The sequence below is a fragment of the Ranitomeya variabilis genome, chromosome 6 (assembly GCF_051348905.1).
Source record: "Ranitomeya variabilis isolate aRanVar5 chromosome 6, aRanVar5.hap1, whole genome shotgun sequence".
Taxonomy (NCBI): Eukaryota; Metazoa; Chordata; class Amphibia; order Anura; family Dendrobatidae; genus Ranitomeya; species Ranitomeya variabilis.
In genome coordinates, this window is record NC_135237.1 from 48,526,469 (window position 1) to 48,598,034 (window position 71,566).

The 71,566-nt window shown below is 44.2% G+C and overlaps 1 protein-coding gene across 1 annotated transcript; it reads left to right on the forward strand.

Moving 5' to 3' along the window:
- The first annotated feature begins 22,363 nt into the window (after window positions 1-22,363).
- On the forward strand, window positions 22,364-47,685 carry LOC143783214 (patched domain-containing protein 3-like). Its single transcript, XM_077271634.1, has 4 exons — window positions 22,364-23,107; window positions 23,861-23,982; window positions 34,731-34,876; window positions 45,824-47,685. The coding sequence occupies exons 1-4, from the start codon at window positions 22,364-22,366 to the stop codon at window positions 47,683-47,685; spliced, it is 2,874 nt and encodes a 957-aa protein (XP_077127749.1).
- The last annotated feature ends 23,881 nt before the right edge of the window (window positions 47,686-71,566 follow it).

Sequence of the window (71,566 nt, forward strand, 5' to 3'; positions counted from 1 at the left end):
GGTTTTGGCTTACAAATACTGATGTAAAATCTGACCAAATACTGCTAGTGTGACAGCAGCTTAACAGACAGGACATTCATTGTATCTCACACACCACCTCCTCATCTCATCCCCTATGTGTTGGTGTCCACCAAGGTTCAGTTATAGGCTCGGGCACTATGCTTAGGGCACGCGCACACTTCCTCCCTCTTAAAGGGACCACCCATGTCAACCTAAGGTATTCCCAGCTGATAGCTGGGTGACACCTTCTATTTAAGGCTTCTCAAATATGGAGGTGCCTGAGTTACCTTGTTAGTTTTCCTTGCATGCTTACTAGTTGTCAGGTTCCCTAAGTCCGCCCGTCTGCTTGTCTACTCTGTACCTGTGTGCTCGCATCTGTTCGTGAACTTCTGTCCATCAGCCAATCCAAATTGCACCTGCTGGTGCAGATCTGTCTAACACCCTGTCCAGCCCGCTCCTCCCACTGCTTTTCTGCTCCTCAGTCGGTCCCATCTGTAACCGTGGTTCCAGATGTCCCTACAGTGTCTGCCTGCATTCTTCATCCCTCCTTTGGCCATAGCAGCCTACCCGCTGTAGGGGGTCAGCTGCCACCTTCTGTAGGTCAGCCATGGAGTAGCACCTGGTGCCACCTCCTTGTCCCTCCTTGGGTTGCAGTTTTCGCCTGTTGCCACTTATCTAGGTTGGGATTTGGTAGGCCACCTAGTTACACCCCTCCATGCTTTCAGACGGATACGCCACAGTGGTTAGTGGTTCTACCACCTTGCCCGTTACAGTCTACATCTGCAGGGTTGGCTATAGTGGAAGAGGTGTCCCCACTATACTAGTTCTACTCTATTGCAATTGATGCCACTTTGTTGGTGTCTGCCACAATTTTTTTTTTGTGTTTCACCACTTAAATAAAAAAAACAATACATGTTTGGTAACTGTGTACTCATACTGACATGGAGAGTCATGCTGCCAGGTCAGTTTTACCATATAGTGAACATGGTAGATAAAAAAAAAAAAAAGTATGCTATATAGTAAAATCAAAGGTATCATTCAAAAGCACAACTCACCCTAAAAAAACAAGCCTTCCTACAGCTATATTGATCTAAAAATAAAAAAGTTATGGTAGAAGGGAAGGAAAAAACTAAAATGAAAAAACACAAAATGGCCCCGGGTAAAGGGGTTAAATTAACAACAATAACAGTTTTATTCCAAACACTCAAAAATTGACATGTCTCCATGACTTTTTGCAGACCACTAGGTTCGCTAAAAACACGTACATATCAACAGCTCCATAGATTATAATGGGTACGTGTTGAACCCATGGAAATCACAGATAGAACTCGTACGTGACTCACGGATGTCTGAATGTGGCAATAGTGTGAGGATGATCATTATTTTGTTTGTTAATTTCAAGAACCAACAACTTCAATTTCTTTCGTATTCATAATAAATGATCTATGTGCAATTTAATCATATCACAAAGATTTCTCTAGAAGGAATTACAACTTTCGGGAAAGAGATATGTAATAAATTCTGATGACGATTCCATTCTGCCGAACAATCTTTTTGCCCCGGACAGCTACAGATTGTTGTTTAGTTCTGTACACCACCCATAACTATATGACTTTATATTCACTCTTCATCATATCTTATCTTTTGAGAGTTACTGGAAAGAAAAACTGTTACAATTTTCAACAGAAAACTCTCTTGTCTAAATTACACACAGTTAATATTTTTTTACAGCCAGATTATTAACTCCTAATTACTCATAAAGATTAGATGAGAAATAGTATCTGCCTATATACTGGGAAATTAGCAGCATTTACTATGAACTGTAAATTGAGGACAGTTACAATCACAGTAAGGCCACGTTCATACCTTCAGTATTTTATCAGTATTTTTCATCAGTATTTGTAAGCCAAAACCAGGAGTGGGTGATAAATACAGAAGTGGTGCATATGTTTCTATGATACTTTTCCTCTGATTGTTCCACTCCTTGTTTTGGCTTACAGATACTGATGTAAAATACTGACCAAATACTAAATGGGGGAATGTGGTCTAACCTGTATCATCTACTCCATATTGAATGAACCCATTTTTTTAATTGACAGTGGAAAAGTGTAAAAAGTTCCCTCTTTATATGGTATGTCCAGAGATTTATGACGGACGGCAATCCTTGTTTCAGGTGTTCTAAAGTTGGGTTTACAATGGATGATTTCATCACGCAATGAGCACAAATCAACGATATCATAAGTTCATCTGTGTTCGTTTTCTTTGGGCCAATGCAAACTGTATCAGGGGCTGAATGAACATTAAAGGGGTTTTCTGTTTTCAGAAAACCAGTTGCCTTGTACACAGTTTGTTTACAAGAAGCATGTTTTCCTTAATCACCCTCCCCAGGTCCGACACTGAGTCTCCGCCGCTACACTGGTGTCTTTTGTTGTCTGTAACACTGACGTAATGTCAACAGCACAGCAGCAAATCAGTGAGAGAAGTGACTGAGCAAATTGTGCCATGATCTCGCTCAGACTTGCATGACAGCAGCATTTAACAGGCTTCAACATGGTGGCACTCTGCATGTAGCTATTTCAGGTGCCAATAAATTGCCATTTCAAGAAGGCCTATATGTCATCCTCCTAAGATCACAGTCTGGCCTTCATAGGGGATCGTAAGTTTCACAATACACTGTAACACCATTGTATTGCAATGTATTGCATAAGCAATCGAGGGATCAGAAGGTTTTACACTAATTTTAAAACGTAAAAAATATTGATCATTTTTAACAAATGTTAAAAAATACAACATTTTAAATATCCCTTTCTTTTCCCCAAATGTAGTTAGCGAAATGTAAAAAATGAAATAGATATGGTATATCAAATTCTGATGCTTGCATAATTCCTCAAACAAATAAAATATAAATATATTTATCCCAAATGGCACATACTGAAACATAAAAAAATAAAATTAAAACTCCAGAATTGGCTTTTTTTGATCACCACAATTCCCACAAAACAAGCAATAAAAACTGAACAAAACATCCCCAAATTGTTAGCAATAAACACATCTGCCTAACACACAAAAAAGAAGCCCTCATACAAGTCCATCTATGGAACAGTTAAAAAATTGCAAGTATCGGGAAAATGGTGAGACGGACCAATTTTTTTATTCTTTTTACAACGTTCTGAATTTTTTTAACTTACCGTAAGTATAAGAAAACCTTAAATGTTTGACACTGTTATAATGGCATTAATCTGGAGAATCATGGTGTCCGGTCATTTTTACTACTAAATGAAAATGCATAAAAACAAAACCCAATTCTCATTGGTGGAATTGCACTTGCACTTGGAATTTTTTACCCATTTTTCAGTACATTCCATGGTAAAATAAATGGTGTCATTCAAACTCAACTTATCTCACAAAAACGCAAGAGCTCATATGACTGTGAAAAGTTGAAGGTATGGCTCTTGGAAGAAAGGGAAGGAAAAGATAAAGGCACAAAAATGAAAAATTGCCTGGTCTTTATGAGGTTAATTTGTTGGGGAAGTTTGATATATTGAAAACTTCTTTGTAATATAATATTTTTTTCTTTTTGTCACTTTATATTTTTTTATTCTGTTATATAGTCTAGTTTATATTCAACTGATATACAAACAGCCAGAAGCAAAGGTTAAACACAATTAAACCATTATCTGTCAGTGGTAGCACAGTAGTTGCCATGTCACCAGGACGTTAATAAACCTTTTAGAACCTTTTATGACATCATTAGTCATTAAGTAATTTGTGTAGATGATACAGGACTAGCTATCAGTTTAATTTTAAGCATCTATTTATTATTTTAAATAAAAAGTGACACTTTGGTGACTTTATGCCTTTTAACAGCTATCTGAGGTACAAATGAGTACCAGTCACTGCGCAGACTGCTCTTTTAGCATAAAGTAATGAAACAGATATTTAAGATATAAGTGAGTATCGAGTTCAAATATATTGTACCGTGTGGTCAAACAGGTTGTGCAAAGAGCTGAAAATTAGACAGATGTGATAATTCTCCAAATCTAAAAATGTGACCAACTTTATTAATCCAAGGATGAGTAGAAGGGATTTATGAGGATTTTCAGTGTAAAAAGGGAAAAAGTGGAAAGAGGCCTGCTGCCGGTGGAGGTCTAAAGATGATGACGTGTTGGCTTAGGGTGTTTGGGGAGAAAAATTGAGAGGGGGCCTGTTCTGAGAAGACAGAGGAGTTAATTAATTTGAAAACCTGTTTGTCAAAATATTTGTAATAGGTTGCAAAAGTAAAAAAAAAAAAAGTAAAAGCAGAGCACAGCGGTGACGTCACCGCTGTGCTCTGTACTGCCGGCACTCACAGTCAGACGGCGAGGGACGTGTGACAGACAGCAGAAGGTGAGTATGTACTGTTTGTTTTTTTTACTTTTACAGTGGTAACCAGGGTAAACATCGGGTTACTAAGCACGGCCCTGCGCTTAGTAACCCGATATTTACCCTGGTTACCACTGTAAAACATCGCTGGCATCGTTGCTTTTGCTGTCAAACGCGACGATACACGCCGATCTGACGACCAAATAAAGTTCTGAACTTTCAGCAACGACCAGCGATATCACAGCAGGATCCAGATCGCTGCTGCGTGTCAAACACAACGATATCGCTATCCAGGACGCTGCAACGTCACGGATCGCTATCGTTATCGCTGCAAAGTCGGTTAGTGTGAAGGTACCTTAAGCCAAAAGGCTGTGTTCGGCTGACAGTAAATTGTGTATTGTGAGTCCTCAAGAAATGATTGTTGTGGGAGATAAGGATCTGGTATAACCAATTTCAGACTGCAGATTCTTTTGTTCTCCTTGAGATAAGACGCTACCAGCAGGGCCGGACTGGCCATCTGGCAATTCTGGCAAATGCCAGAAGGGCCTGTCCGGTCATGGGCTGCCTTGTCTGCTACATTGCTAACGGAATCTGTGTTCTCAAGATACCCATACTGTTAAGAGTTGTGATGGAGCACAAAGTCTCTGACTCCATCACTTACCCCAGCAGGCCATGGGTACCATTAGAAATATTGGTCTTGTAGAAAATCTTCTTTTCCTCCATCCAGGATAATGTTAGTAATATATCCCATCTGGTTCATGGGGACAGCATGGGCCTGTGTGATTTCAAATGCCAGGGCTGAATTTCAGCCCCAGTCCGTACCTGGCTACCAGTGATGTCTGTCAATGGCTTTCAGAGAATGCAGGAGCACTCAGCAGAGAGAGAACTCCTGTGTATGTAGGAGTCAAGCAAAATAGCTGCCGCCTGAACAATCAGGTGAACCATCCTTCGGTTGAGAGCTATCTGGAGTTTACCCAAATGTAATCACTGCAAATTTTTCTGAATTTTTGGAACTTTGGAAAAATTAAGTGATGCTAGCTTTGTCACAGAGGTGGAGAGTCTGATCCTGTACGATGCATGGGAGCTGAAGACAGTCACCTTTGTTGCATGTTATCAGGTGAGTCTTCATAGTTTACATTTAGAGAACACAGAAGTAATTATGAAATGTGCCAACGATTTGTTCTGTGTCAGTGAATGTGCTGAGAGCAGCACGGTGGCTCAGTGGCTAGTATTGTTGCTTTGCAATGCAAATTCCACCAAGGACAAGAACTGCTAGGAGTTTGTATGTTCTCCCCATGTTTGCGTGGGTTTCCTCCATGGACTCCAGTTTCTTCCCAAACTCCAAAGACATACTGATAGGGAATTTAGATTGAGTTCCAGTGGTGACAGTAATAATAATATCTGGAAAGCATATATTATTATGGCAGAGGTGGATACTGACAGCTCAAGACCCCTGCGCAAGAAATGTGTTTGGGCCCCCTCCTTTCATACCAAGCAAACTACAAATATATATACCGTATTTTCCAAAGTATAAGACGACTTTTTAACCCCTCAAAATCTTCTTAAAAGTCGGGGGTCGTCTTATATGCCGGGTACAGATAAAATGTGCATATGGTGGGTGGGGGAGGGAGTGGTCCCGATGACTAAGACAGGGGGCATCTCACAGTAAAGTGTGAGTGGAGTATATCCCCCTATTACCTCATTGCGGCAGCGTGGGGGTCTCTGTGCTGGGAGCGGCAGCTCCTCTTCGTGCCGTGGGTGCTCTGTGCCGTGGGTGCTCTGTGCCATGGGTGCTGTGGGGCAGCGGCGCATCTTCTTGCAGCGTCGGGGCTTCTCCGGCATCTCCTCCAGGCCCGGAGGCAGTCCGACAGCCCCATTGCTGTGATGCGGTGGCCTCCGGGAAAATGGCCGCTGCTCAGATTCAGATCTCGTCTCCCGAGATCTCGGGAGACAAGATCTGAATCTGAGCATGCGCCGCCCCCAGCGGCCATTTTCCCGGAGGCCACCGCATCGCAGCCTCCGGGAAAATGGCCACTGCTCAGATTCAGATCTCGTCTCCCGAGATCTCAGGAGACGAGATCTGAATCTGAGCAGCGGCCATTTTCCCGGAGGCCACCGCATCACAGCAATGGGGCTGCCGGACTGCCTCCGGGCCTGGAGGAGATGCCGGAGAAGCCCCGACGCTGCAAGAAGATGTGCCGCCACCGCCCCACAGCACCCATGGCACAGAGCACCCATGGCACAGAGCACCCACGGCACGAAGAGGAGCTGCCGCTCCCAGCACAGAGACCCCCACGCTGCCGCATTGAGGTAATAGGGGGATATACTCCACTCACACTTTACTGTGAGACGCCCCCTGTCTTAGTCATCGGGACCACTCCCCACGCCAAAAGGCACATATTCACCGGCCCTATAAGATGACATACGGCGTATAAGAAGACCCCCGACTTTTAAGAAGATTTTATATTTTAACTGGAAAAGTTGGGGGGTCGTCTTATTAGCCCAGTCGTCTTATATGCCGGAAAATACGGTAAATATATTACATAGTCTCCTCTCATTATCAATATTATTGTCCCTTATTTCACAATGCCCTCTCTTTTCATGTACAGCATCATTCCTTACATATCAGATTCTTTTGTTATTTTTGTTACTTATAGCTCTCTGTTCTTTATTACATATGGTTCTCACTTGTTAGATATAAACTGAAATTACTGCTGATGGAGCATAAGAAAGCTTCTTTTCTGATAGGGGAGGCTAATGGACTTGTTTTCTGGTCATGTGCTGCTTCATCAGCAGTCATTTTATATCTAACAAGAGAAGACTACATAATAAAGAGAGGGTACTGTGATTAACAAAAATAAAGAGAGTACACTATGTAAGAGATGGTGCTATACATGACAAGAGATCATTCAATGTAATAAAGGGACAGCACTGCACATAACAACAGATTACGTGGTGTAATAAAAGACTGCCCCCTACGAGAGGATGGTGCTAATAAGGGATTCCCTTTCCAGTAATAATGTCCCATATACTGGGCCCATTCCTGGGATAATGTCTCCCAACATGGCCTCCTTCTTGGTATGATGTCTCCCATTCTGGTCCGCTTCCTGATATAATATCCCTCATTTTGGACCCTTTCCTGGTATAATGTCCCCTTCTTGGTAAAATGTACCTCATCCTAGTTCCCTTCCTGGTAAAATGATCCCCATCCTCGTTCCCTTCCTGATATGATGTGCCCAACCTTGGTCCCCTTCCTGGGATTATCTGCCTCATTCTGGTATAATGTGTCACATCCTGGTCCTCTTCCTTTAATAATGGGCCCCATCCTGTCCCCTTCCTTGTACAATGTGCCCCTCCTGGTCCATTTTCAGGTGTAATGTGCCTATCCTGGTCTATAAGAGAAGGATAACAAGAGACTTAATAGTTGTCTACAAATATCTGAAGGGCTGTCACAATTTAGAGGGATCATCATTATTCTCATTTGCACATGGAAACACGAAAAGCAATAGAATGACACTGAAAGGGAGAAGATACAGATTAGATATTGGAAAAAACTTTTTTGACAGCGAGGGTGATCAATGAGTGGAAGCGGCTGCCATGAGAGGTAGTGAGTTCTCCTTCCATGAAAGTCTTCAAACAGAAGCTGGACAGACATCTGCCTGAGATGATTTAGTGACTCCTGCATTCCAACTCTAACATTCTATGTCGGCCACAGAATACAATGTGGTGGGCATTATGGAAACCAGGCTGGATGAAAGTCATGACTGTCTGCAAATGTAGAGGGTTACTGTTATGATCCGGTGACTTTGGAGCCGCATGAAACTTTCTCTGGAGTAGGTGGAAACTGTACTGACCGCAAAACCTGAACTAACACCGCAACTAGAAGTAGCCGTGGGGTGTGCCTAACAAACCCTAGACACCTCAACACAGACGGAGGACTAAATATCCCTATAGATGGAAATAGGAATACTACCTTGCCTCAGAGCAGAACCCCAAAGGATAGGCAGCCCCCCCACAAATAATGACTGTGAGTAGGAGAAGAAAGACACACGCAGGCAGAAAACAGAATTCAGCAAAAGAGGCCACTCTAGCTAAATAGGGAAAGATAGGACAGAATACTAAGCGGTCAGTATTAAAACCCTTCAAAAATATCCACAGCAGATAATACAAAAAGTTCCACAATCTAACTAAAGACATGGAATGTATATCTGCAACTCCTGAGAATCCAACAAGACTGAGAAAATACTGACACAATCAAGCTGGACAAAAAACAATGAATAGCACGGAATTATTAAGCACACAGCATGTGTGCCACAAAAACAAAACCAGACACTTATCTTTGCTGATTTGGCAGCAAGGCAGAAGGAACCAAACAAGGACCAACACCTCCAAAACCATGGACAACTGGCAAGGACTAATGAATCCTGCAAGCCTAAATACCCAGTCAGAACTGCAATCAGCAGATACACCTGACCAGGACTGCAACTCAGGGACAACTGCATTACCACCTACAACCACCGGAGGGAGCCCAAAAGCAGAATTCACAACAGTACCCCCACTTGAGGAGGGGTCACCAAACCCTCACCAGAGCCCCCAGGCCGATCAGGATGAGCCAGATGAAAAGCATGAACCAAGTCAGCAGCATGGACATCAGAGGCAAAAACCCAAGAATTATCCTCCTGGCCATAACCCTTCCATTTGACAAGATACTGAAGCCTCCGCCTCGAAAAACGAGAATCCAAAATCTTCTCAATCACATACTCCAACTCCCCATCAACCAACACAAGGGCCGGAGGATCAACAGAGGGAACAACGGGTACCACATATTTCCACAATAAAGATCTATGGAAGACATTATGGATAGCAAAAGAGGCCGGAAGCGCCAATCGAAAAGACACCAGATTAATAATCCCAGAAATCCTATAAGGACCAATAAACCAAGGCTTAAACTTAGGAGAAGAAACCTTCATAGGAACATGACGGGAAGACAACCAGACCAGATCCCCAACCCGAAGCCGGGAACCAACACACCGACGACGGTTAGCAAAATGTTGAGCCTCCTCCTGAGACAACACCAAATTGTCCACCACCTGAGCCCAAATCTGCTGCAACCTGTCAACCACAGAATCCACCCCAGGACAGTCAGAAGGCTCAACCTGCCCAGAAGAAAAATGAGGATGAAAACCAAAATTACAAAAAAAAGGCGAAACCAAAGTAGCCGAACTAGCCCGATTATTAAGGGCAAACTCGGCCAACGGCAAAAAGGCCACCCAATCATCCTGATCAGCAGACACAAAGCATCTCAAATAAGTCTCCAATGTCTGATTAGTACACCCGGTTTGGCCATTTGTCTGAGGATGAAATGCAAAGGAAAAAGATAAATCAATGCCCAGCCTAGCACAAAAGGCCCGCCAAAACCTAGAAACAAACTGGGAACCTCTGTCAGACACAATATTCTCCGGAATACCATGCAAACGAACCACATGCTGAAAAAACAACGAAACCAGATCTGAAGAGGAAGGCAATTTAGGCAAAGGCACCAAATGAACCATCTTAGAGAACCAGTCACAGACAACCCTGATAACCGACATCCTTTGGTAAACCGGAAGATCAGAAATAAAATCCATAGAAATATGCGACCAGGGCCTCTCAGGGACCGGCAATGGCAAAAGCAACCCACTAGCACGGGAACAACAAGGCTTGGCCCGCGCACAAGTCCCACAGGACTGCACAAAGGAACGCACATCACGTGATAAAGAAGGCCACCAAAAGGACCTATGGAGCGCCCCCACACCGCCGCAGGGCCGAGGGGTACCCGGAGCCGGGCCTCTGGGATCTCAGTCCTGGGGTTGTCACGGTGACTAGACCCGGTCCGTGGCCCTGTCTGTCAGTGGGGGACGTCCGTTGCAAATAGGTGCTGTTAACGGTGGTATAGCGGTGCAGTTGTGGGGTGCAGGTCGCGGTAAATAACGAGGACACCAGGTTGCAGTCTCTTTACCTCTTTACTGGAGATCTCTCGGTCCTCAGTCCAGAATCCGGTCCACCAGGCTGCGCAAGTCCGGCCGGTCCAATGGCACCTCCAGAGTTCTCCTCACAGGTGGAAATCAGTGCCTTCCTTCTTAGCGCTTTGTGTTGTAGTCCTTCCCTGCTGTGCTTACGGAAAGTACCCCACAACTGTTGTGTCTGTTTCTTAAGTTCCCTCACAACTCGATTAACTGATCTTCTGCTAATCTTCCGTCCCTTCCTGATGTTACAGTAAGAACGGCACCCGTTTGTCAGGTAGGCCTGGAGTTCTTCCGGGACCCTAGAGACGCCCCTCTCCCGCAATTGCCCCCCAAGACTTCATAGGTGATATGTGGTAGACAGCCCGCCTGAGACTGACCGTCCTGCCGCTGTTTGGAGTATGGCTTAAAGCTGTATATTATTCCACTCCCTCGGCGTTCCGGCCACCGGTAATGCGCCTCAGCAAGGTGCTGCCTCTTTCAACAAAACCTCTGCTGGTATTCTCCTTCTGCTCGATTTCGTTTCTCACTCAGCACAATCTATCTCGCTTCTAATCCTTTCTTAGGGCACTGCCGCTATTCTGAGCAGGCACGGTCCCGTTACGTTCTTTCAATGCCAAGCCTCTGCCAGGATCCCACCCCTGGCAGAGACCCTACTGTCTCTTCCTCCACAACACCCTCTCTCACTAGGTGTTGCTTCGTTCGATCCAGTCAGCTTTCTTCACTAACTTCCTGCCTGACCCCCAGTTTACCCACTATGGTGGGGAGTGGCCTAATGAATAGCACCCTTAGCTCCCCCCGGAGGCCCAGCTGTGAAACATATTGGTGTCTGTGATACCTGATTGGAGGAACTCCTTCAGTGCCATCGAACGCACCGTGGCTCCCCTTAGTGGCGGAGCCACAGTACTGCAACGACCAGGACTCTGGGGCGCTGCACTCCCCCCTGGTTAAACACAGTACTCCGGGACTGGGAAGAAAACAACAATACAGGTTAGCAAAAAGACATACAAATTTGTTGAGTGCAAAACAATAAGCATACTTGAACAGGCTTCCCTTTATGGGAGGTGAGGACACTTTAACGTTACAAAACATAATCAAATATCATAGCAACAGGCTACAATTAACTCTCATTACCCAACCGGGTATTCTACTAAGTGCAAATGCTGGAACAATAAATTAACATTGCCTTTAGGAAACATACACTCTTAGTTTACCAAAGGCCTTCCTATAATCACATTACAGGGCAAGATAACTTCACATTCTCCTACTTTGAACCTGCAGGACCGCCTGTCCCTATGGCACCAGACCTACTGCCTCTCCTTTCTTTTACAGGACCGCCCCGTTCAGCCAGGGCCTACTGCCTTTCTCTACTATACATAGTATAGACATACCATTCCTTTCAATTTGAGAGCATGGAGCCCACTCTGCTTGGCTCCTATAAGGACTCACTCACTAACCCCTACGGGTCTACTTTCTGTCCTTAGTAACGAACTAACTTTCTATGGGGACGCAGGGTTTACCTTCTATCCTCACCTTCGTTATTACTTCTTTACTTTTAGTTAAACGGAACTCTACATCTACCCCTACGGGCTTTCTACATCTTTCTCTTCAAAGAACATTATCTAGGTTTCACATTTTAAACAAATTAAACACACATAACTTTTCCATGAAAAACAGTTACATTTCCTTCAAAGCATTATCTTGACATTACTGTTCTAAAACAGTATCACTTTCAAGTTCAATTCTAACCTCCCCTTTAAGAGGAGATCAAGTCTTTCTGAGGTAGCTCTTCTTCTCAGCCTACCAGTCCATGCAAAGGCTCCGGAATGGTATCTTCGCAAAATGTCTTTAAACAAAACCAGTAGGAAGCACCTTTAAGAAGGTGCAAACTATTTACAAGAAAGTTCAAATCATGCACAGTCCATGATTTCGCAGTTTGTGTAACTTTGTGCAAAACTTCAAGAAAACAACAATAGTGACCCCGGGTCAACAAAGTGGTCACCTTTTTAAAGTTTACCCTGGACGGGTTTAGCAGCAACTTAAAGAACAAACAGTAACTATTTACATTTTCAGGTTTCCGAGGTTTACTCTTGCTCAGGTGGCTTGGGCTCCTGCCCCCCGGCCACTGTGGTGCCAGTGTCCGCGGTTCGAACGTGCAGATGAACTCGACTGGCCAACTCGGTGGCCGCTACCAGGCGCACTGTCGCGATGGTGACAAGGTCGGGTGCTCCTGGGACCAGATCCGAGGTGGTAAGGGTCGCGGCTCCAAACATACACCGCCGAACATTCCGTGCATACCACCCGAGCGGGTTCTGGTGGCGGCTGTAGGTCACCTGATCCCCCTTTTGCAATGGTTCTCCACTTCGGCCACAGCAGGGAGCCCTCACGTTACAGTGCGCAACAAAAACGTCAGTATCCAATCCCGGCTCGTGTATGAGGCCCCACCCCCTTCTTGCATGGTAGGCCAACACAGTGCCCCGCCTTATCACGTCTCTGTCATCCCATGCCGGAGGGGATTGTTGTATTTTCGGTGGACCCATCGGCTCGGCCTCTTTCCGGCCTTTCCACTGTAGAATCAAGCACTGTCTATATTGTTCCCACGTAAGCACCGCAAGAGTGGACCCGTTCTCCTGGGATCCATCTGTCCCAACCCAGGGGCTGTCCCACCGAAGAACTACTCCATCTAGACTCACATCCACGGGCTCCCCCACTCTAGTCGACAGCGGTGGCACCATCCTCCCCAGGTCACCAGGGGATAACACCATTAACCCTGCCGAGAAGGGTCGACCTTTACTGAGATGGAGGTGGGTCGTGGAAGCGGACTCGTGAGGGGGAGCAGGGGCGTCTTCCGTACCTACGCCTGATGTGGTTCCACCGATGTCGATCCGGTCCGCTGACAAGAACGCTGGAGTCGGCTGCTGCTCGGACCGCGGCTCTTCCGATGCGGCCCCCGAACGCTGCTCCGCTCGCTGTGGTTCCTCCTCCACGGACTCCAAGGTCAGGGTTGGTGGACTCAGCTCTGCTATCTGTTCCAGGAGTTTCAGGTCCTCCGGCTGCAGGGGACATAAGTCCGTCTCCGGTGAAGAGGGGCAAGCCGGAGTCGCATCTTCCTCGCTCAGGCACTTGCTGTTCATCATCGCTGCCTGATAGTCGGTGGCAGTGCATGCACCTGACTCCGCCATTTCTCCGAGGTCGGGCTTCTCCATCTCCTGCTTCCCGCCGTTGCAAATCAGGAGGTTGTCTTCTGCTTTGGGGCAGGTCATCTCCTTGCAGCCCGAAGCGCAGAGGGCGGTATCCATTTCTCGCGCCATTCTGGTAGTCTCCTCCCATAGCACGCCCTCCTTCTTCTCCAAAGTAGCAATGGCGGCGGCTTTTGGCGGGAACTTCTATTGGTCAGTGGTAGCACACAGTCTCTCAATAAAGCTACAGTTCATGCACAACAAATCACAGTCTCTAGGCACACATGACCTGATTCTTCAGGCTTAAGTAGATCCTGTTCGTGACGCCATGATTTGGAGCGCCCCCACACCGCCGCAGGGCCGAGGGGTACCCGGAGCCGGGCCTCTGGGATCTCAGTCCTGGGGTTGTCACGGTGACTAGACCCGGTCCGTGGCCCTGTCTGTCAGTGGGGGACGTCCGTTGCAAATAGGTGCTGTTAACGGTGGTATAGCGGTGCAGTTGTGGGGTGCAGGTCGCGGTAAATAACGAGGACACCAGGTTGCAGTCTCTTTACCTCTTTACTGGAGATCTCTCGGTCCTCAGTCCAGAATCCGGTCCACCAGGCTGCGCAAGTCCGGCCGGTCCAATGGCACCTCCAGAGTTCTCCTCACAGGTGGAAATCAGTGCCTTCCTTCTTAGCGCTTTGTGTTGTAGTCCTTCCCTGCTGTGCTTACGGAAAGTACCCCACAACTGTTGTGTCTGTTTCTTAAGTTCCCTCACAACTCGATTAACTGATCTTCTGCTAATCTTCCGTCCCTTCCTGATGTTACAGTAAGAACGGCACCCGTTTGTCAGGTAGGCCTGGAGTTCTTCCGGGACCCTAGAGACGCCCCTCTCCCGCAATTGCCCCCCAAGACTTCATAGGTGATATGTGGTAGACAGCCCGCCTGAGACTGACTGTCCTGCCTGACCCCCAGTTTACCCACTATGGTGGGGAGTGGCCTAATGAATAGCACCCTTAGCTCCCCCCGGAGGCCCAGCTGTGAAACATATTGGTGTCTGTGATACCTGATTGGAGGAACTCCTTCAGTGCCATCGAACGCACCGTGGCTCCCCTTAGTGGCGGAGCCACAGTACTGCAACGACCAGGACTCTGGGGCGCTGCACCTACCAACCAAGTCTCTGGTACCAAAAATACCAGGATGACCAGCCAGCACAGAACAGTGAACCTCGGAAATCACTCTACTAGTCCATCTGTCAGGAACAAACAGTTTCCCCACTGGACAGCGGTCAGGTCTGTCAGCCTGAAATTCCTGAAGAACCCGTCGTAAATCAGGGGAAATGTTATGATCCTTAGTGGTTGAGGATCACAAATTACTCCAGCAAGGTAACAAAAATAGGACAAGCTCTAGGGAGGTGGAAAACTGGACTGACCGCAAATCTGAACCTATCCAAACACACTAGAGGTAGCCGGTGAACGTGCCTAAAATTCCTAGAAGTCTCGAGCCAGCCTGAGGAACTAACTACCCCTAGAGAGAAAGAAAGACCTCTCTTGCCTCCAGAGAAATAATCCCCAAAGATATAGAAGCCCCCAACAGATAATAACGGTTAGGTAAGAGGAAGGCACATACCCAGGGGTGAAAGCAGATTCAGCAAATGAGGCCCACTAATACTAGATAGCAGAAAATAGTAAAGGGATCTGTGCGGTCAGTAAAAAACCCTTACAAAAATATCCACACTGATATTTCAAGAACCCCCGCACCAACTAACGGTGGGGGGGGAGAAACTCAGTCCCCTAGAGCAACCAGCAGCACAGAAATCACATTTTAGCAAGCTGGACAAAAAAACATGATGAACGCTGATAATCAGAAAAATGAACAAACAAGAACTTAGCTTGACTTGGAGAGACTGGGAGCAAGGTAGTCACAAGGAATCTGAAGAGCACTGAATACATTGATAGCAGGCAAGGAACTGAGTATCCAGGTGAGTTAAATAGGAAACCAACCAAGGATAACGAACCAGCTGATGCAGCCAACCTGCAGAAAGACAACACTACACACTACCGCTTGTGACCACTAGAGGGAGCCCAAAAATAGAGTTCACAACAGGGAAATGGCAGAAAGGACCACCCCTTCTTTCAGAATGCCGACCGGTTCAAGAACCTCAGGACAATCAGGCGAAAAACTCCTAGAAAGGGCATCAGCCTTAATATTCTTAGAACCCGGAAGATACGAGACCACAAAATCAAAACGGGAAAAAAACAAGGACCATCGAGCCTGTCTAGGATTCAACCGTTTGGCAGACTCGAGGTAAATCAGATTCTTATGATCGGTCAAGACCACAATACGGTGCTTAGCTCCCTCAAACCAATGTCACCACTCCTCAAACGCCCACTTCATAGCCAACAACTCCCGATTGCCGACATCATAATTGCGTTCAGCAGGCAAAAATTTACGGGAAAAGAAGGCACACGGTTTCATCAAGGAACCAACAGGATCCCTCTGAGACAAAACAGCCCCTGCCCCAATCTCAGAAGCTTCAATCTCAACCTGAAACGGAAGAGAAACATCTGGTTGGCGCAACACCGGAGCAGAAGTAAATTGACGTTTAAGCTCCTGAAAAGCAGAAACAGCCGCAGAGGACCAATTCGCCACATCAGCGCCTTTCTTTGTCAAATCGGTCAAGGGTTTAACCACGCTGGAAAAGTTAGCAATGAAACGGCGATAAAAATTTGCAAAACCCAAACATTTCTGAAGGCTCTTTACGGACGTGGGTTGAATCCAATCATGAATGGCCTGAACCTTAACCGGATCCATCTCAATAGATGAAGGAGAAAAAATAAAACCCAAAAAAGAAACCTTCTGCACCCCAAAGAGACACTTAGACCCCTTCACAAACAAAGCATTGTCGCGAAGAATCTGAAATACCCTCCTGACCTGTTCCATATGAGACTCCCAATCATCAGAAAAAATCAAAATATCTTCCAGATATACAATCAAGAATTTATCAATATAAGTCCGGAAGATATCATGCATGAAAGATTGAAAAACAGATGGAGCATTAGTGAGCCCGAACGGCATCACAAGGTATTCAAAATGGCCTTCGGGCGTATTGAACGCAGTTTTCCATTCATCACCCTGCTTAACACGAACAAGATTATACGCCCCCCGAAGGTCAATCTTCGTAAACCAACTAGCCCCCTTAATCCTAGCAAACAAATCGGAAAGCAAAGGTAAAGGGTATTGAAACTTGACCGTGATCTTATTCAAGAGGCGATAATCAATACAGGGTCTCAAGGAGCCAACCTTCTTAGCAACAAAAAAAAATCCTGCTCCCATCGGTGAAGAAGATGGCCGAATATGCCCTTTCTCCAAAGACTCCTTAACATAACTCCGCATAGCGGTATGTTCAGGCACAGACAGGTTGAAGAGTCAGCCCTTAGGAAACTTACAGCCTGGAATCAAATCAATCGCACAATCACAGTCCCTGTGCGGTGGAAGAGAATTGGACTTGGGCTCATCGAATACATCCTGAAAATCAGACAAAAACTCTGGAATTTCGGAAGAGGAAGAAGAGGAGATGGACATTAAAGGAACATCATTATGAACCCCCTGACAACCCCAACTAGTCACAGACATAGACTTGCAATCCAACACAGGATTATGTACCTGCAACCACGGAAAACCTAGCACGATAGCATCATGTAAATTATGCAACACCAGAAATCGACAATCTTCCTGATGGGCTGGCGCCATACGCATGGTCACTTGTGTCCAAAACTGGGGTTTATTTTTAGCCAAAGGTGTAGCATCAATGCCCCTTAGAGGAATAAGGTTCTGCAAAGGCTGCAAGGGAACACCACAACGCCTGGCAAACTCAAAGTCCATTAAGGGTATGTGCACATGTTGCGGATTTCTTGCAGAAATTTCCTGAAGAAAACCGGAAATTTTCTGCAAGAAATCCGCATTTTTTTTTTTGCGTTTTTTTTCCGTTTCTTTCGCGTTTTTTTAGCATTCTGCAAGCGTAATTAGCTTGCAGAATGCTAAAGTTTTCCAAGCGATCTGTAGCATCGCTTGGAAAACTGACTGACAGGTTGGTCACACTTGCCAAACATAGTGTTTGACAAGTGTGACCAACTTTTTACTATAGATGCAGCCTATGCAGCATCTATAGTAAAAGATAGAATGTTTAAAAATAATAAAAAAAATAAAAAAAAAGGTTATACTCACCCAGACATCTCCTCACCGGCGTCCGTTCCTCTTCCTATAGCTGGTCTGTGCGCGCAGGACCTTCCGTGATGTCACGGTCACGTGAGCGGTCACATGACCGCTCACGACCAATCACAGGACAGTGACGTCATCGGCAAGGTCCTTCACCGCACATCAGCTACAGGAACCGAAGCGACAGCATGCAGTGGAGGCGGGAAGACATCGAGGGTGAGTATAGGACTATTTTTTATTTTAATTCTTATTTTTTGACCACTTATATGGTGCCCAGTGCGTGGAGGAGAGTCTCCTCTCCTCCACCCTGGGTACCAACCGCACATAATCTTCTTACTTCCCGCATCGTGGGCACAGCCCCGTGCGGGAAGTAAGCAGATCAATGGACTCCTAGGTGTGCGGAATCCCCTGCAATTCCGCATTTTAATGAACATGTTGCTTTTTTTTCCGCGATGCGATTTTTTCGCGGAAAAAAAGGCTACATTTGCACAAAAAATGCGGAATACACTTAAAATAATGGGAGGCATATGTAAGCATTTTTTTCGCGTTTTTATCACGTTTTTATAGCGAAAAAACGCGAAAAAAACACGAAAAATACTTAACGTGTGCACATGGCCTAAGTTCAAAGCGGCGCCTGAATCCACAAACGCCATGACAGAAAATGATGACAATGAACAGATCAAGGACACAGATAACAGAAATTTAGGTTGTACAGTACTGATGGTAAATGAACTAGCGATCCTGTTTGTCCGCTTAGGGCAGGCTGAAATGACATGAGAAGCATCGCCACAATAATAACACAACCTATTCTGACGTCTGAATCCTTGTCGTTCTGTTCTAGACAGAATCCTATCACACCGCATTGGCTCAGGACTCTGAGGACAACGCCACAGCGCACACAGTTCTGCGCTCCCGCAAGCGCCGATCAATCTGAATGGCCAGAGACATAGAATCACTCAGACCGACAGGCGTGGGAAACCCCACCATAACATCTTTAACGGATTCAGAAAGACCCTTTCTGAAAATTGCCGCCAAAGCATCATCATTCCATTTAGTCAACACAGACCATTTTCTAAATTTCTGACAATATAATTCTGCCGCCTCTTGACCCTGAGACAGGGCCAACAAGGTCTTCTCCGCTTGATCCACAGAATTAGGTTCATCATATAATAGTCCTAAAGCCTGAAAAAAGGAATCTACATTAAGCAAAGCCGGATTCCCAGATTCCAGGGAAAATGCCCAATCCTGTGGATCGCCACGCAGCAGGGAAATAACGATTTTAACCTGCTGAATGGAATCACCAGCGGATCGAGGTCTCAAAGCAAAAAACAGTTTACAGTTGTTTTTAAAACTCAAAAAATTGGACCTGTCACCAAAAAACAAATCAGGAGTAGGAATCTTCGGCTCTAAAACAGGAGTCTGAACAATATAATCAGAAATTCCCTGTACCCTAGCAGCAAGCTGGTCTACACGAGAAGCTAATTCCTGAACATCCATGCTAACACAAGACTCCTCAGCCACCCAGAGAAAAAGAGGGAAGAAAAGAAAAGGAAACTGCAGAAAAAAAATGACTCGACACCTTTCTTCCCTTCTTCTGAGATGCATTTAACTCATTATTGGCCAGCTGTACTGTTATGATCCGGTGACTTTGGAGCCGCATGAAACTTTCTCTGGAGTAGGTGGAAACTGTACTGACCGCAAAACCTGAACTAACACCGCAACTAGAAGTAGCCGTGGGGTGTGCCTAACAAACCCTAGACACCTCGACACAGCCGGAGGACTAAATACCCCTATAGATGGAAATAGGAATACTACCTTGCCTCAGAGCAGAACCCCAAAGGATAGGCAGCCCCCCACGAATAATGACTGTGAGTAGGAGAAGAAAGACACACGCAGGCAGAAAACAGAATTCAGCAAAAGAGGCCACTCTAGCTAAATAGGGAAAGATAGGACAGAATACTAAGCGGTCAGTATTAAAACCCTCCAAAGATATCCACAGCAGATAATACAAAAAGTTCCACAATCTAACTAAAGACATGGAATGTATATCTGCAACTCCTGAGAATCCAACAAGACTGAGAAAATACTGACACAATCAAGCTGGACAAAAAAACAATGAATAGCACGGAGTTATTAAGCACACAGCATGTGTGCCACAAAAACAAAACCAGACACTTATCTTTGCTGATTTAGCAGCAAGGCAGAAGGAACCAAACAAGGACCAACACCTCCAAAACCATGGACAACTGGCAAGGACTAATGAATCCTGCAAGCCTAAATACCCCAGTCAGAACTGCAATCAGCAGATACACCTGACCAGGACTGCAACTCAGGGACAACTGCATTACCACCTACAACCACCGGAGGGAGCCCAAAAGCAGAATTCACAACAGGTTACACTACATTTAGAAAGGACAGGAAAGACAAAAAAGGTGGAGGAGTGTGTACTTTATTATATCTAACTTATTGATCTGTGCTCAATGATAACATTGGGGTGAGCGCGACAATGTAGAGTCGGTGTGGGTAAATGTACATGGGGATGGCAATAATGTAAAGCTGCTAATTGGAGTTTGCTACAAGCCTACTAATACACGGATATTAAGGGAATTGAGCTCAGTAATTGACAGACTGCTGTATCTTATATTCTTAGACTCTCTTGTAACAGGGTTGGTGCCACAGAATTGGAGGATGGCTCCCGTGGTACCGATATATAAGAAAAGGATGATGGTGGATCCAGGCAACTACCGACCGGTAAGCCTGACATCAGTAATGTGCAAAGTTTTTGAGGGCATTATAAGAGATTACCTGCAGAGATATATTGTAGATAATATTATAATAACTGACAATCTGCACGGATTCATGAAGAATAAGTCGTGTCTAGCCAACATGTTGCATTTCTATGAGGAGGTAAGTGTAAATCTGGATGTTGTTAATGCGGCTGATGTGATTTATCTGGACTTTGAAAAGGCATTTGATTCTGTACCACATAACAGCCTTATACTGAAGCTACAGAAGCAAGGACTGTGGGAAACTATATGCAGATGGGTAAGGAATTGGCTAAATGACAGGAAACTAAAAGTTGTCATAAATGGTAAGTTCTCCAAATGGGATATAGTCAGCGGTGGGTTACCACAGGGATCTGTAGTAGGACCGATTCATTTTAATCTCTTTATGTATGACCTTGTGGATGGGATTGTAAGTAAAGTGTCAGTCTTTGCTGACAACACCAAACTATCTAGGATACTAAAATCTGACCTTGACATTTCACATTACAATATTGCAAAATGATCTGGATAAGATGTCTTAATGGGCAAACACTTGGCAAATGAGGTTTAACGAAGATAAATGTAGAGTAATGCACCTGGGACTGAGTAATCCTATTGCTGCATAAATGCATATACATTAAATGGGAGTGTACTCAGGATTACAGAACAGGAGAAGGCCGATTTTAGGGCGTATAAAAAGAGATAAAATCCCACGATCCCAACGTATTGTTACCCCTTTATAAATCACTGGTGAGGCCACATCTAGAATATGGAATCCAGTTTTGGGCTCCACATTTAAAAAAGGATATTCAGAAATTAGAGTCAGTTCAAAGGCAGGCAGCTGGATTATTACAAGGGATGGAAGGCTTCTCATATGATGAGAAAAGTTGGGCTTGTTTAGCTTATAAATATATGTGTGGTCAGTACAAAGGACTGACACATGACTTATTGCTTACAAGAACCATACTTAAGACAAGAGAGCACTCATTAAGGGGTGGAAGAAAGGCGATTCCGACAGCTAAATAGGAAAGTGTTCTTTACAGTTAGAGCAGTCAGAGGGTGGAATGCTGGGCCACACGAGGTAGTAACGGCAGACACTATAACAGCTTTTAAAAAAGAGCTGCATAATTTCCTCAATACACAAAACATTGCGGGTTACCGTTAATTTAGTGACAAAATGCGCAATTGGGGAAGAAAGGTTGAACTTGATGGACCTTGTTCAACCTATGTAACGACGTAACAGGCAGATGCTGGCTTTGTGACCTTGAATAATACGTGCAGACCCGACTTTGGGTGTACCAATATGCCTAATTTTGGTAAGAGGTTAAAGTTTACTTTATTTTTTCATTCAGACTAACAAATTCTAGTTAATTTAAAAGTTCTAAAAATTAAAATGATACTTATTTATGTTACTTTTAGATTTAATTAAAACTAATTTTAATTACTTTAAACTTAATCTTATCAGGTTTGAATTAAATCTAAATTTCTGAAACAAAATATGTAATGCATATTGAATTGTCTAAAATTGAATTTGGCGAGGACAGACGCTAATATCTTAAGTACCATACTTTGGCATATTTGCATATGATAGACGTCAAATTGGAAGCTTTCCAGTGGCCATTTTTATTAAACTACGACATTATGACAAATATTGAAATGTCAAAAATAATGAATGATTCTATTTATTGATTCTGCTTTAGCATCTGGGTCATTATTCTCCATTAATGGAGGTGTTTTTTGAGGGGCCTACGTAGACTATAAATTAGAGTCTTACAGGTGTACTGAGCTTTTCACTGACTATCAGAACTATATTACTTTGGACAACTGAGCATTGCTAGTGAATTAGGTTCATAAAATGTGCACAGACCATCTTAATACAAGTGGGTGCCATGCTGACTGCTTAGAAAGGCCACTTTCTAGGGGATTTCGCAAACTGGGAAAACTAATAGCCAGGAACCCGTGGTTTTTCATCATTATCCCTGTTATTTTATCAGTTGGGTTAGGAGCTGGGTTTTATTTCCTGGAAGAAAGAGAATTTAACAAGTTACAAGAGCTCTTCATTCCAGAAGGAAGCATCGCAAAAGGCCAGAGAGATTTTATCAAGAAGCATTTCCCGATGAATGAATCAGGCCAATTTTCAGCACAGCGGCTGTATATGGCAAACAGATTTGCTTCCCTTATTATTGTAACCACGTCAAAGAATATCCTCAATAGAAGCAACTTCAAGGAGCTAGTGAAGTTGGACACAACTGTGAAAAACCTGACCTCAAAGTCTCATCTAAGATTTAGACAACTATGTGCTGAAGTCAATGATCACTCCTGTCTTCCAGCCAACCCATTACTCTCCTCAATGAGTAATAGTACAGAAGAAATCCTAATAACATACCCAATGCTGTTTAATGGGGAGTACGTCGGACTGTACATTGGAGGAGTGACCCTTGGTCCTGGCAACCAGTTACAGAAAGCCCAGGCTCTACGGTTTTTATATTACTTGAAGGATGATGATGATAAAATCCAAAATATCAGCCTGGAATGGCTTGAGTACTTCATGGAGGTTCTTCCTCATGAAATAGAAAAATTGCAGCTGAAATCATTGAAGGTAAGCTATGATATTGTTGTATTTTGTGGGCTTTTTTTTTCGATTTGATTTAGAATATCTCTCAGTATTGTAAATCACCTTATGAATTAGGAATATAGTAGAAAGCATACGTGGTTTTTTTTTGTTACCTGTAAGTATATGTTCGGGAAGTATGTAAAAAAAACAACTTGTGATCTCATTAGAGAGAAGGATCTTAATTGCAAATTATCCCCTATTCATAGCATACGAGATTTAATTATTGCTGGGACCCCTAGAGCCCCATCTGCAGAGCAGCCTCATCTTAAATAGAACAAATCTACGACTGATTGACCTCCATTCCAATACATTTCTATGGGCCGGCAAGAGAAAGTCTAGAATAGGTCTCTACTGTTTCCGGTAGTCCCATTGTTATGGAGTGGAAGTTGAGCATTGTCACATGTAGTTGATTCAAGACTTCATTCTCAGGATCTTGCGCCTCATTCCTGGGATACATGGGCGTCCCAGTGGTTGAACTCCCATTGAGCGGCCAGTTGTCTCTTATCATATACAGTAGATAGGGAATAACTTACAATTGTGGGAATACCACTATAAATTTAGATGCCCACACCTGTTGTTCAAAGGGATGACACTCAGCTGGAGGTGTCTGATGGCTGCTTTCTCCCTAATGAAAACATATGACTGCTCCACTTTTGTATACATTTGTATTTGGGAAGAAAAAGCTGTAATGTGTATATATTGCATATATTAAAATAATCTTTTTTGCATGACATACAGATTTATCATTCAACATCTATTTCTCTACAAAAAGAGTTTGAAGAAAGCACAGAAAGCATCATCCCGTTGTTCTCAATCACATATGTTGTGACAATGTTGTTCTCTATACTATCTTGCATAAGGTAAGTGAATTCTGGAACTCATGCTGAAGCTGATGATATTTTAACTGTCACTGAAATCATATTCTCAAGGGAAGAGCTTGCAATGCAAGGTCACCCATGGTGAATGTATATATATTCTTATATATTTATATACAGTTGTGTGAAAAAGAGTTTGCCCCCTTCCTGATTTCCTATTCTTTCGCATGTTTGTCACCCCCTAAATGTTTCAGATCACAAAAAAAAAAAATTAGACAAAGATAACACAAGTAAACACAAAATGCAGTTTTTAAATGAAGGTCTTTATTTTTATGGGAAAAAGAAGTCCATAACTACAGGGCCCTGTGTGGAAAAGTGATTCCCCCCAAAAAACAAACATAAATTAATTGTGGATTATCACATCTTTGGGAAGCTGACTTCAAATTCCCTAGCCACACCTAATTACTGCAACACCTGTTCTCAATCAAGAAATCACTCAAATAGGACCTGCTTGACAAAGTTAAGTAGTCCAAAGAAATTCTGGAACAAATAAGAAACAAAGTAACTGAGATCTATTAGTCTGGAAAAGGTTATAAAGTCATTTCCAAAGCTGTGGGACTCCAGGAAACCACAGTGACAGCCATTAGACACAAATGACGAAAATAGGGAACAGTGGTGAACCTTTCCAGGAGTGGCCAGCCAACCAAAATTACCCCAAGATCGCAGCAATGACTCATCCAAGAGGTCACAAAAGAGCCCACAACAGCATCCAAAGAACTGCAGGTCTCACTTGCCTCAGTTAAGGTCAGTCTTTATGACGCCACCATAAGAAAGAGACAGGCCAAAAATTACCTGTATGGTAGAGTTCCAATACGAAAACCACTGCAGAGCAATAAGAACATAAAAGCTCATCTCCGTTTTGCCAGAAAACATCTTGATGATCTCCAAGACTTTTGGGAGTATACTCTGTGGACTGTCAAGACAAAAGTTAAATTTTTTGAAGGTGTTTATCCCATTAAATCTGGAATAGAAGTAACAGAGCATTTCAGAAAAGGAACATCATACCAACAGAAAAAATATAGTGGTGGTAGTGTGATGGTCTGGGGCTGATTTACTGCTTCAGGACCTGGAAGACTTGCTGTGGTAAATGGAACATGAATTCTGCTGTCTACCAAAAATCTTGAAGGAGAATGTCCGGCATCTGTTTGTAGCCTCAAGCTTAAGTGCACTTGGGTTATGCAACAGGACAATGATCCAAAGAACACTAGCAAGTCCACCTCTGATTGGCTAAAGAAAAACAAAATTAAGACTTTGGAGTGGCCTAGTCAAAGTTCTGACCTTAATCCAATTAAGATGCTGTGGCATAACCTTAAAAATGCGGTTCATGCTTGGAAACCCTCCAATGTGGTTAAATTATAACAATTCTGCAAAGATGAGTGGGACAAAATTCCCCCAGAGCGTTATAAAAGACTCATTGCAAGTTATCGCAAATGCTTTACTGCAGTTGTTGCTGCTAAACGTGGCCCAACCAGTTATTAAGTTTAGGGGGCAATCATTTTTTCATACAGGTCCCTTTAGGTTTGGATTTCTTTTTCCCTTGTTAATAACAACCTTCATTTAAAAACTGCATTTTGTGTTCACTTGTGTTATCTTTGTCTAATATTTACATTTGCTTCATGGTCAGAAACATTTAAGTGTGACAAACATGCAAAAGAATAGGAAACCAGGAAGGGGGCACATTTTTTAGACTCCAATAATAAGAATATTTTAGAATATACAGTACAGACCGCAGAGTGAAGGCAAAAGGGCCAACAAGTGCTAAGCATCTCTGGGAACTCCTTCAAGATTGTTGGAAGACCATTCCCGGTGACTACCTCTTGAAGCTCATCAAGAGAATGCCAAGAGTGTGCAAAGCAGTCTTCAAAGCAAAAGGTGGCTACTTTGAGGAACTTAGAATATAAGACATATTTTGAGTTGTTTCACACTTTTTTGTTAAGTATATAATTCCCCATGTGTTAATTCATAGTTTTGATGCCTTCAGTGTGAATGTACAATTTTCATATGGAAAGAGGTGACCACGGCACTCAGGGATTCTTGGGAGGTGCTCAAGTTGGGGATCCAACCCGTAATTTGCGACTGAAAATATACTTGGCACTCAAGAGAAATTTGTTGCAAGATTCAAAAGTAGATTTTTATTTTGGTGCATCCAGCTCAACATATAAACGTTTTCGGTCTCGACAACTGAGACCTTCATCAGATATAGTTGTCAAAGCTGCAATGTATATGCAAAAAAACACAAGAGAAATGCTTTTAAACAAAGAGAATACTGTTGCACAATAACACATGAGAAATAAATGACAAAGTATGCGATCCATACTGTATTATTAAAGAGACAGTCTGCATAAAATACAAGTAATGGCATGCAGCACGGGTTGCGGAATGGGTGGATCCGGCCTAGACCAGCGTGAAGCGTGAATCCTGTTCAAAAAGTGCTGGAGAGTGTACACGTGTTAAGGTTATGCTAGGTGGAAGAGAAAATGAAAAGGTAACATTAAAAAGGTAACATGAAGGACTTGAGATATGACCTCGTGGTGGGTCTAACATTGCGTCAAAAGCACTATCCTAGGTAAAGGATACGGGAAGTGGAAAAACCCTCCACTGATGGGTGTGGGGGTGTGCTACTAAGGTGCACAGTGGGCTACCTGTAAAAGAGAGAATACGCATCAGAGCATTAAGATCAAGGAGCTACACGGTGAAGGGGCACACAATGCCATGTGGGATACATGCCAGAAAGTCTAACGGGGTGACCACCTGATAACCCAGAAAACTAATATATGGTATAGGGTATAGGGCTGGACACGGCCCGAGGAGGAATACCTGGAGACCAAGGGTGGTGTGTGTGGGTCACACACTGGGTGTATAGCCAGGGAGCGGGAGCGCAAGGCGCCTGTAGGATGGAATGAAAATACATATGACAGCTGCAGGGCTATGAGGAAAGGCTGTCCTAAACCTGGATGTCATACCTGAGACAATGAAGGGCAGTGTGAGGCGCTTGTAGCAAAGTGAGGTACTCGCAGGGTGAGGAGCGCTGTGGACAACAGGTATGGACAAAGGATTAGTTGGACTGGAGCCAGACTGGAGGTAAGGCAGAGCCAGCGCTGGGCTGGGACCGGCTGTAGTATTTTACCTGAACGATACCGCTGCCAGGGGTGAAGTAGACGCTGTGCTGCTGTGCAGGGAGACGCTCCCGGGGCTGCTAGGAGCGCAGCACTTCCGGGTATAAGAGCGCGCTGGGGTGCGTCACCTGACGCCCGACGTCATCGGATCATGTGACCGGAGGAGCCGGCGCATGCGCAGGAGAGCCGATGTGAGTGCCAGTAGGGATAAGCGCAGAGAGAGCCGGCGCTTGCGCAGTGGGCCCCAGGGAGCAGAGTAAATGGATATTGGGCTGCATCGCAGTACATAGGAGTGTACAGGCTGGATAGAGAGGGCAGGGGACTACAACTAATACGGTGTTGAACACCCCAAAGGCATCTGGCAAAAGGTCACCCCGGGTATATAGAGAAATAATTAACCCTCTATAACAAGGCATGTGGTGCATACTATACCGTGTGCAGTGCTCAGTGCGAGGAGTGCATTTAACGGTTCTGTAGAAAAAGACAGAAATGGGTACAGATTAAAGATTAATAAAACAAATATTATGTTACATTACAGTGTGCACCCAAAAGGTGCTACAGAACCTACAGTAAAAACAATATACATGTACAATATTACAAATATGCCGAGACGTCGTAGTCTCTATTGAGTCCCTTTGGTTCTAAGGTTTGCAAGGAATAAATCCAGTAAGCCTCCCTTTTGAGGAGTAAACTGACACGGCTTTGGCCCCTTCTTGGAGTATCTACCTGTTCCAGGACCTGAAAGCGGAGCTGAGAAATGTTGTGGTTTTGTTTGGAAAAATGATAAGGGAGAGGTAGGTGTGTTTTATTGCAGCGGATACATATGCCAGCCCGCAGGGGCATTTGATAACGTAAATGACATGTGTGGATTCGCAGGTGAAGAAACCTTTTATGGGGATGGCCTTGCCTGTATCCTCACAAAAAGCTACCCTAGTATTCCAGAATTTAGAGCGCCCTTCATGTCCTGTTTCAAATGAGCTAGAAACCTTAGGGACAAACTAGTGAAAGCGGACATTGGCTCAAGCAATAGGGTCCCCAAACAATCCTTTCTACAAACCCAGAGACAAGGTACATTTCCGTGTCTGAATTGCCTACAGTGCAGCAATGTTCAGAGGGGGCCCTCAGTCTCTCACCCTCAAACAGGCAAGGCCATCCCCATAAAAGGTTTCTTCACCTGCGAATCCACACATGTCATTTACGTTATCAAATGCCCCTGCGGGCTGGCATATGTAGGTGAAACCACACAGCCAATAAGAGACAGAGTGGCCCAACACAAATCCACAATCCGCTGCAATAAAACACACCTACCTCTCCCTTATCATTTTTCCAAACAAAACCACAACATTTCTCAGCTCCGCTTTCAGGTCCTGGAACAGGTAGATACTCCAAGAAGGGGCCAAAGCCGTGTCAGTTTACTCCTCAAAAGGGAGGCTTACTGGATTTATTCCTTGCAAACCTTAGAACCAAAGGGACTCAATAGAGACTACGACGTCTCGGCATATTTGTAATATTGTACATGTATATTGTTTTTACTTGCAAAAAGGAGAAAACTGGGAGCAGATAGGTATAAATATAATACAAAGTACTTTATTAGATAACACACAAGTTACATGCTTGATAGCAAGATACATAAAAACATATTAACAACGCATAGAATGCCCAAGGATGGGAATAAAAGGAGGAGGACACCCCCGGTGTGCGCTGTTTTAGAGGAGATCACCACATGCTAACATACAGTGTATAAAGGGCATGCTGCTGTGTATCCAAGGCTATCTATAGTAGCATAAAGATGCCATGTGGCGGTTGGAAAGGTATTTAGCTAGCAGCACTTACCCAAAGAGGAATCTCCAATGCAGGGCACACCGGGTGGGATCCACTAGACGCAACCCCCGACGCGCGTTTCGCCCGCTTAGAGGATGGCTTTCTCAAGGGGAGATGAAGCCGAACGTGCATGATGCCCCTTAAGTACATCCGGTCGATGTACAAGCAATATATCATCCAATAAGTGTGAGCCGTCGGTATCGGCATGTCCGGCGCCTGCGCGCGCCCCGCACCAGGTCCGGCGCCCCAGACTGGCGTCACCCACCGCGAGCGCGCCTGGGAAGTGAGCCCAGAGCGCACGCGCGGGGGGCCGTGACGCCGCCGAGACGACGAACACAGGAGAGGGGCACAGCGCAGGCGCACTGCCGTAACCTGACAGACATGGGTGAGTAGTTGCGGGATGTATGAGCGCATGCGCGCATCCCGGACCAGGCCAAACGTCACAGCAGGCGTCATGCCGGCGGGCGCGCCCGGGGGTGGGAAACCCCAGAGCCCACACGCCCAGCAAATGAGACGCCGCTGCGACGAAAGGCGGGACAGGGCATGCGGCGCATGCGCTCCACCGCAAGACACAGGCCCAATATAGGCAAGCATTTAATGCAGCACCCAGGGACATAGGAGTAAATAGAATGAAAAATGTGTATATACATCAGTGACCACACATACAAGCTAAGCCAAATGTAATATGTCATGAAGACAAAAGCATTATATATATAAATGAATAAAGCATTATGTCAAGTACAGAAACTGCTGAGCCATAAAGCAAAGCAGAATAAAAGCAAAATAGTCCGTCAGATGTTAATTGGGACGATGGTGATACTGTGGTCAATGGTGAAAGCAGCTTGGATGAATTCGGATCCTATGAGCTAAAGGACATCAGGACATCAGCCCTAATATTGTGATAAAGAAAAAATGAAAAAATGTTAAAATACAATAAAAACAATGCAAAAGGATCCCAGATGGGTATCCTACTCCAGGGGAAAGATGTTACAGCCAGAGGGAAAAGAGTAAGCACACAAAAAACCACTAAAATGTGATAAAATATGTATAGGAGCACTAAGGAGAACATTAAATCGCAGGGACAATTATAGATTATATTAATGGAGAAAAATATCAGAAGAATATGTATATATATACTGAATGGTGCCTCCACGAGACACCCAAATGAGTATACTTAAAGGAAAGAAGAAAAACTTAAATACTCATTCAGTCCCTTAGGTACCATTGTATCAATACGAACAATCCAACCAGCTTCACGCTGGGCGAGCACTTTTTTGTAATTGCCCCCCCGTATGCCAAGATGAATACTTTCGATACCTCTGATCCGAAGAGTACCCGCATCACAGCCATGAAATAGTTTAAAATGGCGCGGGATAGTCTTCAGCTCAGAGTCATCGTCTATAGTTTTGGCAGCCTCTATGTCTCTAACATGTTCACGGACACGTACGCGCAACTCCCTGGACGTCAGTAGTAGCCCGTATGATGTTATTACATGCCATACAATGCCTGACACGATCGGACGTCCCGGTGGTTTGACGGGGTCCTTGTGCACCTTAGGAAGCAGATAAAAGGTTGGTGTTTTGGGGGACTTAACCGTCAAACCCTCCAAGATTTGACTGTTTCCAATAACCGCAGTAGTGGGACAGATGGAGGTAAAATTAGGTACATTACTACTTACAACCATGAATGGTCCAACATGAGAGGCATTTTGAAAAAACATTGGCCTGTTCTGATGACCGAGCCCATATTGGCTCAGGCCCTGGGCGAATTTCCACTCATGACGGCTAAAAGATCCCCCAATCTGAGTAATATGTTAGTTCGTAGCCACTATGTGCCACCCATAACGAACCCTTTTAGCACGAGGGGTCCATTATTGGGCTCTTACCAGTGCGGGCATTGTATGACATGTAATAACATCATACGGGCTACTACGTTTAAATCTTCTGACGGTAAAAAAGAATTCTCCATCAGGCAGCGCATCACATGTGGTACGTCCAATGTGGTGTATTATGCCACATGTGGGTGCTCCCTGATCTACATCGGACTGACGTCCAGGGAGTTGCGCGTACGTGTCCGTGAACATGTTAGAGACATAGAGGCTGCCAAAACTATAGACGATGACTCTGAGCTGAAGACTATCCCGCGCCATTTTAAACTATTTCATGGCTGTGATGCGGGTACTCTTCGGATCAGAGGTATCGAAAGTATTCATCTTGGCATACGGGGGGGCAATTACAAAAAAGTGCTCGCCCAGCGTGAAGCTGGTTGGATTGTTCGTATTGATACAATGGTACCTAAGGGACTGAATGAGTATTTAAGTTTTTCTTCTTTCCTTTAAGTATACTCATTTGGGTGTCTCGTGGAGGCACCATTCAGTATATATATACATATTCTTCTGATATTTTTCTCCATTAATATAATCTATAATTGTCCCTGCGATTTAATGTTCTCCTTAGTGCTCCTATACATATTTTATCACATTTTAGTGGTTTTTTGTGTGCTTACTCTTTTCCCTCTGGCTGTAACATCTTTCCCCTGGAGTAGGATACCCATCTGGGATCCTTTTGCATTGTTTTTATTGTATTTTAACATTTTTTCATTTTTTCTTTATCACAATATTAGGGCTGATGTCCTGATGTCCTTTAGCTCATAGGATCCGAATTCATCCAAGCTGCTTTCACCATTGACCACAGTATCACCATCGTCCCAATTAACATCTGACGGACTATTTTGCTTTTATTCTGCTTTGCTTTATGGCTCAGCAGTTTCTGTACTTGACATAATGCTTTATTCATTTATATATATAATGCTTTTGTCTTCATGACATATTACATTTGGCTTAGCTTGTATGTGTGGTCACTGATGTATATACACATTTTTCATTCTATTTACTCCTATGTCCCTGGGTGCTGCATTAAATGCTTGCCTATATTGGGCCTGTGTCTTGCGGTGGAGCGCATGCGCCGCATGCCCTGTCCCGCCTTTCGTCGCAGCGGCGTCTCATTTGCTGGGCGTGTGGGCTCTGGGGTTTCCCACCCCCGGGCGCGCCCGCCGGCATGACGCCTGCTGTGACGTTTGGCCTGGTCCGGGATGCGCGCATGCGCTCATACATCCCGCAACTACTCACCCATGTCTGTCAGGTTACGGCAGTGCGCCTGCGCTGTGCCCCTCTCCTGTGTTCGTCGTCTCGGCGGCGTCACGGCCCCCCGCGCGTGCGCTCTGGGCTCACTTCCCAGGCGCGCTCGCGGTGGGTGACGCCAGTCTGGGGCGCCGGACCTGGTGCGGGGCGCGCGCAGGCGCCGGACATGCCGATACCGACGGCTCACACTTATTGGATGATATATTGCTTGTACATCGACCGGATGTACTTAAGGGGCATCATGCACGTTCGGCTTCATCTCCCCTTGAGAAAGCCATCCTCTAAGCGGGCGAAACGCGCGTCGGGGGTTGCGTCTAGTGGATCCCACCCGGTGTGCCCTGCATTGGAGATTCCTCTTTGGGTAAGTGCTGCTAGCTAAATACCTTTCCAACCGCCACATGGCATCTTTATGCTACTATAGATAGCCTTGGATACACAGCAGCATGCCCTTTATACACTGTATGTTAGCATGTGGTGATCTCCTCTAAAACAGCGCACACCGGGGGTGTCCTCCTCCTTTTATTCCCATCCTTGGGCATTCTATGCGTTGTTAATATGTTTTTATGTATCTTGCTATCAAGCATGTAACTTGTGTGTTATCTAATAAAGTACTTTGTATTATATTTATACCTATCTGCTCCCAGTTTTCTCCTTTTTGCATGTTATTCATGGAGTTGGTTTTGCTTTAGGCAGGGGGTAGTTTTGCACTATTTTGTGCTCTCACCCCCTTCTGTGTATCTGATATGTTGCCTGGTTTTGTTACCATATTGTTTTTACTGTAGGTTCTGTAGCACCTTTTGGGTGCACACTGTAATGTAACATAATATTTGTTTTATTAATCTTTAATCTGTACCCATTTCTGTCTTTTTCTACAGAACCGTTAAATGCACTCCTCGCACTGAGCACTGCACACGGTATAGTATGCACCACATGCCTTGTTATAGAGGGTTAATTATTTCTCTATATACCCGGGGTGACCTTTTGCCAGATGCCTTTGGGGTGTTCAACACCGTATTAGTTGTAGTCCCCTGCCCTCTCTATCCAGCCTGTACACTCCTATGTACTGCGATGCAGCCCAATATCCATTTACTCTGCTCCCTGGGGCCCACTGCGCAAGCGCCGGCTCTCTCTGCGCTTATCCCTACTGGCACTCACATCGGCTCTCCTGCGCATGCGCCGGCTCCTCCGGTCACATGATCCGATGACGTCGGGCGTCAGGTGACGCACCCCAGCGCGCTCTTATACCCGGAAGTGCTGCGCTCCTAGCAGCCCCGGGAGCGTCTCCCTGCACAGCAGCACAGCGTCTACTTCACCCCTGGCAGCGGTATCGTTCAGGTAAAATACTACAGCCGGTCCCAGCCCAGCGCTGGCTCTGCCTTACCTCCAGTCTGGCTCCAGTCCAACTAATCCTTTGTCCATACCTGTTGTCCACAGCGCTCCTCACCCTGCGAGTACCTCGCTTTGCTACAAGCGCCTCACACTGCCCTTCATTGTCTCAGGTATGACATCCAGGTTTAGGACAGCCTTTCCTCATAGCCCTGCAGCTGTCATATGTATTTTCATTCCATCCTACAGGCGCCTTGCGCTCCCGCTCCCTGGCTATACACCCAGTGTGTGACCCACACACACCACCCTTGGTCTCCAGGTATTCCTCCTCGGGCCGTGTCCAGCCCTATACCCTATACCATATATTAGTTTTCTGGGTTATCAGGTGGTCACCCGTTAGACTTTCTGGCATGTATCCCACATGGCATTGTGTGCCCCTTCACCGTGTAGCTCCTTGATCTTAATGCTCTGATGCGTATTCTCTCTTTTACAGGTAGCCCACTGTGCACCTTAGTAGCACACCCCCACACCCATCAGTGGAGGGTTTTTCCACTTCCCGTATCCTTTACCTAGGATAGTGCTTTTGACGCAATGTTAGACCCACCACGAGGTCATATCTCAAGTCCTTCATGTTACCTTTTTAATGTTACCTTTTCATTTTCTCTTCCACCTAGCATAACCTTAACACGTGTACACTCTCCAGCACTTTTTGAACAGGATTCACGCTTCACGCTGGTCTAGGCCGGATCCACCCATTCCGCAACCCGTGCTGCATGCCATTACTTGTATTTTATGCAGACTGTCTCTTTAATAATACAGTATGGATCGCATACTTTGTCATTTATTTCTCATGTGTTATTGTGCAACAGTATTCTCTTTGTTTAAAAGCATTTCTCTTGTGTTTTTTTTGCATATACATTGCAGCTTTGACAACTATATCTGATGAAGGTCTCAGTTGTCGAGACCGAAAACGTTTATATGTTGAGCTGGATGCACCAAAATAAAAATCTACTTTTGAATCTTGCAACAAATTTCTCTTGTGTACAATTTTCATAGTCATTAAAATACAGAAAAATCTTTAAATGAGAAGGTGTGTCCAAACTTTTGGTTTGTACTGTACACTTGTGTGAAAAAGTGACACAGTACAGCACAATACAAGCACATGAGGTTTCAAAAATCCCAATGTATCAGAACAAGTCAGCATAGGTTATAGGATATTTTGTTATGAAAGAGATGGGTATTTAAAACATTATACAATACATAAATGACAATAATTTTGACATGATCATCACAATGTTACAAAGAATAAATTCTCTTCTGCTTTGTTTTAGTTTTGACAACGTAAGAAATAAAATTTGGTTGACTACGATTGGAGTGATATCACCTGGATTAGCCATATTGGCAAGTTTTGGGTTGCTTTTACTGTGTGGGGTACCATTTGCCAGGACCGTTGCATATGCACCTTTTCTGATTCTTGGTAAGAGATATTTAGGTATTATTACAATTTTATTATGTTTATAAAATGACAACAAAGATACAACAAAAGCTAACTGTTATCGGTTCCTGTTCAGAGAACATTATAATCTACATTCTCTAACAAAATGTAATGTCAGTTTGCTACTTTAAAACCCTCATTAAGGTTTTTCCATCAATTATTTCAGTGGGACGAGTTGTGTATCTTATGTGTATGGTGGCCTTGTGATGAATCATTTTGGAGTAGAGCGGGATAGGGTTGGTGTTTTAGTTTTTAAGCCTGGAAATCCAATGTTCTTCTACTGAAAAAAAGCAATAGCCATCAATGGAAGTCACAAAAAAGTTTCACTCTCTAGTGCTGAAAAGCATTTTTTTAATGTAAGAGCAATGAAACTGTAGAATAGTCAGAAAACGTTTTTTTGCAGAACAAAAAAAAAGATGATTTATTCAAGTAGTGTAAAAGTTCTCATATACAAAAAACAAAAGTGGGCTGAACCAAAAAATCTTGTTTATCTTGTGCACATGAAGGCCACCCGATTGTCAAGTGGCAGGTAATGTTGAGGAGTAGGGTTGAGCGACTTTTACTTTTTCAGGATCGAGTCGGGTTTCGCGAAACCCAACTTTGTCAAAAGTCGGGTCAGGTGAAATCGGCCGATTATTGCGAAAAGTCGGGGATCTGACTGAAACACGAAACCCAATGAAAGTCAATGGAGAATCAAAGTCGGCAGTGAGTGGAGGACAGGAAAACACCAACAAAGCCCATTTTAATGCCAAAAACATCAATTCTTGTTACTTAAGCTTGTCAATCTTAATTTACCTTATAATAATAGTTAGCCATTGAAAATTTGGGGGTCATTTGGCAACAGTTGTGGGGGGAGTAGGGCTGGCTCAAGTTTTTCGTGGGCCCAGGAAACGCGGACTACGTCACGGCGGTGGAGCAGGGAGAGGTAAGTATTTCAACTTTGCAAGTGCTGTGATCCTGAGCAAGCAGGGGGGGCACACTCGTTCGCATTGCCACTGGCACAGGGCCCTTCAAAGTATGGCGTAGTGATTGACGGCGGGGGCGCCTCCCACCGGCAGAGACACTTTTGCATACTATGAGGGGCCCTGTGCCAGTGACGTCGCCAACGAGTATGCCCCCCCCACCTGTTGAAGGAACCTGCACTTTCATCTGCACCTTCCTCTTTGTCCCCGTGTAAGGTGGTATAGTATGTGGGAAGGGGAACCAGACTTTCTGCAGGGTCAGATACTGGCTATGTAGAGTGCAAGGGGAATGTAGTGGTCTGGGTCAATGTACCGGCAGACTCATCTAGCAGTGGCTGGGCAATGGGCAGGATGAGGAGGAAACACAGATATAGGCCCAAAGAATAAAGTAGGCTAAATGCAGTTCAAAATTGGTAACAGGAGTAAACAGGCAGCAATGCTTTGTTCAGTGGAGGAGAACAGCAAGGAGCGGCAGACACCGTTAGTAGGCCCAACCAAACCAGTAGGCCAAATGCAGTTTTAAAACTCCTATAGGCTGAAAGCCTGAAGATTGAAGCTCAGGAGAAAAACACAGGAGAATACCAAGGAGCGGCAGACACTGTTAGTAGGCCCAACCAAACTAGTAGGCCAAATGCACTTTAATATGTGATATCGGCTGCAAATTGAGGCTCTGCTTTGTGCAGTGAAGGACAGCTGTATTGAGTGGCGCAGACAGACAAAGGTAGTAGGCCTAAATTAAAAAAGTTGGCTCAATGCAGTTTAAAATTGGTTACAGGGGTACACAGGCGGCAGAGCGTTGTTAAGCGGAGGACGATTGTCAGGACTGGAGTGGCCCAGACAGACTTAGTAGGCCTAAAATAATAAAGTTGGCTCAATGCAGTTTAAAATGGGTAACAGGGGTACACAGGCAGCACTGGTTTGGTCAGCGGAGGACGATTGCTAGGAGTGGCGCAGACAGACTTACTAGGCCTAAAATAAAAAAGTAGGCTCAATGCAGTTCAAAATGGGTAACGGGTACACAGGCAGCATTGTTTTGGTCAGCGGAGGATGATTAGTAGGAGTGGCGCAGACAGACTTACTAGGCCTAAAATAAAAAAGTTGGCTCAATGCAGTTTAAAATGGGTAACAGGGGTACACAGGCAGCACTGGTTTGGTCAGCGGAGGACGATTGCTAGGAGTGGCACAGACAGACTTACTAGGCCTAAAATAAAAAAGTTGGCTCAATGCAGTTTAAAATGGGTAACAGGGGTACACAGGCAGCACTGGTTTGGTCAGCGGAGGACGATTGCTAGGAGTGGCGCAGACAGACTTACTAGGCCTAAAATAAAAAGTTGGCTCAATGCAGTTCTAAACTGGTAACAGGAGTAAACTGGTGGCACTGCTTTGTTCGGTGGAGGACAACTGGAATAAGTGGCTGACACAGTACGTTGGCCTAAATAGTAAAGCAGGCTAAATGTCTGCAAAAAAAATGTTCGTAAATAAACAGGTGGCAAAGCAACGTACAGGGGTGGGTTCCTCTGCTGAGTACCAGATAGTGGTAGTTCGCGCACAGTATTCACAGGTCAAAATGGAGGGCATGGTCCCTGTATATATTTACTATCATCTCTCAATTTGTATTGGCAGTGCCATTGAAGGATTTAACAGCACCGACTAAACAGCGGTGGAGCACTGTTTGAGCTGGGGGGGAACACTCTCTCTTGGGCAGCGGTAGTGGCCCAGGGCCCCTCATATTATGACGGTGTGTCTGACGTTGGGTGTGCACCCCCACCGCCAGAGACACTTAATTGTACGATGAGGGACCCTGTGCCAGTGCCGTCGGCCAAAAGTGGGCACACCCACCTGTCCAGGCAAACGGCACTCGCATGGGTGCTTGCGCCAAGTGGTGACCACGGGCCCGTGGGGGGAGTCAGCCCATTTAGGGAGGTGTTAAAAATGGCCTATGGTGGACATTCAGCAGCAGCAAATGGAGGAATTGGAGCAGTCAGTAAGAGGAGTCCAAAAGCAAGACCTTTTTAAAGGAAAACTACGTGTCAGCAGGGGAAGGTGGGGCAAAAGAATGTGAAATCCATGATTGGTTCATTTTAATGAAGGTTAGATCATCAACATTTTGGGTAGCCAGACGTGTCCTTTTTTCGGTCAGTATTGAACCAGCAGCACTGAAGACTCCTTCTGATAGCACACTGGCAGCAGGGCAAGCGAGCTCCTGTAATGCATATTCTGCCAATTCAGGCCAGGTGTCTAGTTTAGATGCCCAGTAATCAAAGGGGAATGACCTGTGAGGGAGAACATCGATAAGGGAGGAAAAGTAGTTTGTAACCATACTGGACAAATGCTGTCTCCTGTCACTTTGAATCGATGCAGCTGTCCCTGTCGTGTCAGCGGTCATTGAAAAATCACTCCACAACCTTGTCATAAAACCCCTCTGTCCAACGCCACTTCGGATTTCTGCACCGCTAGCACCTCTGCCATGTTGCCCCCTACGGCTCGTGTGAGAACCATCACCGCCGCTGTGTGCTGGGAATGCCAGTACCAAACGGTCTACAAGAGTTGCTTGTTTGGTAGCCAATATTTGCTCTAGGTTCTCATGTGGCATGATATTTTGCAATTTCCCTTTGTAGCGTGGATCCATTAGGCAGGCCAACCAGTAATCGTCATCGGTCATCATTTTGACAATGCGGGGTCCCTTTTTAGGATACGCAAGGCATACTCAGCCATGTGGGCCAATGTTCCAGGTGTCAATTCACTGCTTCTGCTGGGTTAAGGAGCACTTTCTTGCAAATCTACATCACAAATCTACATCACAAGTGTCCCGCAAGAAACCTGTACCAGACCTTGCAACGGCACCAGTTTCTATTGCCCCCTGAGAAGCTCCCTCCTCCCATACATATACAGCCCCATCATCCTCATCCTCATCCTCTTCGTCCGCCACCTCATCCTGGACAGTTCCCTGACCAGACAATGGCTGACTGTCATCAAGGCTTCCCTCCTCCTCGGCTGCAGATGCCTGCTCCTTAATGTGCGTCAAACTTTGCATCAGCAGACGCATAAGTGGGATGCTCATGCTTATGATGGCGTCGTCTGCACTTACCAGCCGTGTGCATTCCTCAAAACACTGAAGGACTTGACAGAGGTCTTGTAGCTTCGACCACTGCACACCAGACAACTCCATGTCTGCCATCCAACTGCCTGCCCGTGTATGCGTATCCTCCCACAAATAAATGACAGCACGCCTCTGTTCACACAGCCTCTGAACCATGTGCAGTGTGGAGTTCCACCTTGTTGCAACATCTATAATTAGGCGTTGCAGTGGAAGATTTAGCAATCGCTGATGGTTCAGCATACGGCTGGAGTGTACGGGCGACCGGCGGATGTGCGAACAAAGTTTTCGCACCTTCAGGAGCAGGGCTGGTAACTCCGGATAATTTTTCAGGAAGCACTGCACCACCAGGTTCAAAGTGTGAGCCAAGCAAGGTATGTGTTTAAGTTGTGAAAGGGCTATGGCAGCCATAAAATTCCTTCCGTTATCACTGACTACCTTGCCTGCCTCAAGATGTACACTGGCCAGCGATGACTCACTTTCTTGCTGCAAGAACTCGGCCAGTACTTCCGCGGTGTGTCTGTTGTCGCCCAAACACTTCATTTCCAACACAGCCTGCTGACGCTTACCACTAGCTGTTCCATAATGAGACACCTCGTGTGCAACACTGGAAGCTGCGGATGGAGTTGCCAGGCGACTGCGCTCTGTGGATGAGCTGTCGCTTCTGGAGGAGGAGGAGGAGGAGGAGGGGTGTCGAACGCCTACTGCCAACTGTTTCCTAGACCGTGGGCTAGGCAGAACTGTCCCACTATGGCTGTCCCCTGTGGACCCTGCATCCACCACATTAACCCAGTGCGCCGTGATGGACACGTAACGTCCCTGGCCATGCCTACTGGTCCATGCATCTGTGGTGAGGTGCACCTTTCCACTGACAGACTGCCTCAGTGCATGGACAATGCGGTCTTTGACATGCTGGTGTAGGGCTGGGATGGCTTTTCTCGCAAAGAAGTGGCGACTGGGTAGGTCATAGCGTGGTACTGCGTAGGCCATCAGGTCTTTGAAAGCTTTTCTTTCGACCAACCGGTAGGGCATCATCTCTAACGATATTAATCTGGCAATGTGGGCGTTCAAACCCTGTGTACGCGGATGAGAGGATGAGTACTTTCTTTTCCTCACGAGAGTCTCTTCTAGGGTGAGCTGGACAGGAGACCTGCAGATGGTGGAACTAGCGGTGGTGGTGGTGGTGGACATGGCGGATTGAGAGACAGTTGGTGATGTTGGCCTACATACAGTGCTTCCTACCAATAACCTTCTGATTCCCTGCCTGCTTTGGCCTTGCGACGATCCCTCCACATTTGCTGCTGGTGGTGTCCGAACCGGCGGGCTTACAGTGAGGGAAGCAATGTAGTGTTGCTGACTACCTTCATTCTGACCAGGTGCACCAATGGTACAGGACGTTTGGTAATTAGTCCAGGCTTGCAAGTGCATGTTGGTTAAATGTCTACGCATGCATGTTGTATTTAAATTTTGAAGAATCTTCCCTCTGCTAAAGGTCTTTGAGCATTTCTTACAGATCACTTTAGACTGATCATTGGGATCTTGGTCAAAAAAATGCCACACTGCACTCTTCCTAATATGGAATTCCTTTTCAGGCATTGCACGCTGTGCAACTTTCAGCGGTTGGCCACGCTGTCCTAAAACTGTTTTTGTCACACGTTTTGGGCCTGATACGGGCCTGGCTGATGACAGCTGTTGCGATGTACACTCACTGGCCACTTTATTAGGACACCTGTCCAACTTCTTGTTAACACTTAATTTCTAATCAGCCAATCACATGGCGGCAACTCAGTGCATTTAGGCATGTAGACATGGTCAAGACAATCTCCTGCAGTTCAAACCGAGCATCAGTATGGGGAAGAAAGGTGATTTGAGTGCCTTTGAACGTGGCATGGTTGTTGGTGCCAGAAGGGCTGGTCTGAGTATTTCAGAAACTGCTGATCTACTGGGATTTTCACGCACAACCATCTCTAGGGTTTACAGAGAATGGTCCGAAAAAGAAAAAAAATCCAGTGAGCGGCAGTTCTGTGGGCGGAAATGCCTTGTTGATGCCAGAGGTCAGAGGAGAATGGGCAGACTGGTTCGAGCTGATAGAAAGGCAACAGTGACTCAAATCGCCACCCGTTACAACCAAGGTAGGCCTAAGAGCATCTCTGAACGCACAGTGCGTCGAACTTTGAGGCAGATGGGCTACAGCAGCAGAAGACCACACCGGGTACCACTCCTTTCAGCTAAGAACAGGAAACTGAGGCTACAATTTGTACAAGCTCATCGAAATTGGACAGTAGAAGATTGGAAAAACGTTGCTTGGTCTGATGAGTCTCGATTTCTGCTGCGACATTCGGATGGTAGGGTCAGAATTTGGCGTAAACAACATGAAAGCATGGATCCATCCTGCCTTGTATGGAGCATCTTTGGGATGTGCAGCCGACAAATCTGCGGCAACTGTGTGATGCCATCATGTCAATATGGACCAAAATCTCTGAGGAATGCTTCCAGCACCTTGTTGAATCTATGCCACGAAGATTTGAGGCAGTTCTGAAGGCAAAAGGGGGTCCAACCCGTTACTAGCATGGTGTACCTAATAAAGTGGCCGGTGAGTGTAGATTGGTGTTGCTGCGGATAACCCTCCTCCGCTTGTGAGCTAGTGCCAGCGGCACCCTCTTCCCCCAATGGCTGCCAATCTGGGTCAAGAACTGGGTCATCAATCACCTCCTCCTCCACAATGTCATGTGCACCTTCCTCAGTGTCACCGTGTAAGCCGGTGCTATAGCGTTCGATACATGGCACCATAGTCTCATCAGGGTCAGATTCTGGCTCAGGAAACTGCGAGGTCAATGTAGTGATCTGAGTCAATGGAACAGCATCATAATCTAGCTGTGGCTGTGCATCAGTGCACTCCATGTCCGATTCTTCTTGTAATGGGCAGTGTACAATTTCCCTTTCTAACCCTGGCACGGTATGGGAAAAGAGCTCCATGGAGTAACCTGTAGTGTCGCCTGACGCATCCTTCACTTTTGGTTTGGGAGAAGGACACAAGGAAACGTCTTTTTCTGGACCGGAAGCATCCACTGACGACTGGCTGCTCTTAGATTTTGAACTTTGGGAAGAGGAGGCGAAAGAGCTAGAGGCTGAGTCAGCAAGGAAAGACAAAACTTTTTCCTGCTGCTCCGGCTTTAAAAGCTGTTTTCCTACTCCCAGGTAAGGGAGCCTTCGAGGCCTTGTGTAGCCAGACGATGACGCAGGCTCAACACCTCCAGCCTTAGGTGGTACTGTGCTTTTGCCACTACCACCAGATGCAGCACCACCACCACCATCAGTACTAGCTGGCAACCCCCGCCCACGGCCTCTTCCACCAGACTTCCTCATTTTTTGGGGGGAGACACTAAACCACAACTCTGGCCCAGTGGTATAACACAACACTATGAACGTGGCAGAAAGTGGCTGCCTGATATATGACACACTAGCAGTACAGCAGAATATAAACTGTGTGAGAAATACTATCTCACTTTTGGGGGGAGACACTGAACCACAGCTCTGGCCCAGTGGTATAACACAACACTATGAACGTGGCAGAAAGTGGCTGCCTGATATATGACACACTAGCAGTACTGCAGAATATAAACTGTGTGAGAATTACTATCTCACTTTTGGGGGGAGACACTGAACCACAACTCAGGCCCTGTGGTATAACACAACACTATGAACGTGGCAGAAAGTGGCTGTAATTATTATAAAAAAAATAAAAAAAATTACTGCAATAACACGCTCCCTAGTCCCTACAATGATCTCAGGACAAGTATGGCAGCAATAAATAGGACTTCAGAACAAAAAAGTGTGGACAAATAAACAAGACAGGTAACTGTGCAGAAAGGAGCAACAGGATTTTTGCTTTGAAAAAAGCAGTTGGTTTGCACAGCACCGTGCACACAGCTATGCAGCTGCTGCACTAAAATACGACCTCCACTGTCCCTGCACAAAAAGGTGGTGTGGGACAGTGAAAATCGCTCCAGCACAAGCATTTTGGGGGTTTATATTTCCTCCCTAACTCTGTCCCTGCTTCTGACTAACTGCAGCAAACTCTCCCTATGCTCAGATCGGCAGAAGTCAGATGGTGGTCGGCGTGCACGCCCCTTTATAGCCCCTGTGACGCCGCAGACAGCAAGCCAATCACTGCCATGCCCTTGTCTAAGGTGGTGGGGACCAGGAACTATGTCATCACGCTGCCCACACTCTGCGTCCTCCTTCATTGGATGAAAAACGGCGGTAACAGCGTCATACGAAACGCGACTTTGGCGCTCTGATCGTGTACCGCATGGCCGATCCCACACTAGGATCGGTTCGGGTTTCATGAAACCCGACTTTGCCTAAAAGTCGGCGATTTCTGAAAATGACCGATCCGTTTCGCTCAACCCTATTGAGGAGAAGAAGGATTGGGCATATTGAATTTCAACACCTGTTCTGTTTCTTCTTAGGGTTGATAAACGGACACCAGAGGAACAGCTACCTTCATGACCAGGCTGTTTTCTGGGGGGGAGGGTGTAGCTTTAGTTTTTACCACCCCTTCTTCCAAGAGCCGTACCTTTTTAATTTTTCCATTTGTTTTATCATTTGATGCACTAGAAAGCAGAAAAAAAAATTCCAAGTGCGTTACAATTACATAAATGTGCAATTCCACAATTGTTTTTTTTATTCTTTAACATGTTCACTATACTGACTTGGCAACATGATTCTCCGGTCAGTATAAATACAAAGATACCAAACATTTATAGATTTTTTTATTTAAGTGGTGAAAAAAAGTTCGGAAATTGGTAAAAGTAGTTTTGCTTATATTTTAATTCTTTCAATTTTCAGTTTTTGTGATATGAGATGTGTGATGGCTTATATTTTATACCTTGAGTTGATGTTTTTACTGATACAATTGTGAGGTAGATACGTTGTTTTCACCGCCTCTTATTGCATTTTATTGCATGTTGCAACAGCCAAAAAACACACGAAACATTCTTGTCTTTCCATTTTTTTCTCGTTACGCTGTTTACCATTCTGTCATGTTGGACGCTATTCACACTAGGGCGTCCGACAGACAGCGGTAATTCCGCATTCGTCCACTATACGCTCAGTGGCGCCTACTAGATTTTATCTAGGTTGTCCGGGGTTAATCTAGCTGGTAATCGGGTTGGAGGCTGGGTCTCGCCCACTGCCTTTAAATAGTTCTGCTGGACTTTGGGCATCACCGATTATAGCTTGCGCCTTGTGCCTGGTGATTCCGGTCTGGAGTGGTGGTCTAGGAGAAGAAATATCGTATCTGGTGGTGTATTATCCTTTGTCATATTTCTCCTTCCCATATTTGTATTTGTTTTGCCCTGTGCACATTATAGTGTTTTCCTGTGTGTCTGCGGCGTGGTGCATTTTTAGTTTTTCCCTGTCTGTGCTTTCTGTGGGGGTTGGTGTGTGGTCTAATCACTGGGTGGCTGGTGAAGGTTTGAGCGTAGGGCTGAAACAGGAGTCAGGGTCAGGCCTGGTGGCCCAGACAAGCACACCATTAGTGTAAATTCTGGGAGAGGGACAGACAGGGTTTTCCCTAGCCTGAGGGATATCGCAGGGGCCCGGGTAGCCAGCCTTAGTCTACCCAGCACCCCCGTGACACATTCAGATCAAACTTTTCTGAATGCAGCGATACCAAATATGTGTATATATTTATTTGTTTTCTTTTTAAAGTGGCAAAAGGTGAGTCATTTGAACTTTTGTTTTTTTTCATATTTTTAAAAACTTTTTTAAAACTTGTTATTGTATTTAATAGTCTCCTTAGTGGATTTGAATCTGCAGTCGACTGCTTGTTCTAACATAGCAGTGCATTGGCGCTACTATGTATAGTTAATATCACGGTATCTTATCAATGCCAACTAAATGCTGGCTTTCACAGGACTATTGTAATGACAGGCACAGGGGTTTACCGCAGACCACCGGCTGTCATGACAACCCATAGGTGCCCTGCGATCATGTCACAGATGTGCCAAAGGGTGCAGGGATTGATGCTCCCTCTTGCCCGCGCATGCTAAATGCTGCTGTCAGAGATTGACAGTGGCATATAACAGGTTAGCATGAGAGAGCGGAGCTCCACTCCACCCGCAGCTGTTAGAGGCAGATGGTAGCTGATTAATTCAGCCATCATCTGCCGTGAAATATGTGTGCTCAGTGGGCAAGCCCGCATCAAAGAAAAGGACATAACATAAAGGGGTTAAGGTATATGGACACTTTAAAATGATCTTTTAAATGCTAATATGATTGTATAGAATTCTTGTTTGTAATATTGATACGAGTTGGAATATGAATCACTTTAATATTTTTTTCATAATAGCACAAAATGTATCATGTCTTCTGGTGTCCAACACTTAAAGTCTCTTATATTTTCTACCATTCTCCCCATGTGTTTATTTCATATCATGCACTTGTTATTTTTCAGCTATGTCAATGATAAACTATGAAAATAAACCTAGAGGTCAGTTTTGTAAGAAGCCATTTATTAGTCTTTAATTGGCAGATATATGAGGAGCCTATAGACTTCAACACCATCATACATACCACCACCAATGTTTTGTTGACCTTGTCCGCTAACCCTAAAACCAAATTCATTAACTAACATATGCATTTTTTAAAATTGCAGATTCTGCTGTCTTTGTTTTGTTTTTACCCATTTTTTTACCTAGTTAATTTATTTGGCATTGCTTATATGACAGCAACAGACTTTACAGCAGTAAACAGAATTTTCCCACAATCAAATATCCCATTTTCTAGTACACAATTCTAGGATGTAAGTTTCCTTAATGCTGCAGTAAATAACACAGTAATAGCTCTTTACTTTGTCTTGCATAGGAGTCGGGGTGGACAATATGTTCATTATAATCTCATGTTGGCAGCAAACAAAGGTGACGAGTACACTTGAAGAACGCATGGCTGACACGTACCAAGAAGCAGCAGTTTCCATCACCATCACTACACTCACGGATGTACTCGCTGTCTACATTGGTATTATGAACCACTTTCCCTCCGTGCAGTCATTCTGCATTTACACAGGAACTGCCCTGGTGTTCTGCTATATCTACTGCATAACTTTCTTCGGAGCAATATTAGCTTTGAATGGGATGCATGAAACAAAAAACAGACATTGGTTAACGTGCATGAAAGTGAATAACAAAAATGATGATAAAAGGAGCCTTTGGTATAACGCTTGTTGTGTTGGGGGAGCATATGACCCAACTCGGGAAACGGAAACTGAACATCCAATAACTGCATTCTTTTATAAGTTCTACGGACCATTTCTCACAAAACCGTGGGCAAAAGTATCGGTGTTACTTTTGTATCTGTTATATTTATCTGCCAGCATTTATGGAAGCGTTCAGATACAAGATGGGATCGATATTCGAAATTTGGCCAACGTCAATTCTTCCTTGACCCAATTTTACGATGTAGAAGCTTTATACTTTTCTAAGTATGGTCCAAGGGTTATGGTGGTGGTAACTAATGAAGCGGATTACTGGGATCTAAAAACAAAGGAGATCATTGAAGCTTGTTTGCAAGAGTTAGAAAATAATCAAAATATAGCCAAGGAATATACAGTGTCTTGGTTGAGAACATATGAAGAAATTGCTAAGGTAGAAAATCTGAACATAACCAATAAGGAGAATTTCCTTAAACATTTAAATCAAGTGTATCTAAATTTTTCTCAATTTAGGCAAGACATCATCACTAATGGGTATGAGATTAAGACATCCAGGTTCTTCATCCAGGCCATTAATATAGTCACCATGGATGATGGTAAAAATATGTTAACCCATTTACGAGATGTCACAGACAATTGTGACGTTGAAGTATTTGTCTATCATCCATTATTCATTTACTGGGACCAGTATCTTATAATAATTCAAAACACAATTCAAAATATCGTAGTCGCAACAGTGGTCATGTTGGTCATTTCAGTTCTGTTCATACCAGACCCCTTGTGCGCACTGTGGGTAACATTTGCCATTGCATCCATCATAACTGGCGTGACAGGCTTCATGTTTTTCTGGAAAGTCAACTTAGATTCTGTATCAATGATAAATCTTGTCATCTGTATCGGGTTTTCGGTTGACTTTTCAGCTCATATTGTATATGCGAGTGTTTCTAACAGGAAACCAAATGCTAACCAGAGAGTAATCGATGCTCTGCATGTCCTGGGTTACCCTATTGTACAAGGGGCTTTGTCAACAATTTTAGGAATTGCTGCCCTTTCTGCAGCAAAAAGCTATATATTCAAAACTTTTTTTAAGATCATGCTCCTCGTCATCACATTCGGGGCACTTCATGGCTTGTTATTTATACCTGTGTTTTTGATGACAGTAGGAGCCTGTAGAAAATCAGGGCATGTCAACGAGGAGCCTAAAAACGATGAAAATAAGAATAAAAAAGTGTTACCACCTGCAGTTATTTACCGGGCTCATCCTCTAGCAACTGATATCCAAATAAGAAAACCAGAGGCGAGTTTGCCAGGATATGCCATGTCAACATCCAATGTGATGGACTACAGTAGTCTTGACGGGAACTACTTCTGTATGAGTCGGCAGGGAAGTGACTACTCTGTACTTCATCCGGATGTCCAAAAAAAGGAAAATGAAAATGTAAGCGAACTCGTGGAACATAGAAGGAGAATGCTACAAGTTTACCTGGAACACAAAACTGATCAGAAATGCCACTAAGTGACCATGGTAAAAAGCAATACGATAACGAGCTACTGGGGCATAAAAATACATAACATTCTGTGATTATATTGGTGTTTTCGCATGAATTTGGCTATAAAATGATTTACTCTTTTTATATGCTGCAATATAATGGTAGCCTTGAATTTCAGTTACCCCTATGCAGTACCTTCTGCTTACCTTATGGTTTAACATAGTGTACAAATTGTCCAAAAAACAGTATACATTATTTCTGTTTAGAATCACTGTATTAAGATTATTTACTATAAAAGTAATATAGAAATGAAACAATTTTTTTGCTAGAGCCTTATACACAGCATTAGGATTAGTAATAATACTACCCCCAAAAAATCACAATCATTGGTACCACACAGCAAAAGCTAAAATTGCAGAATCCATATCTTCTTGTTCGTTTGATATAAGTTTTCATCAGTATAGTAGGTTATTTAGTTATTGTGTATTCGATTAAATTAAAACTGTCATTGTCTTTGAGAAATTAATATTTTTTTGTCAATCTTTCAATGAGTTTTTGGGTACTAATAAATATCAATACATTAGTAACTGGTCTCTTGGATGATAAAATGATATCTGCAAAGTAACTGTACAGAATATTACAGCTGAGAGTGGTCTGTGTATGTGACAATGTGTAATGCAGAGGTTGCAACCATGAACCCTCGGTTTTTCTTTTAACTTAGTCTAGGATCTCTTAAGAGACAGCAAATGATAACAGCTTTCAACCAAGAGGTCAAACCTGTCAAAAACCTAAACATCATGGCTGTGCTCACACATGACGTTTTTGCAGCGTTTTTTTTAATGCCAATTTTTCAGCCACGTTTCACAGTACCTGCAAGTATGAGATCTCAGAAATCTCATGCACACACATTGTTTTTTTTTTTGTTTTTTTTGACTGTTTTGTCAAAGAGCTTGGTTTTTGCAAAATGCAGCATGTCACTTCTTTCACCATTTTTCACCCATTGAAAGCAATGGGTAGTGCGAAAACTCAGCAAAAAAACCGCAGGTATCAGGTTTTGCTGTGTTTTTGGTGATAAAACCTGATGAAGCTGAATCAGACTTTTTTTATGCACTAAACTTTATTAGCATTTACAAGAGATAAATGTACCCTGGCAAACCCGCAGTAAAAAAAAATGCACCAAAAATGCACTAAAAACTAATAAAAAGACTGCTTTTTGTAAATAGCTTAAACTTGGCATAAAAAACCCTGCAATAATGCAACGTGTGAACATATAATTAACAAAAACTGACATACCGGATGTTCATATATATATATATACTAGCTGAAGAGCCCGGCGTTGCCTGGGCATAGTAAATATCTGTGGTTAGTTATAGCACCTCACTTCTCTTATTTTCCCATCACGCCTCTCATTTTCCCCATCACATCTTTCATTTTCCCCCTCACATCTCTCATTTTCTCCCTCACACCTCTCATTTTCCCGCTCACTCCTCTTATTTTCCCCCTCACTCCTCTCATTCCCCCCTAACAATTGTCATTTCGACCTCACATCTGTCATTTTCCGATCTCTCCATTATTTTCCCTCACTCCTCTCATGTTGCACTCACACCTTTTCATTTTCACCTCACACCTCTCATTTTCACCTCAGTATATACATGTTTGTCATCTCCCTTATATATTGTATACACCTGTATGTCATCTCCTGTATATAGTATATACCTGTATGTCATCTCCCCAGTATATAGTATATACCTGCTGTATGTCATCTCTCCTGTATATAGTATATACCTGTATGTCATCTCCTCCTATACATAGCATATACCTGTATGTCATCTCCTCCTATACATAGCATATACCTGTAGGTAATCTCCTCCTGTATATAGTATATACCTGTATGTCATCTCCTCCTCTATATAGTATATACCTGTGTGTAATCTCTCCTGTATATAGTATATACCTGTATGTCATCTCCTCCTATACATAGCATATACCTGTAGGTAATCTCCTCCTGTATATAGTATATACCTGTATGTCATCTCCTGCTGTATGTAGTATGTACCTGTGTGTCATCTCCTCCTCTATATAGTATATACCTGTGTGTCATCTCTCCTGTATATAGTATATACCTGTGTGTCATCTCCTCCTGTATATAGTATATACCTGTGTGTCATCTCCCCTGTAAATAGTATATACCTGTGTGTCATCTCCTCCTGTATATAGTATATATCTGTATGTCATCTCCTCCTGTATTAGCCCTCGTTCACACGTTATTTGGTCAGTATTTTTACCTCAGTATTTGTAAGCTAAATTGGCAGCTTGATAAATCCCCAGCCAACAGTAAGCCCACCCCCTGGCAGTATATATTAGCTCACACATACACATAATAGACTGGTCATGTGACTGACAGCTGCCGGATTCCTATATGGTACATTTGTTGCTCTTGTAGTTTGTCTGCTTATTAATCAGATTTTTATTTTTGAAGGATAACACCAGACTTGTGTGTGTTTTAGGGCGAGTTTCGTGTGTCAAGTTGTGTGTGTTGAGTTGCGTGTGGCGACATGCATGTAGTGACTTTTGTGAGATGAGTTTTGTGTGGCGACATGCGTGTAGCAACTTTTTGTGTGTCGAGTTGCATGTGACAGGTTAGTGTAGCAAGTTGTGTGCAGCAAGTTTGCGCATGGCGAGTTTTGCACGGGGCGAGGTTTATGTGTGGTGCCTTTTGAGTATGTGCCAGTTTTGTGTGAGGCAACTTTTGCATGTGTTGCAACTTTTGTGCATGTGGCAATTTTTCTGCGTGTGCAAGTTTTGCGTGTGGCGAGTTTTCCATGAGGTGAGTTTTGCACGTGTGGCGAGTTTTGTATGTGGAGAGTTTTGCGCGTGGCGAGTTTTGAGCGGCGACTTTTGTGTTTCGACTTTTATGTGGCGAGGTTGGTGTATGTGTGGTGAAATGTGCACTGAGGGTTGTATATGTGTTCGAGCACGTGGTAGTGTGTGGCGCATTTTGTGTGTGTGTTCATATCCCCGTGGTGGTGTGGTGATTATCCCATGTTGGGGCCCCACCTTAGCAACTGTACGGTATATACTCTTTGGCGCCATCGCTGTCATTCTTTAAGTCCCCCTTGTTCACATCTGGCAGCTGTTAATTCGCCTCCAGCACTTTTCCTTTCATTTTTTCCCCATTATGTAGATAGGGGCAAAATTGTTTGGTGAATTGGAAAGCGCGGGGTTAAAATTTCACCTCACAACATAGGTTTGACGCTCTCGGGGTCCAGACGTGTGACTGTGCAAAATTTTGTGCCTGTAGCTGCGACGCCTCCAACACTTTTCCTTTCACTTTTTCCCCACTATGTAGATAGGGGCAAAATTGTTTGGTGAATTGGAAAGCGCGGGGTTAAAATTTCACCTCACAACATAGCCTATGACGCTTTCGGGGTCCAGACGTGTGACTGTGCAAAATTTTGTGGCTGTAGCTGCGACGGTTCAGATGCCAATCCCGGACATACACACACACACACATACACACATTCAGCTTTATATTTTAGATAAATCCCAACTGGAAAAGGATGAACAATGTTCAAAGACAGTGCAACTCCCTACATCTGGGGTGGGGAACCTATTTTTCTGCCAAGGGCCATTTGGAATTTTATAACAGCGTTCGGGGGCCGTATAAAATTATTAACTTAAACATTAGCCAGAGACCTGGTGACCAACATCACTGGTGCGGGAGGAGAGTAAATGTTTTTTTTTTATGTTGCAAGGAGAAGGACTACTTAATATAAAAAGGGTGAATAAGGTAGTGGACACAGATCAAACTAACTCACATGCTGCCAGGCTCCATGGGACCATACCTAAAGAGTTCGATTTGCTATTGGCTTGCTGACTTTCAAAGTCATCAACAAAAACAACTGACCTGCAGCCACTTTCCAGCTTCTGACAAGTATCACCACCCACATCAAGTAAAAGTCCAATCTTCCACTGCTGCTGATTCCGTCATATTTGACCGGATGAATGGCACCACATGTAGAACAAGTCCTTTACCAAAACTGCACACACCGTGTGTCAGGCATATTGGGATCCGTCATTGGACAGGTTGGACACCTCTTCATTTTGCGGGTTTTCTGATGCCATGACAGATTGGAAAATCGGAAATGACAATGCAGATGTTCTCGGGCCATAGCAACAAAGAATCTGCCGCAATCCGTCAGGAGATCTGCACCATGGCAGGGACCAGTCTGCCCAGTCATTGGCGCATTGGTGTTAGCACCAGCAAATCTCCATGGTACTAACACTCCTCATCACTCAGGAGCTGCAGGCTAAAACCACCTCACCAGCTGACAACAGACAGGTGACATCTACACTCTGCAGTGTCCTCTCACCTGGATGTATGTCTCCTCACACAACACTTGTTTCTTCGGCTTCATAATGGCAGTTCTCTCTGGGTCCTCGCCGAGCACAGCGAAGGCAGTGGACCCATGTTTCTGCGTTACTAGAGCCCCGGTATGTGAGCTGTCCGGTCCCGGGGCCGCCATCCTCACCACAACGACACAGGACTCAAATAGAAGGAAAATACTGGATGTTCCTGGAAGAGGAAGTGAAAGACGCGACCAGCTGTGGTGCCGTCCGTTCGCAGGGCTTGTTGGAAGATGTAGTTCAATGTCTTACTGTACTACTATACAGTACGACACAATACCGCACACACCTCTGAAGAATTAAAGGTCCCGCAGCCAAAAAATGGGCAAAGTGGCTGCGGGCCGCACAAGATGATATCGCGGGCTGGACGTTCCCCACCCCTGGTCTAAACTCTAAAGTAGATTTAAGGAAAGTAATTTGCAGAAGCATAGTCCAGCTGCCATGTCGGTACTCTAGAGCTCTGTGAGCTCCCTATTAATTGCCATCATTCCCAGCACCACATCTGATTAGTAGGCCCGGATGGTCATCATTTTTGAAACTCAATGCACACTATGAGGCTCTGGTCCAGCGGTCACGCACTACCAATGTGACTGCTGGACCAGAGTCTTGTGAATCTTTTTGCTCAACAGTACTTCATTGTAATTGGCCTGATCTATCAAGACTGGCGTTTTGTTAACTGTAATAAGATATGTCACAATGTATCAAGGGACATATGCCTTGTAATAAATTTGGATCATCTTTCAGATACTTTTGTGGTGTAAATTCTGATGAATTTGTTGACTCACCCCTCCCCACTCAGCTCTGCCCACTTTTAAAAAAGTTGGTGGAGCCGTCAGCGACTGTTGGAAAAAACATTAAAAGTTTCACAATTTCACAAAGTTTTGCAGCAGAATAAAGGCAAAAACTGTTGAATGAATTGGTCTCATAGCGTCTGGAAAAAAATAACAATGTATAGCTATATTTTAAAATTTTATGTCTAACAATCCATGGGTTAGTGCTTGTAAAATACTTGTCCCTGGTGCTGGCAAGCCACGCTATGCCACTGTGTGATACTATTATAATTGATTCAATGTGACACAATCTACAGAGAGAGATAACTGGTTGAACTATTTGTCAATTTCGACATTTTTATGAAGAATAAGAGGACCACAAAGTTACTCCAAAATTGTCATGTCATATGGTACACAAGCATGTTCTAAAACAAATTTGGGGAAAGTCAGGGTTCTCAAAAGGAGTAACTTTCCCATACACCACCATAAAAGCAAATATAAACATATAAATTTGGTTGCTTTAAAAAATGTTCACATCTTAAACATTAATGTTTTCATCTTAGAGTGCATAAGCAGTCTAATTAATGAAGATTGCTCCTCCACCTTTTGAGAGCACTGTAGTCTCCTTAAGGATAAATTTAGACATCCAGATTAATCATTCTGAGCTCAGGTTGTACCTGGACTGAATGCGAGTGTCCCGAGTTTAAGGGTATGTGCAGACGATCCTTAAGTGGCAGTGGTTTGGACACAGCGCATGTCCGCAGCATCCAAAGCTCTGCCGTCTATTGAACGCAGGTGAATCCACATGTGTTCACTGAACTGCATGGATTCACTGCGTCCAATACATTCTATTGGTGAAATTTCTCTTGCGAAGACTCGCAGCTCCACAAGAGAAATTGACATGTGTTGTGAATTTGCTTTTTGCTCCCTCTAGTGGTTACTAGTTTTTTGACTCTGGTTTTTCTGTCTTTCCTTTTATCCGCACCTGGGTCGTTAGTTAGGGGTGTTGCTATATAAGCTCCCTGGACCTTCAGTTCAATGCCTGGCAACGTAGTTATCAGAGCTAGTCTGCTGTGCTCTTGTCTACTGATCCTGGTTCCAGTTATATCAGCTAAGTCTGCCTTTTGCTTTTTGCTATTTGTTTTGGTTTTGTATTTTTGTCCAGCTTGTTCCAAATCTATATCCTGACCTTTGCTGGAAGCTCTAGGGGGCTGGTGTTCTCCCCCCGGACCGTTAGACGGTTCGGGGGTTCTTGAATTTCCAGTGTGGATTTTGATAGGGTTTTTGTTGACCATATAAGTTACCTTTCTTTATTCTGCTATCAGTAAGCGGGCCTCTCTGTGCTAAACCTGGTTCATTTCTGTGTTTGTCATTTCCTCTTACCTCACCGTCATTATTTGTGGGGGGCTTCTATCCAGCTTTGGGGTCCCCTTCTCTGGAGGCAAGAAAGGTCTTTGTTTTCCTCTACTAGGGGTAGCTAGATTCTCCGGCTGGAGCGTGTCATCTAGAATCAACGTAGGAATGATCCCCGGCTACTTCTAGTGTTGGCGTTAGGAGTAGATATATGGTCAACCCAGTTACCACTGCCCTATGAGCTGGATTTTTGTATTCTGCAGACTTCCACGTTCCTCTGAGACCCTCGCCATTGGGGTCATAACAGTTTGCCAGGCCAGTATTAAATGTTTAATGCATTGCAGAAGAGGGATTATAAGAAAGAAGATTCTGAGTTTTTTTTTTCTCCTTCCCCTTTACCTCAGAGTGGCTATGCTTGCTGCAGACATGAATGTCCAGACCTTGATTACAAGTGTGGACCAGCTGGCTACTCGTGTGCAGGGCATACAAGACTATGTTATCAGAAATCCTAGGTCAGAACCTAAAATACCGATTCCTGAACTGTTTTCCGGAGACAGGTTTAAGTTTAGGAATTTCGTGAATAATTGTAAATTGTTTTTGTCCCTGAGACCCTGTTCATCAGGAGATTCTGCTCAGCAAGTAAAGATTGTTATTTCGTTCTTACGGGGCGACCCTCAGGATTGGGCTTTTTCGCTGGCGCCAGGAGATCCGGCATTGGCTGATCTTGATGCGTTTTTTCTGGCGCTCGGTTTACTTTATGAGGAACCCAATCTTGAGATTCAGGCAGAAAAGGCCTTGCTGTCTATGTCTCAGGGGCAGGACGAGGCTGAAGTGTATTGCCAAAAATTTCGGAAATGGTCCGTGCTGACACATTGGAACGAGTGTGCACTGGCCGCTAATTTTAGAAATGGCCTTTCTGAAGCCATTAAGAATGTTATGGTGGGTTTTCCCATTCCCACAGGTCTGAATGATACTATGGCACTGGCTATTCAAATTGACCGGCGGTTGCGGGAGCGCAAAACCGCAAATTCCCTCATGGTGTTGTCTGAACAGACACCTAATTCGGTGCAATGTGATAGAAAAACCGCAAATTCCCTCATGGTGTTGTCTGAACAGACACCTGATTTAATGCAATGTGATAGAATCCTGACTAGAAATGAGCGGAAAATTCATAGACGCCGGAATGGCTTGTGCTACTACTGTGGTGATTCTACACATGTTATCTCAGCATGCTCTAAACGTATAGCTAAGGTTGTTAGTCCTGTCACCGTTGGTAATTTGCAACCTAAATTTATTCTGTCTGTAACTTTGATTTGCTCACTGTCATCTTATCCTGTCATGGCGTTTGTAGATTCAGGTGCTGCCCTGAGTCTCATGGATCTCTCATTTGCTAAGCGCTGTGGATTTACTCTTGAACCATTAGAAAATCCTATTCCTCTTAGGGGTATTGATGCTACACCATTGGCAGCAAATAAACCGCAGTATTGGACTCAGGTTACCATGTGCATGACTCCTGAACACCGCGAGGTGATACGTTTCCTGGTTTTACATAAAATGCATGATTTGGTCGTTTTAGGGCTGCCATGGTTACAGACCCATAATCCAGTCCTGGACTGGAAGGCTATGTCAGTCTCAAGTTGGGGCTGTCGTGGTATTCATGAGGATTCCCTGCCTGTGTCTATTGCTTCTTCTACGCCTTCGGAAGTTCCGGAGTATTTGTCTGATTATCAGGATGTCTTCAGTGAGTCTGAGTCCAGTGCACTGCCTCCTCATAGGGACTGTGACTGTGCTATAGATTTGATCCCAGGCAGTAAATTTCCTAAGGGAAGACTGTTTAATCTGTCGGTACCTGAACATACCGCTATGCGTTCATATATCAAGGAGTCTCTGGAAAAAGGACATATTCGTCCGTCTTCTTCCCCTCTTGGTGCGGGATTCTTTTTTGTGGCAAAAAAGGACGGATCTTTGAGACCTTGTATTGATTATCGGCTTTTAAATAAGATCACTGTCAAATTTCAGTATCCTTTACCGCTGTTGTCTGACTTGTTTGCCCGGATTAAGGGTGCCAAGTGGTTCACCAAGATAGACCTTCGTGGTGCGTACAACCTTGTGCGCATTAAGCAAGGTGATGAATGGAAAACCGCATTCAATACGCCCGAAGGTCATTTTGAGTACTTGGTGATGCCTTTTGGGCTCTCCAATGCGCCTTCAGTTTTTCAGTCCTTTATGCATGACATTTTCCGGAAGTATCTGGATAAATTTTTGATTGTTTATCTGGATGATATTTTGGTTTTTTCTGATAATTGGGATTCGCATGTGGAGCAGGTCAGGTTGGTCTTTAAAATTTTGCGTGAAAATTCTTTGTTTGTCAAGGGCTCAAAGTGTCTCTTTGGTGTACAGAAGGTTCCCTTTTTGGGGTTCATTTTTTCCCCTTCTGCTGTGGAGATGGACCCAGTCAAGGTCCGAGCTATTCTTGATTGGACTCAGCCCTCGTCAGTTAAGAGTCTTCAGAAGTTCTTGGGCTTCGCTAACTTCTACCGTCGTTTTATCGCTAATTTTTCTAGCATTGTGAAACCTTTGACGGATATGACCAAGAAGGGCTCCGATGTAGCTAACTGGGCTCCTGCTGCCGTGGAGGCTTTCCAGGAGTTGAAACGCCGGTTTACTTCGGCGCCTGTTTTGTGCCAGCCTGACGTCTCACTTCCCTTTCAGGTTGAGGTGGATGCTTCGGAGATTGGGGCAGGGGCCGTTTTGTCGCAGAGAGGCCCTGGTTGCTCTGTTATGAAACCTTGTGCCTTTTTCTCTAGGAAGTTTTCGCCTGCCGAGCGAAATTATGATGTGGGCAATCGGGAGTTGTTGGCCATGAAATGGGCATTTGAGGAGTGGCGTCATTGGCTCGAGGGTGCTAAGCATCGTGTGGTGGTCTTGACTGATCACAAAAATCTGATGTATCTCGAGTCTGCTAAACGCCTTAATCCGAGACAGGCCCGCTGGTCATTGTTTTTCTCCCGCTTTGATTTTGTTGTCTCGTATTTACCAGGTTCAAAGAATGTGAAGGCCGATGCTCTTTCTAGGAGCTTTGTGCCTGATGCTCCTGGAGTCGCTGATCCTGTTGGTATTCTTAAAGATGGAGTTATCTTGTCAGCTATTTCTCCGGATCTGCGACGTGTGTTGCAGAGATTTCAGGCTGATAGGCCTGAGTCTTGTCCACCTGACAGACTGTTTGTTCCGGATAAGTGGACCAGCAGAGTCATTTCCGAGGTTCATTCCTCGGTGTTGGCAGGTCACCCGGGAATTTTTGGCACCAGAGATCTGGTGGCCAGGTCCTTTTGGTGGCCTTCCTTGTCAAGAGATGTGCGGTCATTTGTGCAGTCCTGTGGGACTTGTGCTCGAGCTAAGCCTTGCTGTTCTCGTGCCAGCGGTTTGCTCTTGCCCTTGCCTGTCCCGAAGAGACCTTGGACACATATCTCCATGGATTTCATTTCTGATCTTCCGCTATCTCAGGGCATGTCCGTTATCTGGGTGATATGTGATCGCTTCTCCAAGATGGTCCATTTGGTTCCTTTGCCTAAGCTGCCTTCCTCTTCCGATCTGGTTCCTGTGTTTTTCCAGAACGTGGTTCGTTTGCACGGCATCCCTGAGAATATTGTGTCAGACAGAGGATCCCAGTTCGTTTCCAGGTTCTGGCGATCCTTTTGTAGTAGGATGGGCATTGATTTGTCGTTTTCGTCTGCTTTCCATCCTCAGACTAATGGACAGACGGAGCGAACCAATCAGACTTTGGAGGCTTATTTGAGGTGTTTTGTCTCTGCTGATCAGGACGATTGGGTGACATTCTTGCCGTTGGCTGAGTTTGCCCTTAATAATCGGGCTAGTTCCACCACCTTGGTTTCGCCTTTTTTCTGCAACTCTGGTTTCCATCCTCGCTTTTCTTCGGGTCATGTGGAGCCTTCTGACTGTCCTGGGGTGGATTCTGTGGTGGATAGGTTGCAGCAGATCTGGAATCATGTGGTGGACAACTTGAAGTTGTCACAGGAGAAGGCTCAGCGCTTTGCCAACCGCCGCCGCGGTGTGGGTCCCCGACTACGCGTTGGGGATTTGGTGTGGCTTTCTTCCCGCTTTGTTCCTATGAAGGTCTCCTCTCCCAAATTTAAACCTCGTTTTATTGGGCCTTACAAGATATTGGAAATCCTTAATCCTGTATCTTTTCGTCTGGATCTTCCTGTGTCGTTTGCTATTCACAATGTATTTCATAGGTCCTTGTTGCGGCGGTACATTGTGCCTGTAGTTCCTTCTGCTGAGCCTCCTGCTCCGGTGTTGGTTGAGGGCGAGTTGGAGTACGTGGTGGAGAAGATCTTGGATTCTCGCCTCTCCAGGCGGAGGCTTCAGTACCTGGTCAAGTGGAAGGGCTATGGTCAGGAGGATAATTCCTGGGTGGTCGCCTCTGATGTTCATGCGGCCGATTTAGTTCGTGCCTTTCATGCCGCTCATCCTGATCGCCCTGGTGGTCGTGGTGAGGGTTCGGTGACCCCTCACTAAGGGGGGGGTACTGTTGTGAATTTGCTTTTTGCTCCCTCTAGTGGTTACTAGTTTTTTGACTCTGGTTTTTCTGTCTTTCCTTTTATCCGCACCTGGGTCGTTAGTTAGGGGTGTTGCTATATAAGCTCCCTGGACCTTCAGTTCAATGCCTGGCAACGTAGTTATCAGAGCTAGTCTGCTGTGCTCTTGTCTACTGATCCTGGTTCCAGTTATATCAGCTAAGTCTGCCTTTTGCTTTTTGCTATTTGTTTTGGTTTTGTATTTTTGTCCAGCTTGTTCCAAATCTATATCCTGACCTTTGCTGGAAGCTCTAGGGGGCTGGTGTTCTCCCCCCGGACCGTTAGACGGTTCGGGGGTTCTTGAATTTCCAGTGTGGATTTTGATAGGGTTTTTGTTGACCATATAAGTTACCTTTCTTTATTCTGCTATCAGTAAGCGGGCCTCTCTGTGCTAAACCTGGTTCATTTCTGTGTTTGTCATTTCCTCTTACCTCACCGTCATTATTTGTGGGGGGCTTCTATCCAGCTTTGGGGTCCCCTTCTCTGGAGGCAAGAAAGGTCTTTGTTTTCCTCTACTAGGGGTAGCTAGATTCTCCGGCTGGAGCGTGTCATCTAGAATCAACGTAGGAATGATCCCCGGCTACTTCTAGTGTTGGCGTTAGGAGTAGATATATGGTCAACCCAGTTACCACTGCCCTATGAGCTGGATTTTTGTATTCTGCAGACTTCCACGTTCCTCTGAGACCCTCGCCATTGGGGTCATAACAGACATGCTGTGGTCTGGAGAGACGCGCCGCTTGTCCGTCTCCGTGGGTGTCTGTGGGCGCATAGTGGGCATGGAATTTCTAGAAATCCCACCCACTATGCTGAAACATCTGGATGCTCAAGGTTGGACGCTGCACAAGTACGCAGCGTCCAACCCACAGCTTTTACTGATCGTCTGCACATACCCTAACAGTCTGGCATAAGGTACACCCCAGAAAAAGAAACAGACTTACCAACAATAGATCACATTGCCATTGCCAATGCACTATATGAATGCAGTAGACCCCAATGATAAAGACACAAAGGTGAGACTTGTATACGGCGCCAGCCACACAGGTAAGTGTGACGCACAAGCCTCATCTGTGTACATTTTTAATACTAGCCAACCACCCCGTCCATGAATTGGTAGCTTTGTGAGTGGTTGCGCCATAAGTATTTTGCACTTGTGCTGCCTCTGCCTTTATCATGGAGGTCTACTGCATCCTGCTAGTGCATTGGTAGTCCAATCTGGTATTGATAAGGCTGTTTCTTTTTCTGTGATTTTTTTTACCTAAGGTACAACCTCAACTTTTGGGAACTTGTTGAGTGGGCTTTGCCCATTTCTCCCGTTTTACTGAGCTGGCCAAAACTGGTGTAGAAAAAACAAAAGTTGGTACATTTTTGTGCAGCTTCATGTCAAACAAAAATGTGGCATTATGCCTGATAAATCGGAACCTAATTTAGAAAAAAATTTCATCACAAAATTGACAAATAGTATGCACATATGTATTAAGTTTTAAAAAAATGCACAAAAAGTTTCTTAAAAATTCTCCAGTCGAGGAAGGAGTCAAGGTCAGGGTCATGTGTTAGTGAGGAGAGTTCAGTCAGAGGAAGTGCTAGACAGTGACAGTGTTGACAGATTATAAGGCAGTGATGCAGCAGCGGCGAAGTGGTCCTGTCAGTGCAAGTCTCCAAACAGTATGAGGACACAGCTGAAGCTTTGTGCAGATACTGGGGCAGTCTTGAGCCAAGGGCCCAGACGAGGCATTGAGTGGCATGCCTCTGTCTCCCTGTGAGGAAGATTCCGGCCAGATCAAAAGGAAAGGGAAAGATGGTGGGCCTCAAGGAAGCTGATATTCCGGATAGAAGGTCTCTGGTAACAACAGGAGCTGTTGAGGTGGAGGCAGGTCAGACAGAACGGACGGAGTCAAGGACTTCTAGCATGCTGGACATTGGGAACATCCCGAGGACATTCTGTCTCACTCTGTGTGCCACATACACATGTATCCGAATGGCACAGTAAAACTGAACCTGTTAAATCAGCCCTAAGGTCTCCTGTCATGTGTGCAGCTGAATCCGATCCCACGGATGGGGAGTTAACAAGGACTCCTGAACTTCACATGAGTACAGAAAGAACCCCACAGCACATCACACTAGTCAGATTCCTGTTTAGAAGAGGGGTTACAGGACAAAGACAACTCAGTTAGGGCCCACAGTATCGAGCCCTGTGCCTCCCTTCACTAACATGGATTTTCAAAGTAATTACACCAGCCCCATCACAGATTTATTTAATAACATGCTGTTTGTATTGTGAAATCTGATGTCAAATCTGTTTTAAGTGCATTAAGCAAAAATGAGTGTGAGATAAGAACATGATAATGTGCTATATAATTACCGATAACTTTTAATTAATTTATCTCATGTCACCTCACTTGGTATTTCGCAGTTTCACTCACTAGCTTTTGTAAACTGATATATCCATGACAAGTACAATTAATATTTATCAGATATTTTAGTCCAAATAAACTACTGATCCATAAAATTGGCTACAGAGATAATGGGGAAAATCAACAGATTAATGATGGCTACAGATGAATGCAGTGAGCATCAGTCCACACTGATACGTCACCATGGTTTAATGTTCTCTGTTGTGATAATTGCTCATTTTTCTGTTTCGGAAATTTATGCTGCCTCACTTTTAACCCCTTCGTCCCAAAGCCTGTTTTCAACTTCCATCCTGACAAGGCCAATTTTTACAATTCTGACCACTGTCAATTTATGAGGTCATAACTCTGGAACGCTTCAATGGATCACACTGATTCTGAGAATGTTTTCTCGTGACATATTGTACTTCATGATAGTGGTAAAATTTATTTTATATGATTTGCATTTATTTATGAAAAAAAAGAAATTTAGCAAAAATTTAGAAAATTTAGCAATTTTCAACATTTTAATTTGTACGCCCTTAACCCCTTCATGACCCAGCCTATTTTGGCCTTAATGACCTTGCCATTTTTTGCAATTCTGACCACTGTCACTTTATGAGGTAATAACTCAGGAACGCTTCAACGGATCCTAGCGGTTCTGAGATTGTTTTTTCGTGACATATTGGGCTTCATGTTAGTGGTAAATTTAGGTCGATAATTTTTGCGTTTATTTGTGAAAAAAATGGAAATTTGGCGAAAATTTTGAAAATTTCGCAATTTTCACATTTTGAATTTTTATTCTGTTAAACCAGAGAGTTATGTGACACAAAATAGTTAATAAATAGCATTTCCCACATGTCTACTTTACATCAGCACTATTTTTGAAACATTATTTTTTTGTTAGGAAGTTAAGGGTTAAAAGTTGACCAGTGATTTCTCATTTTTGCAACAAAATTAGCAAAACCATTTTTTTAGGGACCACCTGTTGTGGCTTATTTTTTACAGGACGAGTTTTAATTGGTATTATTTTCAGACACATGACATTTTTTGATCGCTTTCTATTCTGATTTTAGGGAGGCAGAATGAATAAAAAGCAGCAATTCAGGAATTGTTTTTTTTTTTTATTTCGTTCCGTTTTACTATAAGTAAAATTGATTAGGCAGCTTTATTCTTCGGGTCAGTACGATTACAGCGATACCCCATTTATATATTTTTTATGTTTTGGAACCTTTACACAATAAAAACTATTTTATTGAAAAAAAGAATTATTTTTGCATCACTTTATTCTGAGAGCTATAAATTTTTTATTTTTCTGCTGATGGAGCTGTATGGTGGCTTGTTTTTTGAGGGACAAGATGACGTCTTCAGTGGTACCATTTTTATTTACACTTATCTTTGTGATTGTGTTTTATTGCACTTTGTGTTCAGCGGTATGATTATAAATCATTGTTTTTTGCCTCTTTTTTTACATTGTTCACTGAAGGAGTTAGCTAGTGGGACAGTTTTATGGAGCGGGACATTATGGATGTGGCGATGCCAAATATGTGTACTTTTATTGCTTTTGTTTTTTTTCACATAAATATGTGTATTTATAAAAATGATTCTTATTTGCTATTTATTTGAGGGTTTTTTTTATAATATATTTTTACACTTTTTAATTATTTTTTTAAAACTTTTTTACATTGTCCCAGGATGGGACGTCACTGTACAGTATCAGATTGTTGATGCACTGCAGAATATCAGATCCGCATCTGACAGGCTCACAAACCACCTTACCTGCAGGGTCGTGAAGTAGATCGCAGCTATCTTGAGGCTGGGGGCCTCCATGGAGACCATCAGTACAATGCGATCGCATCGCATTGTTCTGATGGAAGCACACAGGGATTATGGATGCCAAATAATCCAGACGATAGGCTCAAAACAATTTCAAACTCAGAGCTCGGCTGCTGTATCACGTTAGTAAAAAAAGAAAAAAAAATTAATGTGCACTGCTCTGAACACAGAACAATTTCAATGGCACTAAATGACAAGGTTGGATATAGCGGGCTGTATTATGTTTAGCAAGAGAAAAAAACAATTATTTTAATGAGCGTTAGGTCTGCAGACAGCTTCATATCACAGCCACAAAATTACAACGTGCGATATGGTGGGCTGTATCACGTTTAGCAACAGCAAATTTTTATTTTTTTTCTAATGTGCATGAGCTATGCACAGTGTGGAATTTCACCGCCACTAAATAACAAATTGAGATATGGCATGGTTAATCACTTTAGAAACTGCACCAAAAAATATTTCTTCATGCACAACAGCCCAAATCACAGAACTATGTCACCACAGCACTAAAAGACAAGGTGGGATACAGCAGGCTGTTTCACATTTAGCTAGTGAAAAAAATAAGATTTAGACTGATATACTCGTGCATGGAGCACAATAGAAGGAGTGCACGAAAAACTTGTATGACATGTGCACATCTGACTTCATCTGTGGACCTCAGTAATGGCAAAAAAAAAACTAGCTGGAAGGTCAATTTCACAGCCACACAGGACAGTATCTAGCTAAACTATCTGAGTAAGAAACAACCGCCTAGCTAACTACCTAAAATTTAGCTGCTAACGCTACCAGCATCAGGAGCAGCCTCTCTGCATTGCTACAGTGTTAAAATGGAGCTAAAACAAGATGTCTGCTCTTTATATGGAGAGGGACATGTGATTTTAGCAGCCAATGACACAAGCCATTGTGTCAGGACATTGTGGATGTTTCCTGCATCCTGATTGGCTGGTCGCAATGTGCACACATAAAGTTAGGGGAAAAAAATGACTGTTGACAAGAACGTCGTGCCTCTGACCTCTGCAAACCCCCTCCCTTCATCAAATACGTGCTCATGATACACTACCATTAACGTAGCAAAAGTGCTGAAAACACTTTTCCCGCAATTTTACAGAATGTCACTGATTTTTTCAGATTTTATAAGATTTTGCTCGTGGCACAAATCCGAATGTGCCATATTCGTGGCAAATTTATGTTTGGCGATAATTTTCTGAACAAATCCGCTCATCATTATTCATTATATCCTCAGATATTGTGGGATTAGTTCTTATAAAGTATAATATTTTAGACTGTGGTGCCACTTGCATCATAGATGCTGATTCTATGTCAGTGATTCCATTGTTTGGTTACCTGCAGATATAATCTACTCTTTCTCCATCCACCACATACGTTCTTCAATGACCTTTGATCTGGCCATCTACAACCAGATGCGATTTGCTGGGGCTTATATTTGACTCTTGATAACTGGTATATGTGGGTCCCTGATAACAGTCAATCAGACTTACCAGCCTGTACAGTAATTTATTTATTCTTGAGTACTACCTCTTAGGGCTTTATCTTCAGGAGCGAAAGAGTGCAGCTGAAGTTCACGAAGACTAATAGAGTGTGATTTTTTCTTCCTGGTCCATATCTACCTATAAGCCTGTCAGGTTCAGTGAGTTGGTAATATATTCTCTTTCCCAATGCCGCTGCTCGGCTTAACAAGAACTTGCGTTAAAGTGATTCGCTCCTCTCTAGTATACACGCATCTTCAAGATACCAGGGATGGTATTTATTTACTTTACTCGCCAACACATTCCACAGCGCTGTACAGACATCATCGCTGTCCCCATCTAAATTCCCTCCCAGTCCAGTATGTCTTTGCAGTGTGGGAGGAAACTGGAGAACCTGGCAAAACCCAAGCAAATATGGGGGGAACATACACCTTGCAGATATTGTTCTGTTCTTGGTGGAATTGGACCCTAGCCCTTTAAGGCTACAGTGTTAACCATTGAACCACTGTGCTGCTGTGAATTTTCTTATGCAATATCACATTTCTATGAGTGGCAAAAATACGTGAACCTTGGCTTTCAGCATGTGGTGTGATCTCCCTTCTGCAGAAATAGCTGCATCTAAACTTTTCCAGTAATTTCTGATTAGTTCTGCACATTGGCTTGGATGAATTTTAGCCCATTCTTCCCTACAAAATGTCTTCAACACTATTATGTTGGCGGACTTCCTCCCATGAACTGTTCATTTCAGCAAATTCCACATTTATATAACTTTCAAGCACCATGGCAGTGCATATAGCATTTGAAGAACGTGCATATAATATAGCCATAATATTGTTATTAATGTGAGCTCTCTGTTCCTTTTGCTGGTAAACTGTCATTTTCTTTTTTTTCTAACTTTATGTGTGCACATTGTGGCTAGCCAATCAGGGCACAGGAAACACACACAATGTCCTGACACAACAGCTTGAGTCATTGGCTGCTTAAATCACATGTCCCTCTCCATATAAAGAGCGGACATCTTGTTTTAGCTCTATTTTGACACTGTAGCAGTGCAGAGGGGCTTCTCTCGATGCTGGCAGCGTTAGCAGCTTGATTTTAGCTAGGTAACTAGGCAGTTGTTTCTTAGATAGTTTAGCTATCTAGTGTCCTGTGTGGCTGTGAAATCGACCTTCCAGCAATATATATATATATATATATATATATATATATATTTTGCTAGTACTGAGGTCCACAGACAAAGAGACAGGGAACATGTTATACAAACCAAAGAAAAAAAGCGCAGAAAAAAAGTCAGAAAACACTAGGACAAAAAATGAAGGCTAAAATACCTCTCTATTAGTGAGGGTAAAATATAGCACTATAAGCAAAAAGAGGTGCCCGCAGGGGTAGAAAAACAATACATAATTACACCAAATGCTAAAATACTGTAAATTTAATTATTAAAATTATAAGCCAACTGACAATGTGATCAGCATAAAAAACATATGTGTGACTAATGTGAATGTGTGTAAAAGAGATGCCAAAATAGTCAAATGTATATTAGATGTAACTAAAAACAATTGTCGGGGTCGTTACGACAATAAATCCTCATTCACCAGTCATTCCAAATTAAAGTGTGTGCGTGCAGAGCATCCGGTACCAAGTAAAAATGATTCAGACACGCAGCTGATTCAGTCTTAGCTGATGTCTCTGCATCCACATCTGTCAGAAGCAGTACAGCAACTACTTTATTTTCTAAATACACGGTACTATTGTTTAGGAAAGAGGAATGCATTAGGCGGGGTTTAAGCAGTATACATCTAGTGTCCAGTCTCTCTCTCTGATTCGTCAGAACGTCTCCTGGTGGTTACTTCTTTCTTCACATTCCTGAGTTATCTTTTCAGGAGAATTGATACTTAACTCTTTAGACACTAAACTAAAGTGAAAGTGAACACTGGCAGCCATCATTAGATACAATTACATTTGCATTAGCTAGCAGATAGGAAAAACTTATTGTTTCACAGTATGAGTATAAAAGTACAAAAGGTATATAAGAAAATATATTTTCACCTTGACAATCCCCCCTAAACACTAAGTTTTTCCCCTAAGGAAAGATCCTTCGAGACTGTCCATGTGATGGGGAAAGGGGAGGTGGATTTCTTCATCCAGACACCTCAGAAGCTCTCCCCTAGCGAGAGGCTTCCAGGCAGCTGAACCCTTCACTAACCTCACATGGAGTTCTCCCACTGTCCCTAAACTAAATCTCTTAGCATCATCTGAGAATGGGGGGTTTTGTCTACTCTCTTGAGGGGAATATACTTAGGGATCTCCCCTGGATCAGTACCATTGTACTCTTGTGGGTCTACTTCTTGACTGAGGAAGGTGCCAGTTGGAGTTGCTTTGGCAATAACCTTTTTATTCAAGGGAATAACACAACAGAGAATTATCGATCCAATTACAAGGAGGGCAATCAGTACTAAACAAGCTTGTTGAAGGAATCCCTTGAGCCCACCCAACCAACCGGAAAAGAAAGATGTGTCTACTCCAGCATTAGTTTTCAATTCTGCTGCTAACCCAGTTATCTTTTTAAGGGCTATCATGGTTTTTCCATTCACTCCAGAGTTCTGAGGGATATAGGTACAACACTCCTCTCCCACCATCCCACAAACTCCTACTTTCTCAGCTAAGATCATATCAAGGGCTAGCCGGTTTTGAAGAGTCATTCTAGTGTTAGGGCCCAATTCTTCAACTATACCCTGCAAGGCATCTTGGCTAAAATTGACAAACCTTTGTTCACTGTAATATATGTAATTGATCCATTCAACATTTTTATTAATCTGTACCTGTGGGATTATAGAAGCAAAGCCAGCATAGATCTGGTTCTGGGCTTTAAACTGGTCAGGCACCCCCCTTGGCACTCCAATGGCATCAATATATATTAGTGGATCTTCTTCATAACTCATGTGGAGCTGATCAAGGCTTCTCCTCTTTCTGGTAGATTCATCAGGTACCTCTGGATCCCAAGGTAAAATCTTGAACTGCATAGCTAATTTAACAAGGGTGCATTGGCCTATCCAGGCATTAGGCAACCTAGGACGGAGCTTACCATCTCCACATAACCAATAAATGTCATACATATATTGTGTATGTTTAACTAGCAAGTCAGTGTCTAAAGAACTGTTCTCCTTGCAGAAACCTGTCTCGAAGATCCCTACTGGTGTACCTGTGGTGTCGTGGGAATTATAGCAGGTGTAATTGTCAGCTAATACGGTTACTTCTCCCGGGACCTTTAGTTTGGGTTTTTCATGAATTAGTGCGACATAATCTGGGCAATGAGTGGGCTTCAAACCTTTCAACAGATTCATGACACAGGCAGTGGTGTTGTCATCAGGGAAAAGCAATGCATGTGTGTAGAGATGTGTATTCGCAGCAGCACAAGCAATACATCCTACAGAGATATTCTGGACTCTTACATTGTATCTCACCCATTCTAACCATAGGTTTTTCCTTGGGGCTGTTTGTGTTTCTATGGAGAAAACCTCTTGCCAACTGAGACCTGGAATGGGGATTACTTCATTAACTACATTTTGCAAACGCTCACCTGGGCCTGTTTTAGGTGTACTAGTAACAGGGGCCTTGGTTGGTCTGAAGCTAATATCTTGGAGCTGTATATGGCCTAAATTCCCATAGTATCCACTACTAAATACATAATTATAATGCCTTCCCAGTACATACGTCTGCAGATCAGCAGATTGGGGGCTTTCAAGATTTAGGAGGAGGGGGTGACAACTTTTACCCCATTTACAGCCCCTAAGTGGTTGCAGAAGGGCTGTTAGATGCATTCTCTCACGAAGACTTCTACCCGTCCCATCCTTGGGGAACATGGCTTCGCTAGGTTTATACCCCCAATCATCTCCTGTATTCCAGGCAGCATCTGTCCAATAATAACAATTATTGTTGTCATTTCTGGTAACACACATATAAAACTGGATGACCCCCTCTACCACCCGTTCAGTCTCAGGGCACTTGACTACATCACAGAAATCAAATCGCCAGATATTCACCGGGGCTGTCAGGTTTACCCAGAGAATAGTGGGACCAGGATCACTGTGTAGGGTCCTTCAAATCTTGGCTGGAGACAATCTCTGCGCACAAACTTTTTCACATACACCAGGTCTCCTGGCACAAAGTCATGGACCACGTCACCTGTGGATTCTGGAAGAGAAGCAGAAACTGTAGGGTGGGTGTTAGACAGTTCCTTAGACAATGCAATCACAAATTGTACAACTTTATCATTTGTCTCAGACAACTCTTGGGGCCTAATATCTCCTATTTTAGGTGGAGCACCAAAAAGAATCTCAAAGGGAGTCAGGCCGTGTTTTCCCTGTGGGGTGTGTCTGATATGGTATAGGACCACGGGCAGCAAATCTGGCCATGGAAGTGGGTGATCCTGGCTCATTTTAAGCAACTGGGTCTTAATTGTGGAGTTCATTCTCTCAACTTTGGCTGAACTGGAGGGGTGATAAGGGGTGTGTAAACCCAAATCTGTCCCTAACATGTGCCACAATTCCTCGTAGACATTGGCAGTGAAGGCTGGGCCTTGATCTGATTCAACAACTTCGGGAATTCCAAATCTGCACGAAATTTCAGTGATGAGCTTCTTAGCTGTAGTTTTGGCAGTCATATTGGTCACTGGGTAGGCTTCGGGCCATCCTGAGAACATATCCACGGCCACTAGGACGTACTCAAACTTTCCTGACTTGGGCATCTGAATGTGATCAACCTGGATTCTCTGCCAAGGGTAGTCTGGTTTGGCAAGATGCTGAAGTGGAACCTTAGCAGTAGCTGTTGGGTTACAGATGGCGCAGACTGGGCAGGCTCTGGAGTAGGCTGTGACAGTGGTAGAGATTCCTGGGGCCCAGTAGAGCTTCTTGATACAGGCCAAAGCTTGGTTCTTTCCTCGGTGAGTTGATCCATGAGCCCATGCTGCAACGGCTGGATACATTCTTTTGGGTAGACAGGGTTTCCCATCCACCTTATAGAGTCTAGGAAATTGGTATTGTCCGGCAGAACTACGATTCCCATAACTTGCTCCTGCAGCTTCCCACTGTTTCTTTTCTTCTTTAGAGATCAACTTTTGTTCTTCCCACAATCTTTCTTCAGGTGGTCGGGCTGGCTTCCAGACAGATCCGGTGGCAGGGTATTCCATTTCCATGTCTTCTATCAATTCCCTCTTCTTTCTTCGGGCTTTGGACTTCTCAAAATCTCGTTCTTCTTTGGCTTGGATAGCTTCTTTGGTTGCTTGTTCTCTTGTTTGTGCTCTGGTAAGCACAGGCATTACAGGTGTAACAGTGCCTTCCCAACAGGGTTTTTCTGGTGTTGTTTCTTCTTCTTCCCACTTTGCTGAGACATTCTTTATGGCAGCAGCTTTGGCAGCTTGGTCTGCTAAATGGTTTCCTCTAGTTTCCTTCGAGTTGACTCTCCCGTGAGCTTTGACCTTGATCACTTCAATTTGTACAGGTAGCTCCAATGCCTTCATCAGGGCTTTAATCCTTAGTGCATGTTTAACAGGGGTTCCTGTAGCCGTATTGAACCCTCGGGACTTCCACAGGAATCCAAAGTCGTGGCAGATTCCATAGCCATATCTTGAGTCAGTGTAGACATTGGCCGTCTTCCCTTCTGCTAGATAACATGCTTGTTGTAGGGCCACAAGTTCGGCTTCTTGAGCTGAAAGGTGAGGTGGCAAGGCTTCAGCCAGAAGGACTTCTGTTTCAGTGGTGACAGCATATCCAGTGTGGAACTTGCCATAGGAGTCTGCAAATCGAGATCCATCAGTCCATAGTTGCAAATCAGGGTTGAGAAGTTCTTGAGTTACCACATTTTGTGGTGCAGAGGTTTCTTGTTCCAATGCTTTTACACAGTCATGTGGGTCATCAGGTGACCTCCCGTCTGGTAAGTCCTTATACCAGTCAGGTAACTCCCCCCTAGAATGTGGAAGCAAAGTGGCTGGGTTGATGGTAGTACATTTCTGGAAGGTGATGTTGGAGGGCAGAAGTAGAGGGCACTGAAGTCTGAGATGTCTTTGGCTCGTTAGATGCTTAGGAGATGTTTGTTGAAGGACAGCAGAGAGATCATGTCCAGCTTGAATGACCAAGTCATGACCAAGTGCTATGTCAGCAGACTTATCCAGGAGAACATGGGCTGCATGCACAGCCTTGAGGCAGTAAGGAGCAGTTCTGGCAACAGGGTCTAGTCTGGCTGAGTAGTAGGCCAGAGGACGGAAACGATCAGCATGTTTCTGTGCCAGCACACCAGAGGCATGTCCTTCAGATTCTGAAACAAAGAGATGAAACAGCTGAGTGTAGTCAGGGAGACCCAGAGCAGGGGCACTGACAACAGCTTCCTTGAGAGCCAGAAAACAGTCCTTTTGCTGAGCATAGATATACGGATTTTCAGCATGATCCCAATCTGGCCCTCCAGTCTTGAGGCATTCATACAAGGGTTGCATGAGCCTTGAAGCATCCGGAATCCACTGTCTGCAGTAGGTAATGAGTCCTAAGAAAGACTGCATAGCAGAGTATGTCTTTGGATAAGGGATATCCTCGATGGCATGTTTTCTGTCCTCGGTGAGGTGTCTCGAGCCTTGAGAGATGCAGTGTCCGAGGAAGACGACTTTCTCTTTGCACCACTGGACCTTGGCCTTTGAGACTTTGCAGTTGGCAGAATGAAGGAAGAGGAGCAAGGACTCAGAAGCAGCAAACAGATTCTCTTCAGTTCCACAGAGGAGTAGGTCATCAACATACTGGAGAAGCGTGACATGAAGATTCTGTAACACCCACGGATCCAGGGTCATCTTCATAGCATGAGTGAACTGGTTAGGGGAGTTCTGGGCACCCTGTGGTGTCCTGGTCCAGGTCAGCTGAGATCCTTGAAACGTGAAGGCAAATAAAAACTGTGAGTCTTCATGAAGCGGGACACTGAAGAAAGCATTAGCCAGGTCAATAACGGTGAAGAGTGTTGCTGAAGTAGGCACTTGGGAAAGCAAGGCGTTTGGGTTGGGTACCACAGGAGTTTCCAAGATGGTGGCTGA

Bases quoted from the DNA above. Each gene is read 5' to 3' on its own strand.
- LOC143783214 (XM_077271634.1), top strand. From the start codon at position 22,364: ATGTGCACAGACCATCTTAATACAAGTGGGTGCCATGCTGACTGCTTA. The intron at 23,108-23,860 runs GTAAGCTATGAT...CATGACATACAG, and splicing joins TGCAGCTGAAATCATTGAAG to ATTTATCATTCAACATCTAT. The intron at 34,877-45,823 runs GTAAGAGATATT...TGTCTTGCATAG, and splicing joins TGCACCTTTTCTGATTCTTG to GAGTCGGGGTGGACAATATG.